Source organism: Corylus avellana, chromosome 1 (assembly GCF_965113065.1).
Source record: "Corylus avellana chromosome 1, dhCorAvel1.hap1.2, whole genome shotgun sequence".
Classification (NCBI taxonomy): Eukaryota; Viridiplantae; Streptophyta; class Magnoliopsida; order Fagales; family Betulaceae; genus Corylus; species Corylus avellana.
In genome coordinates this window covers 24,884,462-24,956,550 of record NC_142490.1, presented here as the reverse complement: position 1 = coordinate 24,956,550, position 72,089 = coordinate 24,884,462, and the positions used below count along the sequence as shown (strand labels likewise).

The 72,089-nt window shown below is 34.0% G+C and overlaps 4 protein-coding genes across 6 annotated transcripts; 1 reads left to right on the top strand and 3 right to left on the bottom strand.

Annotated features, from left to right (window-relative positions):
- Positions 1–12,019: 12,019 nt before the first annotated feature.
- Positions 12,020–14,930, bottom strand: LOC132171604 (Ribosomal protein L7Ae/L30e/S12e/Gadd45 family protein). The gene is made up of 4 exons (XM_059582971.2): positions 14,712–14,930; positions 14,336–14,405; positions 13,374–13,479; positions 12,020–12,429 (listed from the first exon to the last, which is right to left on the bottom strand). Exons 1-4 carry the CDS (start codon positions 14,845–14,847, stop codon positions 12,268–12,270), a joined length of 474 nt encoding a protein of 157 aa, XP_059438954.1. The 5' UTR covers positions 14,848–14,930; the 3' UTR covers positions 12,020–12,267.
- Positions 14,931–23,773: 8,843 nt separating this feature from the next.
- On the top strand, positions 23,774–24,654 carry LOC132172237 (uncharacterized). Its single transcript, XM_059583702.2, has one exon. It carries the CDS (start codon positions 23,990–23,992, stop codon positions 24,515–24,517), a length of 528 nt encoding a protein of 175 aa, XP_059439685.1. The 5' UTR covers positions 23,774–23,989; the 3' UTR covers positions 24,518–24,654.
- A 1,937-nt stretch (positions 24,655–26,591) lies between these two features.
- Positions 26,592–36,557, bottom strand: LOC132170990 (putative ADP-ribosylation factor GTPase-activating protein AGD13). 3 transcript variants are annotated; one of them, XM_059582173.2, is made up of 10 exons: positions 36,448–36,557; positions 35,470–35,576; positions 34,363–34,444; positions 33,981–34,056; positions 32,306–32,469; positions 31,811–31,946; positions 31,419–31,535; positions 30,883–30,978; positions 28,135–28,416; positions 26,592–26,847 (listed from the first exon to the last, which is right to left on the bottom strand). In XM_059582173.2, exons 2-9 carry the CDS (start codon positions 35,507–35,509, stop codon positions 28,135–28,137), a joined length of 993 nt encoding a protein of 330 aa, XP_059438156.1. In that variant the 5' UTR covers positions 35,510–35,576; positions 36,448–36,557; the 3' UTR covers positions 26,592–26,847. The 3 variants fall into 3 exon arrangements, with proteins under 3 accessions (XP_059438156.1, XP_059438157.1, XP_059438158.1); XM_059582174.2 differs by lacking the exon at positions 26,592–26,847 and adding an exon at positions 26,854–27,004; XM_059582175.2 differs by lacking the exon at positions 26,592–26,847 and adding an exon at positions 26,854–26,998.
- A 21,475-nt stretch (positions 36,558–58,032) lies between these two features.
- Positions 58,033–61,982, bottom strand: LOC132172124 (ferredoxin--NADP reductase, root isozyme, chloroplastic). The gene is made up of 5 exons (XM_059583575.2): positions 61,719–61,982; positions 61,419–61,475; positions 59,909–60,241; positions 59,345–59,564; positions 58,033–58,746 (listed from the first exon to the last, which is right to left on the bottom strand). The coding sequence occupies exons 1-5, from the start codon at positions 61,740–61,742 to the stop codon at positions 58,247–58,249; spliced, it is 1,134 nt and encodes a 377-aa protein (XP_059439558.1). The 5' UTR covers positions 61,743–61,982; the 3' UTR covers positions 58,033–58,246.
- Positions 61,983–72,089: the final 10,107 nt, after the last annotated feature.

Genomic DNA, 72,089 nt, shown 5'->3' with positions numbered 1-72,089 from the left:
AAGAAGGAAGGGGGAAAAAGAAGAAGGAAACGCACGTGATCTCGACGCGTTTTAGTAACCTGGCACATTACTAATCATGTGGCACATTACCAATTAGTAACATGCCACATGTGGCACATTACCAATTTTTATAGACATCAATTTTGAATTTTTACTAAAATATATATATATAGTTTTCTCTTTTTGGGCAAGGATTTTTTTAAAAGAAATTGGGTCGAAAAAACTTCTTCCAACTGGATATATAAAATTGTCATATACTTATAAGAAACATGCCCTCTTTTAATAGCACATGAGAATCACATTTTTTTTTTTTCAAATAAAATTTTCTCCATATATATATATATATATATATATATATATATATATGGCTCTTACAAACTAATTCGTTTTTTTAAAAAAAATATATATATACTTAAGATTAGGAAAACACCAGACTACTTCATATATATATATAGTCTAGAATATTATTACTAAAAATCACAATGTTATTTTTTAACAACATTGGGAGTAAGTCGATCGATCCCTAGCTAATTCATAATTGTTATATTAATTTGAATAGTTTAACTATCAATACAATATGATAAATATATCAACTGGTTTACCATTAATTAAAAAATTTATAATGCTAATCATCATTTCATCAGAGATATATATGATTCAAGCCACAGTGTTATGCATTGTATATATATATCTGATAGTCATTATATGAATCGGTATGATTTATAGGATTAAATCATATAAAACTAACAGATTTTTTATTAGATTATATATATGTACGTTTTTCCTTCGATAATGTTAAATATTGTTTTTTGTAAGGTCAAAATAATTAACAGTATGTCCAGTGTAACAATGTGTGATGAAATTTGCTATACCGGCCGCCATACTTATAATAGTCTTACGTTGTAGTATAGTAGTAATATATAAATTGGACAGATATGCGAAATGCTCATACAAGCTCAAGGAATTGATCTATGAGTTATGTACATACTTAATTACTTAATTATAACTTCTACCAAGACATTCAATGAGAAAGCGGAAGCCCTTTTCAAATTAAGAAGCTATTCACTAACAAATGGAAAGCTTTATATACTTCAGTAACATGAATAATTTATACGTAAGCAACAATTGGAAAATATTATTATGAAATATAACAAAATTATTATGAAAACTAATCATTTTAGTATATATTATGGAATTACTAATATATTATAGGAGAAAATGCAGTTTACCCCCCTGAAGTTTCAAGGGTTTTTCAATTTTAACTCCAAAGTTCAAAAATTGGCAATCTACCTCCCTGAAGTTTCAAAAATTGGCAATTTAAACCTTCCGTTACTAATTTTCGTTAAATTTGACAGAAATTTTTTTAAAAAAGCCTGAGGGTAATGATGTAATTTCATAGATTTCCATCTATTTAGATGGAAAAATTAAACGGAGGGTTTAAATTGCCAATTTTTGAAACTTCGAAGGGGGTAAATTGCCAATTTTTGAACTTTGAGGTTAAAATTGAAAAACTCCTGAAATTTCAGGGGGGTAAACTGTATTTTCCCCTATATTATAAATAGTATTAATGGAATTACTATGAAAATAAGGACAAACAATTAGTAACATGTCAGTTTAACACGTTACCAATTCGTAACGTGTTAAATTTGACACGTTACCAATTCGTAACGTGTTAAATTTGACACGTTATCAATTCGTAACGTGTCAAACTGACACATTACAAATTGGTAACGTGCCTAACTGGCACGTTACAAATTGGTAACGTGCCTAACTGGCACGTTACAAATTGGTAACGTGCCTAACTGGCACGTTACAAATTGGTAACGTGTCTAACTGACACGTTACCAAGTTCGTAACATGCCAGTTAGACACGTTACCAATTAGTAACGTGTCACACTGGCACGTTACCAAATTGGTAACATCGCAGTTTGACACGTTACCAATTGGTAATGTGTTACATTTAACACGTTACTAAAATATTTAGTAATGTGTCACAAATTGACATGTTACTAAATGGTAATGTGTCAAAAAGTAATGAACAGTGGACACATTACAAATTGGTAAATTTTTTGTAGTGCCTTTTGTCTTATGGTTTGAGAAAGTGTCCTAAAAATAAAGATAAGGGTAAGAAAGTTAAGGGTTAGAGACCAAGGAAAACTGGTCTGTTGAGATTTTATTTGCCCTAAAAAGGGACACGTGACAAAATGAAGGAGAGTGGCAGAAAACAAGGTGCCCCTTCACCATGCGCAGCATCCAAGCTTATGAGGAGGAGTCGTGAGGTTGTGTTTTTTCCCCTTATTTTCCAGCAATGAACACCAAAAGTTTGCTAATGTGCACAAGGTATTTGGTGCCAGTAATGTCAGCAAAATGTTACTGGTTCCTATTATTTCATACCATAAACTTTGTTTCAAGATGCCATATTAATATAATAATATAGTAAGCAACTTCACAAGAAATAAATTATTGTCTTTAGTTCCAGCTACGCCAAACAAAATTTTTTAGTTCCGCCCCTAACGATAAAGATATAAAAGATTATGTCATATGCTCAAATAATTTAATAAGTGAATAACAACTTATATTTATTATAAATTTTTTAATGTCAACATAAGTTATTGGGATTTAGGGTATAATCTCCAATAGGTTGAAGGCAATAGTGAGGTGGAACAATAAAGAAACACTCGGGTGAGAGGTATCCATGCATCGACGAGTGAGATCCACACACTAGTGCCTAGAGGCCTGACGGAAATGCGGAGGGGAGCGTCATGGAGCAGAGAGGCCAACAAATACAATGGAGAGGCACGTCTAAGGTCGGGGTTGATAGATATTGATAGATCGAGCCTTCAAAAAAGATATGCAATCCTCAAATTGATCTCTTTGGCGAATCTCCTAAAATTTAACCAAGCAAATTAATACTTCTCTAGTCAATCAGTGATATATTTTTGAGCAATTACTATCCTAAAGTCTAGTGCTATCTATATATTAAAATAAAAAATAAAAAAAATAAAGTCTAGTACAAAATATTTCCAAGGCAATATCAATGGTGATGTGACTAATATCCAATCTTCGAAGGACATGAAGAAAGTAGGTGTGACAACTCCCACCAATTTTCCAACCCCCACTAGTGACGACTTACACATGGGTGTTATGATGGCCGACGTTGACACGATTCATGAATTCGAAATAATCACATCCTAAAAATTTTTTTAAAAATTTGTGATTTAAAAATGTGAGTTTTAAAACCTTAACCAAGTATTTGATAAAATCGCGATTTGATCTTTAAAATCAAAATTTAACTTTTAAAATTTTGCATTTTCACAAAAACACTTCCTTATCTGCGATTTGAAAACGCAAAAAATTTATATTTTTAAATCGCAATTTTTTAAAAATGCAATCTTAAACAATCAATTTTTTATAATTTGATTTAAAATCACATTTTTTATTTATGAAATCGCAATGCCAAACCCACCCTCAGCAAATTTTTTCAATTGAAAAATCACTTCTTCTTTTTTTTACTATTTAAACCATCTCATTTTTCAAAGTACCTATATTTCAGTCTCTCACTATTTTATTTATTGAACTATAAAATCATCCCAACCAGCAATGTGATAAACACAAAGTTAGTGCAGAATGACAATATTGATCCAGACTTAACAATTGTCAAACAACCTAAAGATGAGCAGCTTATGTTATCCACAAACACTTTGAAAAAATATAACAAACTCTAATAACATCTAGAATGGAGATTGAATAAATGTATGCCAATAGAGAGATGTTGTAGAGGTGTTGTAGAGAGAGATACAAAAACCTATTGAAGAGTTTTCCCGAGCCCACAGATCCCCCCTACGACCCATCCGCAAGCCGCCGACAAATTGGCTCGCAAGCGGTTCGCCATCGCCAATGAAGGCTCTCGAATTGCTCCTCGACCAGGCAGAGATCGCCACCCCCGGGCCATCCACCGGTCTAGAGATCGCCACATAGAACGCATGGAAGCTCTCTTCCACTAAATCCTTCACTATTTTTTCTTGATGTAGGACGAAATAAAGGGTTTACTTTTTGATGATTTATTTATATTTTCGGATTATTTGATTGATATCTTAATTTAAATAAGTCACGAAAGCATCCAAAATATGGTTTATAAAAATAGTAATACGATAGTTTTTCATTGAATTTCTACAAAACTCTATCATATAGATCATCTAGAGTTACTCAACCAATCAATTATTTTTCAAATTAAATGATTATGATTTTGTCGTCTTAATATTTAGTACCTGTCATATGGGATAAGTTAAAAATAAAAATAAAAATATTTTACAATCTTAATTCTAGTATACACATATAATAGATGTTCAAGTGATCACAAAATCTGAATTATTTAATTTGAAAATAATGAATTATTTAGAGGATTCTTTAATTGACAATGTGCTTTGTGCGTGCATGAAATACATGATTAACCGTCATTGCTGGGCCAACGCATAAATTGCAGACCTTGTTGACTACAAATGAGATATAGTGAGAGACAAGTATTGAAAGGCTCCAACTACACTAAATAAGGGATCATCAGTTGGGTCACCTGAGAAAAGAGATAAGGAATGGGGTGAAGATATGGGGGAATTGACAGGCTTGGCCTCTAGCATTTTTTTGTTTTTTGTTTTTTGTTTTTTTTTTATTTTTCCATTGAAGCAAATAAATATATATCTCTGCTTGAAAGGATAAGCCCATTATCAACCTGGAGGGCCTCTGTACCAAGAAAACAATTAAGGGGGCCTAAATTTTTGATAGCAAAGTCGACCCAAAGCATGTCAAGAAGATCATTAATAGTAGTTGAAAACTCGGTTACGGTTAGCGGTTATTACCTAAAACCGCTAACCGCAATCGGAGTAGCCGGTTGGCCAAAATATATTGATAAGCGCCGAATGTTGCACATTCAAGCCCCTTAATTTGCATATGTTAATTCCTTAGCATTGTTATTTGTTTGATTTTTGTTTTGTTTTTGTGTTTTCAGGTTATAAATAAAGATGCAATTAATTCCATTGATTTTGGGCTTAAAAGCACACGTTGAGATGATTAAGCGTAGCCAATCATAACAGAGGACTTATATGTTGTGGTTAAGTTTAATCAAATAAAGGAAGGGATTAATTCGAAATTTCTCAAATTGGAGTCAAAATCGGATTGGATTCAATTTTGGATTCTGCATACGTCTCGGTATTTTGGCCATAACTTTCAGCTCAAATATCCGATTGAGGTGATTCAAGCGGCACTGGAAAGCTAACTCAAATTTCTACAAATCATTGTGAAATACCATTTTCCTAATTCGGAGCACCGCATTGCCAAAATCGCCCCGCAAGATAAGAACGCAATTCTGGGCGAATCCTATTCCGATTTGGACTTAGGTTTTCTTTATCCTAATTGGACTTGGACTTAAATCTCCGAAATTTATAGGATTACTAGGGCTTCTAGGACTCTCCTAAGCCCTATAAATAGGCCTCTAAGCATTGAGAAAAGACACACCGCTTCTAGAGCAAAAATTCAGTAAAATAGTCTGTGGAGCTTAGGAGATCATGAGCAGCTAAACCCAATTGTGGGGTATTGATGTAGCCCTTTCCAAGCACAATGGTTTGATTGTATTTAATTTCTAGTATTTCAATTTATGCATGTTGATTGTATAACCCTGAGGATTGCTACAGTTGATTTCTGTTCTTCATATTAAATGCAGTTGTTCTTTAAATTCCAAATCAATATTAGTAGAATTCTTATCTTGTCTTAGAAATTATTTTACTATTATTGAACTCAAATCATTCTTATTTTCTGTGATCATAAGAATGATGGTTATACAATGGTATTTAATTGGCATGCAATCAATAGGGTTAGATAGACCATACCTAGGGAAGACGGATCGTACTACATCTTAGTTTAGTCTAATTTAGGTAGACGGTCCGTGCCAACCGAAGATGGGTTATGCTATTCCATTGATTGTATGAGATTATTTTCTTGTTAAAATTATAACATGCATAGAATGAATTACTAGAGTTAATTATGGTTAACCATTGATGTGCGGATCGTGGTGAAGTCAATACCCTACTCTCTCTTTCATAAATTTACTCCCTTTTATTTCCGTTTATTTTATGCACTTTAAATTCTCACAACCAATTCACTCTCTTTTAATTAAGTTAATTTTGATCTTTTAATTTTGATAATTAAACCCCTGCAGTCCTTGAGGTTCGACACCCTCTCTATAGCCGTATCCTACAAAGATTCGTTCTATTGCGAGTGGTTATTTTTATAATTGATATTTTTGGTCACAAAAATACCACATCATATATACCGGTTGGTAGTCGGTTATCCTCATTGCTAATTGAGTCATTGAAAAATTAGGAATTTGGCTTACTTTTTGAGCTTAATTTAAACGTATTTTTGCCTTTCTTTTTTTTCAAAAAAAAAAAAAAATAGGGCTTTTTTAGCCCAATAAGCTAGCTTTGTTGTGATTCACTAAAAGTGTAAAGTGTAACTCAAACCCTAGAGTAAAATGACGTCATTTTATTGTTATATATATATATATATATATTTAGCGGTTTTGAGTTATCAATTAGCAGTCGGTTATAACCGACCAGCTTTACACTCCTAATTAATAGCTTTAGTAGTTGTGTGATCAAAATGTTATCGGCGTAGATGATAAGGTTTTTGTCTCGAAATATAAATAATGAAGAATCAAAATGTATAATGTAAAGCATAAAACCCAAGCTCCATCAACACGAGGTGCTTGCTCGAGACTTGAAGAGCTTTGCACAATTTACATAAATGGTGAGGATATTTGGGATGAACGATGCCAAGAGGCTGAAACATGTAAACATCATTCGAGAGAAAACCATGAGGATATTTGGCGTTTTGCATGTCAATTTGGCGATAGACCAACCAAAGGAAATGGCAAGTGCAAGAACAAACAATCCTTTGTAACTCTCTCTCTCTGTTTCTCACATGTTGCAGAGCAGCTGGGTTTGGATGGTTCATATATGTTCCTCGAACTTACATAGAACAAATTCAACTGGAGAAGCTTGTAAATGAAAGGGACAATATCCTATCAAACCTCACAAAGCTTGCTGTTAACAATCGAAGGATTGATGGGAGAACCCCAGAACCACCTGCAGCACTTCCAAACCAAATTGGTTTTTGTTTCTTTCCTAGTTATGTTCTTTTTACCACCGCCATGGCATTTAGGGGTAGGCAGATTAACCATTTACCGCCTACCGACTGTGACCAAATCGACATTAACCACCTACCACCAAAAGTCGGTCGGTAATCAGTTAGAAATTTTTATACCGACGTCAGTTCGGTTCGATTAATCGGTATAAATATTTATTTTGTCGGTTAACCGAATTAACCGACAATAAATATTATAGGACCAATTTATTAATAGAAGTGTAAAACATATATATGGTGGACTCTTACTGTGTTAATTAATTAGCTCATTTAACACTTGTTTGGTTAAATAAGCTATTTTAGCCCAAAAACAATTTGGGCCCCCAAAATAATCAATTTTTTGCCCAATTAAAAAAACTCTACGGTTAACCGATTAACTGAACCGATTTTTACCGAAATATATGTTTAACCAAAATTTTTGAAATAAATCTTTATCAAAATGTAATTGGTGAATTAATTGATTTAACCGATAATTTCAATTAACCAACTGAAAATGATTTTATCGAACCAAACCAAACTGAACCGATACCAACCCCTACTGACATCTATTTATAATTTCATTTCTCTTTTTGCTACTGGCTTGGGGAATGGTTCATTGACTACTGGGCCATTACTTCCCCATTCTTCATCTTCTTCCCAATTGGCTAGGGAGTTGCCAAAAGATGGAAGGGGTATATGACTCTAGAGTTACGTACTATATATGAAGTTTCTTTTTTAAGTTTTTTAGCTGCCTAGTACTAAAATGCATTAGCTAAGTTGCAAACAAACCTTTCAAAAAATAAGGGGAAAATTCACTTTATCCCCCCTGAAGTTTCAGGGGTTTTCCAATTTGAACCCTAAAATTTAAAAATTGGCAATGTACCCCCTAATATTTCAAAAAATTTTAATTTAAACCTTCCGTTATTAATTTCCGTTAAATTAGACGGAAATTAAAAAAAAAAAAAAAAAAGGCCTGAGGGTAATTACGTAATTTCGTAGATTTCTGTCCAGTAATCACCGGATGATGAACAACTTGCTTTCATTGCCAAAATGTTTTACAAACATAAACATAGAATTGTTAGAAAATTTGGAAAAGGGAATGTTCATGAAAGAAAAGAAAAAGACTCTTGTGGTCTTCAATGTTTTTAGTGTTCCAGCTACGGTCATTTGCGCAAGGATTGTGCTAATCTTAAAGTTTGTAGACCAAAAGCTCACTTTGCTACTTTAAGTGACTTCGATGGAGATGAAGTTGATGGTAACAATCCAAAAGCCATCAATGCTACTTTGAATGACTCTGATGGGTATGATGTTGATGGCAATGGTAATTTTTTGGCCTTTGTTGCTTCTTATGATTCTAATGCTTCTAAATTTTCTGATGTTGATTCTAATGATGGTTCTGATGTTCAATTCCCTTCTGACAATGAATCTCAAAAAGAAAGGAATCGTCAATCTTCATACAACAATTTGTGTGAAAATTTTACTACTTTGAGAAAAGAGAATGTGAAAAATTTGAAAGTGATTGAGGAACTTAAGCTTGAGAGGGATAACTTGCTTCAATCTTTGAATGATTCACGTAATGCTTGTCATTCCTTAAAATCTGAAAACCATGTCTTGAATGCTAAAGTTGATTCCCTGCAACATGAGTTGAATGATTCTAGAAATCACTTGAAAAAGTTTTCTAGTGAAAAGCTTGATAAAATGTTGCATGTTCAGAAAATTTCTGGTGATAAATCTAGGTTAGGATTTGATAAAAATGCTTCCAACATTGCTTCTACTTCCAAGACTGTTTTTGTTAAACCAGGGTTTGTAGAAGATTCTTCTCTTGAAGTAAATCATGCAGCTGCTCCTACTCCCCAAAGGATGCAAGGTAAGAAAAATTTTGTTAAGTCTCATGCACCTCATCCTATGCCAAGGGCTATGCATCATCCTAGACATGTACCCTCTCAAAGGTTTGTGCCCACATGTCATCATTGTAGTAAGGTTGGTCATATTCGACCCAAGTTTTTTCAACTAAAACCCCATGTTCATAAAAATGAGAATTCCTACTCTAGGGAAGATCATAATGGGTTGTTTTCAATGATGGAGAAAGTTCTCTCTAGGTTAGATGAGATTGAAAAGAAGCAAATTTCAGGACCTAGGATCACCCAAGCATGGTTAGGAAGGATGATACTACTCACCCTTTGAGGGGGAGTGGTCATGATCTCACCATTGGTCAGGTGAGTGTTTCATATGCCTAGGATTGATGGTTTTGAATATTTCTTGCTTATCCTAGTGCATGTTGTTTTGCTTTGTTGTTGTTGCTGTTGTTGTTGTTTTTGTGTGTGTGTGTGTGTGCGCACGCTTTTGTTGCTTGATAAATTCAAAAATACAAAAATATTTTGTTTTGGGTGCATCCTTCTCTTATTGTCCTATGCACCTTGATAGTCCATTATTTGTTCATGTTACATTCTTGATTCATTATGTCTTAGAGTATTCTTAATATGCATAAGATAAAGATTTGTTCTTTGGACTAGTTTTGTGGTTACCTACAAGCCTAAGCTTATGTGATACATTTTACTTATGCTTGATTTTGCACACTTTTAAGCCTAAATTGAGTTTATTCTTAACTTTGAATGTGAGTGTTGCTAGGTAACTATTTGATGAGGTTTGACTAGTGGTATCTATCGAATTGACCATTTGCTAGTTGAATCTAGAACTTAAAAATTTCAGCATTCCTTCAATTGTGGTAAGCACCAAAAATTGTTTCAAATGACACTTTCTCAAAGAGAAGTTTTTGTGAACCAAAAGATCAAAATATCATATTCTAAAAGAATGTTCACTTGTGTCAAAAGTTTGTGTTATGTTTTAAACAAGGAATGTATTGGATGAAAGTGGCTAGGCCCTAGTATGATAAGGTTTGACTTTTGATGTGATCTTCTTGTTCGAACCTCTTCTTTGACGAAGCTTACTCCTCATTTTTGCAAGTTGTTAATTGCTCAATGAATGGCTTTCACACACACACTCAAGCATTGGTAGAATGGAACTCTTTTCGTACTTGTGTTAAACAAAATGATGTTCTTGTCTTTTCAAGTCTCATGTATATTTTGAATATTTTGAGATATTTTGAGATTTTCATTGCTTACAAACATGAGTCTTTGATGTGAGTATCTTGTGTGTATTCTTGACTTCTTGAGGGGGAGAAACCTTGTTCTTGTTTCTTGTTGTTTTTGGATCATGCTTTAAGGGGGAGTTTTTGCTCTTGTTTTGTTAGCCTTTCACTGGTATCCTTGTTTTGGGGGGGAGTTTTGTTCTTCTTACATTTTGTTATGCATTGTCCTTTTGGTATCTTTATGCGTTGCATGCTCTTGCAATTTTTTGTTGATAAATCTTTATTGTTTGTAGCTCTCCTTTTCTCCATATGTTTGATGTGTTTTGTGAGTATGTTTCAGGTAGAGGATTTAGGTATTTCTTTTGTCAATTTGTGACAAAAATGGGGACAGAAGTGGATATGGCTAAGGGGGAGAAATTTCGATTTCTAGGGAGATTTTGGTTATCTTTTGTTTTGATGGGTTTTGTCACTGAATTGCCAAAGGGGGAATTTGTTAGTTTTTTTGTTGGCTTAATTCAGTTCCAAAACACAGAGGTTATTGTCCACGAGCTAAAACACTGATGTAGAATGCTTAGAATACTATCTCCACCGATCATATTGAAGTTTCATGTGTTTTGAAGGTCCCTGCAAAGTTTCAGCTCAATTGGACCACAAATGCCAATCCATCGAAGCTGTTGATGAAGGACCGACGGATTTTCCAGATTCGGTTTGGAAGTGTTACTGTTCACTCAGAAGGTTCCGTTCAACTCCCGGTCGACCGCTGCTTATTTACACTGAAGTTATGTTCACTCAGTGTGTTGTGTGCACCCAGCGTTCGCCCCCCGGTCGACCGGTCACTGTTCATGGTACTGTTCACCACTGAAACTATACATGGCTACTGTTCATTGTTACTGCTCATGGCACTGTAGTGGTCGACCGCCCATTTCTTCCGATTAACCGGTGGTTCGTCAAAACTCACTTTTGGCACTCCCGACACCCCGAAAACATTCCGGAAAACACGGGGAACATGTCTCCTTAAAGTATGGGTCGGCGGTCGACCGGTGGGGCAAACGGTGGCAGACAGGTCCTTATATTCTTGCAGGAATTCCGGAAAAGTTGTCCTCTATCGCCCACTACAGCACGTGGTGCATGACCGGTCGACTGGCTGTTGAACGGTGGGCGAACGATCAGTTAGAAAAGTGACCTAACTCATTTGAAAAGCTTTCCTACTTGTGCCTATAAATAGAGGACTCATGCCATTCATTGTTCATCAAGGAAAACAGAGAGAAACCAGCTCAAAGAGAGTGAAAACATTCTAAGTGCTTAGAGTGTTTATTTCCTTGTATGTGCTAAGAGAGATTTGATGTTTATGTGCTTTGAAGCCATACTCTCTTAAGAGTATTTGTATGTTTGTTTAAGAGCTATTATCTTGTAATCTACTTTGCAGAAGAAGAAGCCTACCGAAAGGAGAATATTGACTAATCTTTTTTTCATAATTGGGGCCTTAAACGGTTTTTTTTTTTTTTTTTTAATGAAAGGGACCTTAATTATAATGCTACTATTTGAGGGCCTAGGCTACTGCCTAATTCCCGTAAAAAAATGATAAAAATCATTATTTCTCCAATCTTTCACCCATTTCTATACGCGGCTGATCGCTGTAAGCATACACTACTGCAAGTGTTGAAAACATGGCTGAATTATGTTCCATTGAAATTATTTTATTCCATGAATGAATAAACCATAATTGGCAAACCAGAAAAAGTAAAAGCAGAAGAGGTCTGATAAAATGAACTAAAGTTTCTAGTGTCATTTAAAAAGGTACGATTTGCTACATCCAATGTACTTGCTAATCTTACTCAATGTTTTCCAAAGTCGAATCTAAGCCCTGTGAAATGTATGAGGCTTGCTCTCACATAAATGAACCCAAAATGCTCAGATATATAAAGAAAACACTCTACTTCAACATAACTGAAACAGCCTGATATTATACCGGCTTAAATAAAGTACAAATAATTTCACTCTGTTCTTCAGAAAAGAGATGATGCAAGTTCAGAAACATCCGCTGCAACTTGCTTATAATCTGCCTTTAGTTTTTCCTCTTCCTCTGGACCTAATTCTCCCTTGGTAGGCTTGGTTAGCACCAAAACACAGCATGTTGGCCTCTTAGTGGCCCCTGCATTTGCAAGGTCCTGCAAAGCATGATATTATATTAACATGAGAAAATCACAACAGCAAATCATTGTTATCTCATATCACAGATTGATCAGTGCGTATGTGAGCTTGACAGCAAACATTAGAAACGCCAATTAAAAGAAAACTACAAAAAGGAAGTGTAACCAAGGATTATTGGTGTCACCCAGATTTCTCTTCTTTGTCAAATTGCACATGTCTCGAAAGGTTAGACCTTTCAAAAAATCCACTTAATGGCATTCTTCCCAATTCCATTGGAAATCTCTCCATTTCTCTTCAACAATTTTACATAAATGATGGCAACATCAAGGGTGGCATTCCTAGAGATATTGGCAATTTAAGTAGCTCGACAATTTTGAACCTAGAGAATAATGAACTGGCTGGACCTATTCCAACTATAGTGGGAAGCTTGCACATGCTCCAAGTTTTGAGCCTTTGGGGTAATAAATTACAAGGTCCCATCCCATCTGGTCTTTGTCATTTGAAGGGCTTGTTTGAATTATATTTAGGTGCTAATAAGCTTTTTGGAGACATTCCTACATGCATGAATAAGCTTTCTATGAGATTGAATTACTAACATATATTTTAAAAAAAATCACAAGGATCTTATATCATTTCTAGGCCTACTTTATTAGTTAAAATAAAGAAGCCTGTAAGTTTCGACCAAAATAAAAAGTGTCACCACCATAAACAGAAGAGGACCAGCCAGTCACAACGCATTCAGTTAAAGTTTGAATTTTAATGATATGGTTTAAGGAACATATAAATAAAGAAAAAGAAATGATAATCCCACTGTAAACAAAAGAAAACCTCCCCAAAAGCCAAAGGAGAACAAATAAGTAGAACACAGATATACAGATAAATTTGTCTTCCTCTATATAGGATGCAATGCTATGGAAAAAAATATATAAAATAGGAGAATTAAGGACAAGTGCAAACTTACTTCTTTTGAGGGAACATATACATAGGGAATCTCAGCTTCTTCACATAGGATTGGAACATGAGTGATCACATCAATAGGAGATATGTTCCCGGCTATAACACATACTCTGCACTCAACAGAGGGAGGGAAATAATTATTTACAACTTCCCAATCACAAAAATCAATTCTTGGCTATACTTTTCAAAATAAAGCTACTTTTCACTAAGAAAATCAAACACTCTACATCTCAGTGTTTGGGCAGGATTTGAATAGTAAAGAACTACTTCCACCCCCACCCCCACCCCCTGTTCATCCCACCCGCCCCAACACAGAGTCACAGCTACCTCTCGTACCCATTTTTATTTAATTTGCCCAATACGTCTTTTTTCAGCATAAATTCCAAAACTAGTGCTCTACTCAAACTGTAATTTTCACCAGTTACTTTCAGTTTATGTATTCATCTCTGATAAAACATGAGATCTCATTAAGCTTCCAGTTTCAGTTGTGTTAATAGGGGAATATAAAAAATAAAATAAAAAAGTAAATAAAGTTCAGTTTCATGCTATATAAAAGACTCAGGGTTCTCACAAATCCATTGTCAGCATAACCATATAGGATAATGCTTATCAACAAAATGCACTGCCAATAAAGCATATGCATGATGCTAAACAAGTAGAACAAAGGAAAGATAAAAATAAAAATAAAAAATAAAATAAAATAAGATAAAAGAGGAGAGGTTCTCAACTCTTTTATGACAGCACAAACTGATCGTTTTGCCACATCATTTATATAATTCATATCTCCAAAAGAATTCAATGTCTTAGGTAAAAGATCTTCAGCTATGTTTAAAGTATTACTATTACCATAGAAGAATGAGAGAAAATAAAATGAAAAAATGCAAGCAATTTCTGTACTTTCCACTTTCTATTTAAGAAAAACCTGCAGCCTTCATTGAAAGAAGGGGAATATCACAGAAAACTTACCCTTTATGACCACGCCTTATACTTTTAACCACCTCCTTTACTCCTCTCTTCAAGCATTTGTGTTCAGCAGCTGGAATAAAAAATATAAACATAATTATTTTAAACAACATAGTACACAAAAAATTACCAAAGCATAAGTTGAATTCTTTTTTTTTTTTTTTTAGTAAGATTCCTAACTTTCATCAAACAAAATTCTACAACATCTATCATGTGGCTAGAACACAATATTAGTAGCTAGTTCTAGGCCAAACCCAAAGGAACAAGCATAAAACGAAAACCACCCATGTCTTTAAACCGTAAACCAAGTGCATATAAAACACAAATAACATACCGAAACGAATATTTTTAGATCAATACTATACATATGAAAATTTACCTCTGCGGACGAGCTTGAGGGTGCGCTTGCAGAGCTTCTTTCCGGCGAGGGGTTTAGCAATGGGGGCAATGGCGAGCAGCTTCTTGATCTCCTTCTCCTTCTGCTGCGCCTTCTCTGCTTCGCTATCGCTTCCCATCTCGTTTGCTTTCTTTCTTCTGATGCGGAGGCGACTAGGGTTCTTTCAGCAATGGGGGGAGAAGAAGATGCTATTTGTACCTACAGCGGTAACGGGTTGTGCTTTTAAAATTCAGACAGGGGCGGATCGGATTTTATAAATCGCGGGTTCCGACCCGCCCCGAAAATAAACAAATCATATAAAAAGAAGAAAAAAGCATAAATATTAGTAAGGATGCGGAGCTAAACAAATGGACCATTCATTTTTCTACATGAAAATTACATACAATAACTCCTTTTTTTTCATAATTTAATTTATAAAATTGGATAAGGAAAAAAGGGATAAGCCAAAAATATATATAAATCTAATGGTTGGTTTTTTAAAAATAAAAAATAAAAAATTATGAAAAATAATGGGGGAAGGATGAGGATAAATGCTCCAGCATTACTAGTAATTTTTTCAATAATTCAGATTTAATTTCACTCTCTTTCTTTCTTATAAAAAATATACAATTATTTTTAGAGAATAGAAAAAACAAAAAACAAAAAACAAAAAAAGAATATATATCAAGTTAAAGTGGGAATGCAAGCCAAATAGTGTTTTTTCTGTTGCACTTGAAAGTTACTATTTTATCCTTACTCTTTGTTCATCATGATTTAGTCAAATAAGGCTATTTTTGTCTTTTGGCATTTCTTTAGATTGTGAAACTACTAATTTGCCCTTCCTGAATCTAATGAATTAAAAAAATTGTTGGATATTTTTGTCTTTTATTTAAATTTACTATTTTATCTTTGAGGTTTGATACAGACACAACACAAACCTAACTTATGGCCAACTTCTCTCCTACGTGTCATTTAAAAAAAAAAAAAAAATTGATAGAGAGGATTTTGGGATTCTAAAAATTTAGGAAAAAGGACAATTTATTTGATTTAAAATTCAAATTTTTTTACACGTAGGAGAGAAGTTGGTCATGAGTTGGGTTTGTGTTGTGTCTGTATCAAACCTCCTATCTTTACTCTTTGTTCATCATGATTTAGTTAGGGAAAATGTTAAGGTCACAACATAAATCCAACTTATGCCCAACTTCTCTCCTACATGTCATTTAAATAAAAAAAAACTGATAGAGAGGATTTTGAGATTCTGAAAAGAGGTTTGATACGAACACAACACAAACCCAACTCATGGCCAACTTCTCTCCTACGTGTAAAAAAAATTGAATTTTAAACCAAATAAATTGTTTTTTTTTTTCCCAAATTTTCAGAATCTCAAAATCCTCTCTATCAATTTTTTTTATTTAAATGACACGTAGGAGAGAAGTTGGCCATAAGTTGGATTTATGTTGTGACCTTAACATTTTCCTTCTGAAAATTTGAGAAAAAAAACAACTTGTTTGGTTTAAAATTCAAATTTTTTTTACACGTAGGAGAGAAGTTGGTCATGAGTTGGGTTTGTGTTGTATCCGTATCAAACTTCTTTAGTTAGATAAGGTTATTTTTGTGTTTTGATATTTTTTTAGATTGCGAAACTACTAATTTGCCCTTCATGAATCTAATGAATTTAAAAAGTTGTCCTGATATTTTTGTATTTTATGTTTAAATTACCATTTTGCCCTCTGAGTAGGTAAAGAGCCAAACTTTTTTAGAGAGATTTTTTGGTCTTTTATGAAGAGAGCTTCAAGAATGGGAGAGATTCAGATTCAGAAGGAATTAATGGCGATTCAGAAGGAATGGGCAAGAAAGAACAGTGATTTTTATTTTTTTTTTTATTTTTTTTTTTTTACAGTTGCAGAAGTGTGCAGAAGTCAAAAACAAACCTTCCTAAACCGATTTTGTATTCAAAGAAGGAATGGAGGAGAAAGGAGTTAAAAAAAAAAATCCACCTAGAACGATTTGGATTCAGAGAAGAAATTGAGGAGAAAAGGCGGAGCAATTTTTTTTTATTTCTTGTCAACCTCTTTGTTGCTACAGAGAAAGAGTACAAGACTAGAAAAAAAAAAATCTGCCCAGAAATCCATCAATTTACTCCCACTTCCCCTCCTATTTCTTTTTTAATTTCTTCCTCTCTTTGTCCAGACCATAGAGAAACATCAAGAGAGATGAGCGAAGAGTGAGATGTTGAGATAGAGGGAGAAGCTGAGAAACAAATTAAAGATAGCTATTTGCGAATATTGCTTCCTCATGTTAGTGATTGGGTATTGCTATTGCTCGTTTTTTTTTTTTTTTTTTTTTTTGTGTGTGTGTGTTGGGGGGGAGGAAGAAGTTGATTTAGTGGTAAAGTATTGACCTTTGGATGATCGGTTTCTTTCTATGATTTTTAACAAGTTTGGGTATGATTTTTCTTGGGTGAAATTTGATGGTTTTCTTTAATTGTTTCTTCCTCTCTTTGTCCAGCATACGTTAGTGATTGGGTATTGCTGAGTTTTTTTTGTGGGAAATTGATAGGATCCTTTCTATGACTTTTATAGATAAATTTTCAATTTTTTCTGGGTGAAATTTGATGGTTGTGTTTGGTTGGAAATGTTCTTGGTTAAATCTCAACCTTTGTTTGTTTTCTATTTAATCCCAACCGTTGGGAGATTTAACAACACACAGCACAAAATAGTTTTAGATTCCAAAAATATGATTGGATTTGTTGGGAAAGTTCAACTATATGTACCACATGACTCAATTACTTAAATTTACAAATATATCATGTTAATTGGTAGTATTTTGCTTAGGTGATTTTTGGGTTGAGTTTTGTGGGTGTTCCATGTGTGTGTGTGGGTCAACGATGAGTATTGTCTTTTTTTTTTTCTTTTTTTTTTTTAATTTTTTTAATTTTTATGGAGTATGTGTGATATGAATCAGAAGTGAATTTGGTAAGTGCTAATTTTCAGTGACTTCGTTAGGTTTGATATTGTGGGAACAAACATATTGTTGCTAATGAGTTAATAACAAATGGGGTATTGAACAAACATATTCAATACCCAATTAATAGAGAAAATGCTGATGATGCATTCTATGAGTTTCAGAACCCCAAGGGGAAGATCCAGGCTTATGTGTTTGATGGCAAGTTCTTAGCTTCGGCTCTTTTTTGGAATAAATTGGGAATCCATGGAAATAAATCTTGAAGCATCTTATTCATCCAAGGATGCAGTTCTTGACAACGAGAGTTCTGATTCAATCTCGTCAATGGGTAGAAATCATGAAAGAATGAAGATGAAGAAGCCCACGCTTTTGCTTCCTAAACCAGTGACATTGTTTTCTCCAAAGCCAGTTAGTGACCTCGATGTTGCTGCAACTAAGCTTCTGAAAGTCTATTAAGAGTTGTCGGACTAGATGGAACCTTGCAAATTATGCAGTTGTGTTGAGGAGGAACTCTGGATTGTTTCTATATTATCTCAATTTCTTTCATTTTTAGGTGTTTTCAACCTTTGTTTCTAAAATCGATTCAAATTGTCCCAGGTGGAAGGTCTTAGACTTTGCTGCTCTTAGACGGAGCCCTGTATCTTTCTTCAACATTGAGAAACCAAAAACTGTTGTGTCACAGTAGGCACGTGCTGGGACAAGACTTGCCAGGGTAATTAGTTACTACCTTACAAATTTAGGGAAAAAAAAAAAAAAAAAGTCATGTTAGAAGCATTATGCTAACAGCATGAACTCTCATGTATTTGTAAGTTGGAAAAGGTTTATCTAAGGATGAGACAGCTCAGAAATTTGCCCTACAACACTGGCTTGAAGCTGTAAGTCCATAGGCTTTTGGCATACATTCTTCTTACTTGGTCTGATCATTTCATCTTCCTGATATAGTTCAGGCCAAAAAATTGAAATGACAAAAACCTTTCTAATGCAGTTTCAAAGTAGAGTCCTTTCCTCAAAGTCTAATTTTAGACCTATGAAATGCACACAATTTACTAAATTGATGGGAGTTATTTGGTTGTTTTGCATGAATTTCAAAGATATGTTTGTAGATACAGCCTTCTTAATTCATCTTAACTATTGGATGAACTGTTCTTTGATATTCTTTCGGTTGAATCATAGAGAGTTGATCGAGTGATGTTTTCAAAAATTGCCCTTGTACTAGATGTTAGGAAACATATTTTCCAAGTCACTTCTCATCAGACTTAAAACTGGGTCAAACTTGGTCAGTATTTACTTTCTTATAAAGAATTAGTGAATTTCTTTATTTTACATATAGATGCTATATCAGTGTATCTTTTCATACAATATTTCTTCATCTTCTTCATATACCTTGGTTCATGTCTCTCTTTCTCTCTCCATCCTGAAATTTTAGCTATAGGCGATTGTTCTTGCCTTTGTTACAATATTCCCTAATTGTCTCTCATGGATTCTATTTGATTTTGTTAATTGGTGTAGTGCCATGTTCACTTATTGGTTTCGGCAATTTGCTCTCTTTTGTTTCAGTTTAATGATTATTTCTATTTGCATCATTGGTGAGAAAAAAAAAAAAAAAAAGTTGCATGTTTACAACCTTTCCGAATCAAGTTTGCAATGTAGAATGTTATTTTATCAATCTTGACTCATTCAATCTCTCACATAGAATACACGAGGTAGTGCTTCAATGTGTTTCTATGTGTGTTTTGTAATAAAAAAAATGGAGAATGAGATTCACACCAAGTACCAAAAATAATTTCAGGTGTGCATACTTGTACACCTTTCTTTGGGTTTTTGTGCGATAAGAAAATATTTAGAGGGTGGGATTCTCCTCAACTATAAAATATAGTTTGAAGTAGTAACTAGATGATCTCCATGGAGGTAGCATCCGTCTTGTTGGAATTTTGAGTTGGTTAATCTATGTTTAGTATGAAGAGGTCTTAATTTGTGTGCAGTGATGTTGATATCTACATAGCCAAACCTTCTTCTAGCCCACTTTGAGGACATTAATTTTTTTTTTCTTTAGATATCAATCATTTCCTCTTCTTAACAATAGAGTATACATGATACTTAGCTTTGAAAAAATATGAATGCACTCCAATAGAAAAGAAAAGCAAAAGAAAAAGAAGAAGTTGATTGTTATATCTAGTTAATTGTAGCTTGTTCCTTTTGGACTCTGCTAGCCCACTTGAGGACATTAGAATTAGGCATATGTGATTGAGATGATGATCTTTTAGCTGTCATTTCCTAGCTTTTCGCTGAGGATAAGGATTCATTGATGAAAGTCTTATTTGAGTGATTTCATGAGCGGTGGATCCAAGTTTATCAAAGGCCTTTAAAGAGTGAGAGCTTGACATTGTTAGTCGATTGAGTTCTTTGGATTGTTGTATGAGGTTGGGTTAATGGAGGGAGAAGACATGTAGAGCTTGAACTTATCTATGCGTCTCCAATTTGAGGTTAAATGTTGTCGTATATTCTTAAGGGCTCTTTGACTTTAACATAGATTTTCAATGTGTCATGTACAAGTAACATTTTCTTCATTATTTGGAATTTTATGTCGATTGAGTTGTTTCGAGTATATTTGGTTATCTGTGATCAACACTACTTCTCTCGCTTCTTTTTCTCTTCTTTTCTACATTTTTTCCCCTTTTCACTTGATTGGACCCATTAATGTATCCAAAATGCTGACAATCATGTCTCTATGTTATTGTGTCAGAAGAAAAAGACATTTAGTGGAAGATTGCCATTCGTGACAATCTATGTCTCTATGTTATTGTGGCAGAAGAAAAGAAAGTTAGTGGAAGATTACCATTCATGAGCATCTGACTATTTGGCAAGTATTAGTTACATGAGATCTTAAATAAACACATTTTTAATTGTAAATTGTGTATGTTTATTTATCTTATAGAGCTTTTTTTTTTTTTTTTTTTTTTTTGACAGGATGACTTATTTATAAAAATATCTAGAGAGGAATTGAGGAACCAATGACTTTGTAACAATTTTGAGTTTTATTTTAGATTTTTATTTTTCACTCACCAATTCGACCTTATAATATTTTCATTACCAAAATATTTGTATAGTGAAACTTGCAGCATCGAACATTGCATTACAAATTATATCATCATTCCATACCGTGAATCACTCACATGGTTGGAGTTGCTATCTTTCTTTGTTGTCATTCTTGAGTGTTTCATTTTAGCTTAGTAAATACTATGTCATTATAGAATGCTTGTGCTAATTGTAGTTTCTAATAGTTTGGTTGTATCGAGTTAGCTGCATGTTTTGATGGTGCATATATAATCTTGGTAGTATTTATGGACAAGTTATTGGGACTGTTGAAAAGAAACTATAGAAAAATAAATGTGTTATTTTGGTGATAATTCATACATGCATGCTTTTAAAATTTTGCTATTCATGGCAACATGGTTTACTCTAAACTTAATACATTTTCAAGGTCCATCATGTATTATAACGAAGAAACATTTGATGGAATTACTATTTTATGTACCTATAGGTTGGTTGAGATAAACACCATGAACATGAATGTGCTATATATTTTTCAATACCCTTTGATTTGAAGTAACAACTTATGTGTGATATCTAAATTAAACCTCTTTCGTTTTCTTTAGGTACATCATATTTACTCAATTTTATAGTCTTACTTTTCAGAAAATTTTATGTATACTTGTTCAATAATCTAGACACTAAATCTATTTTATAGGATAATATATGTATATTATTAAAAGTATAATGGTAACAATTATAGTGATACATAATATGGGGGGCGAAGCACGTGCATTGCACATGCCATCCCAACTAGTATATATATATATATATATATATATATGTGTGTGTGTGTGTGTATTTTATAATAATTTTGAGAAGTAATTTTTTATTTCGATTTAAATATTATTTTGATGTGATGTAAAGATAAAGAATAATTTGAATAATTTTAATGTTGTGGAGTCCACATATGAAAATGTTGTAATTTTAATTAATTTTTTATAATTTGAGTAATGTTATATATCACAATTTATACCATGAAATATCACACAAGGTAGACGTACAGTTTCAACTAAAGAATCAACATTTTAAGTCAATCTTTTGTTATATATATATATATTACAAAATCAATATGGTTAGGGCTAAGGAGCCAAACAAATGAACCCAGAAAATTTATCAAACTGATGTGGCAAGATATTTTATATTTAAAAAAAAAAATGCAATTTTTTCTCTCTTATCTAGCACTCATAATCTGCCACATCAGTTTAGAAAATTTTCTTAGTTTATTTGTTTGGCTCCTTAACATTCCTCGATCAATATTCTTATACAAAAGGACAATGCTATATATTCTTAATGGATGCCACATCTACACCTTATTCACCGTCACCAATTGATCAGTCCAAAATAGTGATCGATCAGTGTCAGACTTGCATGCAAAAGTAATTTTACAATTTACAATTTCTTTAAAATTCTAAGAAATCATCGTTCCACCTCCCATGTTTGACCCAAATGTGCCAAGGCCCATGTTCTCGGGTTAACTTAGCATTGTGTTAGGCCTTGGTCTGGTTTACATTTTTTAGCCTACCTTTGAAATTCTAGGCCTGCTATTGGTGGAAGGCTTTTGACTCCTTTATGACGTCTCGCACCCAACAGGACGACAAAGAAAGATATGCTTAATCATGAAGCTGTACTGTCTAGAATCTACTTCAGTCAAAAAAGAAAAAAGAAAAAAGAAAAATAAATAAATAAAAAGGAAAAAAGAGGAAAAAGGATAAACCAAAAATAAATAAATTATAATCCAATCTAGCAATAAATATTTGTGATGTCACTCCAATTGTTTAAATAAGGAAATATTTGAACAACCACAAAGCCAATGATTGTTCAAAAAAGGAGTCATCATGCCTCTTGATAAGATTTGGTTTTTAAGTTATTTTTTTTCAATGATTTAAACTTAATTTTACTTTTTTTTCTTTTCTTTCTTTCTCATTTTAAATATAAAATTATATCTAGACATTTGATTGAGTAATGCTAAGCATTTTAAATTTTAATTCTAAAAATTAGTTTCCAAATGATGTATTATGAGTTGATAACATATTATTTGGGAACTAACTTTTCAGAATAAAATTTGAGATGTATAACACTTCTCTTTTTGATAAACACACGTGCTATAGTTCTTGATGAACCCCACTACATTTCTCAATATTCTAATACATCTATCCATGTGTATATTTGATAATAGAAAAGTCCACATTCCTCACTCAAATTACTATCAAATTGATAGTATCTTCTCAAACTTTTAATTGGGACAATGTTTTCTTTTCAAACTACCAAAAAATTGTCAATATCCCTAGTCAATAAAAAGACAAAAATGACTATAAATTTTAGTCAATTTGACAAAAATACTCCTATAAGTTCTAAAATAAAAATTAAAAGAAAAAAAAAAACGAATTTGTTTTAAATTTCCACTCTTTTTTTTTCTTTTTCTTGAATTTTTAAGTTTAAATTTTATTAAGAGTATTTTTATCATTAAAGTAGATATTGACAATTTTTTGTAGTTTGAGGAGGATACTATCGCAACTGAAAATATTGTCAATTGAGTAATAAATATTTTGAAGAGAGTATGAGGACTTTCTCGTTGATAAAAATAATTTTGAAAAGTAATTTTTTTTTTATTCTTTTTTTTTTTTGATGTGATATAAAGGTAAGCATTAATCTTTGGTGGAGTCCGCATCTAAATAATGCTGTACTTTTAAAAAAATTTAAAAATTAATCAAAACTATCACATCAACGTGGAATAAAAATGCAGTATATGTTAAGAGATCAGAGATCAGTTTGCTTATTCAAATAAAAAATAAAAAGGACAGTGCTAGATAGTCCTTTTGACAATTATATTATGTTTGACACGTGACACCTAATCCAGATAATTACATAAATGGTCATGTGAACCACCGTTAAAGGGCAAAAATATCCTCCCCAACAACCACATCCACAAGGCCTATATTGCTAAAATTGTGAATTAATTAATTAATTAAGCTTTTTGTGAGTTTTATAATTTTAGCGGTAAAGACAAAGAACAAAACGGTGAGGATTAGAGCTTTTTCTACGCCTAGTCTCCGACAGCAGGTCATGCTGCTCCCGTGCTCCGACAAAAACCTCTTTAATTTGGTCCAGCACACTTAACAGTTAACAATACTAGAACGACATCGTTTTGTTCTTCGCTTTTATATAAGGCAACGCTTAGTCAAGAGAGGCACAGAGAAACAGAGTGGGAGAGGGAGGGAGTGAAAATGACGTCTCTGAGTCTCAGAGCAATGGCTACGGTGATCTTGATCTCGATCGCCATGAACGGAAAATCGGAGTCCCACGAACTCCGGCCGTCGGATCACGGTCTGGGGTACCAGAATTCGTCGCCGGCGGGAGAGAAGTCGTCGTCGTCGTCGTCGTCGCCGCCGGAGATGAAGTCGTTTTTCGGGGGATCGTCGTCGCCCACGTCGACCTCTTCCAACGTGGCAATGCCGAAGGCCATGGATTCCAATTCCACCGACGACCCAGACGACACGTCGTGGTGGTCCACCGTCGGCCGGCATGACAACGGGCACAAAGATCGCGTGCGGGCCGTGCTGCTGGTGGCCAGCGTGGCGTGCGGCGTGACAGGTGTCGCTTTGTTAGTGGCCTCCGCTTTGATTTACATCTTCAAGTTCCGACGACAAAGATCACCCACCACCACCACCACCCCACCAGCACTGCCGCTGCCGCCGCCGCCGCCACCATACCATGACAACGACAACAAGTTACAGATAGTGGTTCGTGAATAATTCTTGCTTTTTCTTCTTACGTTTTTTATACGTCTTTCTTCCACTTTATGCAAAGTGAAAGACGTATAACGCAGAAAAAAACTTGCCCACCTTTTTAATTTATATATTTATAAGATGAGTGGACTTTTTTTTTTTTTTTTTTTTGGTAATAATTTGTTGGATTAGTGGAGAGATAGAGATTTAATAGTAACATGCAAGATCGAGAAAAGGTTATTAATGGAGGTCTCCATTGATGTAAACTTGAGCTTAATTCTGTCTGTCTTGTGTACTTCTTGCTACTTCTTATAATTACCAATCATTTCTTCATATGGAAGAGTATTATATATCATACTCTAATGTAGAAAATACTGTTAAAATAGTATAATTAATTAATTTTTTTTATTAGTTTAGGCTTTTAAAATATAAGCAAATGCCTTAAATTTGGAAATGGACCAGAGAGAAGCCGATGCTTCTTATTATAATTTATAAGGATAAAAGTGTAATTTTACTTCCTTTTTAAAAAAAAAAAATTTTTAACACTTTTTTCCTTATAATTTCAAGCCCTGGCTCCTCTCCTGTCCATTTATTGAAGTTTGCTTATGGGAGAAGAATTGTGGTGAGATGTTAATTGAATAATTAAATATAATATAATATTATATTCATATATGAGTGGTCGTTATTTAGGATTAAAGTAGTATATTATTGATTGGAAAGAGAGAATATAATCTTAGGGGACACGTGGAGTTTGAAAATGGTGGTTATAGTAATAGTAGGACTGTAGGGGGTTGAGAATCTTTCGGCAAATAGTGAAAAAGTAAAAAAGTAAAAATAATAAGAATATGCTTTTTGTAAATAATAAGCGGAAATGATGACCGACCTTGACTTTTCGTGAGTTTGGTGAGACCCTTAACTACCGCCTACAATAGTAGACCTTGTCGGTTGCTATGGTTTGGTCCAGCTCAACCGCTTCATTTGGATACTGCGTTTCACATCACTTTAAAGATTTGTTTCCAATAATTGGCTAATGGTTGTTTCTTTTTCTTAATTTTTTTATTTTTTATTTTTAAAAAATTATTTTTTTAATTTCATGAGAAAGCTTTAAGTGTGGATTAATGATAATAAAAGAATCTTTCCTAATGTGTTATGATTTTTAAAATAATCTTTGAATTTGAGAAGATCATTATTGAGTTTCAATCTATTAGTGATTTTAAAAATCACATCATATTTTAGAGAACTTAAGTCTTACTTCTACCATTACTCTGAAGTGTACTTTAAGTAAGTTTTGTACAAATTTCTATAGATTATTATGAGAAATTGGGTTTGCAGCAAAGCAAATAGACAGGTTTGGGCAAATAAAGACAAAAGTTTGCATTGTCTTTATCATCCTCAATGGAGTTTTTGAAACAAACGAGTGCAATGGTGGGGTTGTAGGTAGGGTGTCAATTCCTGTTTACGTGCCGAATTTGAGTCGTATTCAAACATGAATATAAGACTATATAAAACAATCATAACTTACCTCATTTAATTAAACATAACATGCATGTTGTGTTTGTATTACGTTAGAAGGTTGTGTCAAAAACTATTATCCCTTATGTCACTTGTCGGGTTTATTTAATTAAACTATATATGTCAACTGACCAATTTAACTATGGGTTTTGCACATTTTTATTTTTTCTTACCTGAGGTTTAAATTCTATTATAAATGGTACCTGACTTACAAGAAAATATCAACTTAGTTAGATTTAGTCACACGTGTCATCACATAGAAATGCCACATGTCCTAAAAATTAAAAATAATTAATAATTAAAAAACTAAAACCTAATAAATAAATAAAAATTTATGGGGTGGCCGGCCAAAAAGGAGACCCCATAATTTTTATTTTTATTTTTTTTAAGGTTTTTAGTTTTTTAATTAATTATTTTTTTTATTTTTTAATATGTATTAGGATACGTGGCATTTTTATGTGACAACACATGGCATTCTGTTAGTTTAGGCTAACGGAGGTATTAAGTTTGTCTTTTCCCGTAAGTCACGTACCATTTATAATAAGATTTGAACCACATGTAAGAAAAAATAAAAATATGCAAACCCAAGTACCAACAAAGTATTTAACCCTTTAATTAAACAGATCACACCCTTCACACTAACTCGCTAATTTCACGTCGAATTAATATCGGGTATGCGACGCGAACCTCATTGTATGTCAAATAAAAGCTAATGGCATTTAATTTTTGTACCTGTATTTCACTATGCAAATCTGAGTTCCCCCAACTGCTCTTTTGTTGATATCCTCTGAAGAACTAAATACTCATCTTTGGCTTCGTACTTATCCAAAAATGTTGTGTCACATCTGATAACAACACAAGTTATGGTATATTTGTATTCACTCGAAGGTCATTCTCACAATCCAGAAAGCAAATTGTAGGAGCCAAAACAGCTGGCAACTATGCATGCTGGAGCATTTATAGCATAAACAGAAAACACATGGTTTATGGATGTAGCTGTACCTATCATTAAGATATTATTGTGATTTTAGATAATGCTCTAAATGAGGCAATATAACCAATCAATCAATTAAAACAACTAAGTTCACAAATGCACTGCTTCATTTTAGGGCAGATAAATGGTATTTGGTAGAGTGATATACGATTATGATGAAGTGACAGTAAAAAGATTCTCAGTCATATAACAGTCTACTAAATAGCATTTATTTATCAAAAACTATGCTACTTTGTGAATATATCAACTGCTTTTTGAACTTAATGTTCATTCAACAAGTTAAAAAAAAAAATGTTCATTCAACAAACAAAGTAATGTTGGTTAGTAGAATGTTAAACAACTGCCATACGGCTGGAATGACGTGACAGTGAAATCACTGTCACATCATCCCAGTCATATGATATTCTACTAAATAACATTACTCTATTTGTTGAATGAACATTAAGTTCAAAAGTTAGTTGATATATATTCACAATTTTTTCGTGTCACCACCACAGGTTACAAGTTGGAATAAACCAATATACAAAGTTGCATAGTTTTTGGCAAAGAAATGCTATTTAGGAGACTGTCATGACGTGACAGTGCAGTCGTATAACATTCTATTGTTGAATGAACTTTTTTTTTTTTTTGTAACTTGTTGAATGAACATTAAGTTCAAAAAGCAGTTAATATATTCATAATTTTTTCGTGTCACCAGTCACCACCACACCAGATGTTTACAAGTTGGAATAAACCAATATACAAAGTTGCATATTTTTTGGCAGAGAAGTGCTATTTGGTAAACTGCCATACGACAGTGATGACGTAACGGTGAGTATAACATTCTACTAAACAACATTACTCTTTTTGTTGAATGAACATTAAGTTTAAAAAGCAGTTGATATAGCACAATTTTTTTGTGTCACCAGTCACCACCACACCAAAGTACAAGTTGGATAAACCAATATACAAAGTTGCTTGTATTGATCTTTGTCACTCCCACTAAATTTTGATAGTGACAGGCAAAAAAGAATTAAATTTAAATCAACAAATAGAAGTGAAAGAAGACAAGTGCACTCAATCATTCCATAGGAGTAACTCGATCAATACTACAGCATTTTTATTAGAAGCAAAGGCAAGAAAAAAAAAATATATGTACCTATTGGTCAAGAGGCATCCATTCTAGTTCTAGATATAGTTCCCCAGATTCCACATTCTGGAGCTTGAGGGCCACCTCCTGTTTCACCTTGCCATCAACAATGTTAACAGTGCTGTCATCTATCAGGGCATTGTCATGCGATTTCAGCCATTTTCCAATCTGCATGTCCCCAAACATCCCTGCATCTCCAAATGCCATTGCTGATGTTATTAAGGGCTGGAGATCGACCTCTGCTTCTCCCATAATATCATCGGATGAAAACGTGTCGTGATCAAACACGCGCTGCAACATGCCAAAATATGAGAAGTCAGATATGTTCCCATTATTAAATTATTTGCTTGTATCCTCAACAAGGTGCTAGTGTGCATGGTAGATGGCTTTTCCTTTCTAACTTCCATTTATAAATAAGATGGGCAGAAAAATGGAGAGAAAAAAGAGCAGAGAAAAGTTAGAAGAGAGAGAAGAAAGAGACCAACTGTTTAGGTGAGAAGCCAATTGTTTGAGACAAACAGATAGTATAGATAACAAAGCTAGCCCTCATACTTCTAAAGAAACCCCAAATTAAATGCCATATTATCTGCACCAACATAAAATTTGATGCACCACTGCTTCTATTTTTACATATAAATAATTTTATGCATAAAAGATGGCATATAATATTACATATACAAACTACAACAAAATATAATTACACCATGTTAGGACATTCAGTAGCATTGCAAGCAAAACATGTGTGAGCTTTTGTCTCTTAACTAGACAAGAGAGGAAAAGTTTTCCCACCATATCCTTGTAACCACAGCATCCAGAACTCTGAAAAGGAACTAGGGTTGGCACATGACTACAGGGATTAAGTGGTAAATTGATTGGTTTCATATTGACTGCAGACAACATGTTTGCAATTGGAATACATCCAAGTGAAACAACTAATGCCAAAACATCATACATACATACAAACGCTAAAGAAACATTATTCAATGTACTCCTAAGAGTATCTCCAACAGCATTAGGTATTTTACCCAATGAAAAAGCACTACTCTCTATTTTACCTACTCATTTTTCTATACAAACTCCAACAGTTTCTTTATTCCATTCTTTACTTTTCTTTAAATATTATTATTTAATCTTTTTTATTTATTTATTTTTTTTCACTTTTCTCTCTCTCTCTCTCTCTCCCTCTGACTCAACCCAAACCCCCCACCATAGCCAACCTCTGCAATTATCTCTACCCTCTCCTCTCTCTCCCTCCACACCACCACAACACAAGAAGACTTTAAATTTTGGAGCTTAAACAACGCTACCACAGAAGAAGGATTTGATACTAGAAGAAAAAATGATTTGATACGGTCGGCCTATGGTGAATCTAAACCCCATCTGCGACGACGGTGGGTTCTAGTGCTCATGTTGGGAAATTTTTTGTTTGGATTTCGGATGATTTTAGGTGTGGTTAATTTGAAGCTAGGAGCTGGAATTTAGATCTTTTGTTTGTTTTGGTGCTCATGCTAGGCATGGCTTGGGTGCTTTCTCTGCAATGGACAACTCTCTTACTCGCAAACCATATGGAATCCAAAGCTAATGCAACAAACATGAGAAAATCAAAAGCTTGGTCTTGAGGAATTGGGTCAGTCTCATGGGGTGTAGGTGAGGAAGAATGATTTGATACTAGAAGGAAATATGAGAGGAGGAGTTATTGGGTGGATTTGTCCAGAAAACCAAGAATGCCTTGGTGAGGAAGAGGGAGAGAGAAGAGAGAGAGAAGAGAGAGAGAAAAACAGTGAATAGCAAGATATTGCCATTACCGTAACAAAAATGTTAGTTTAGCTCTTTTGGAGCTAATCTGTTGGAGCTGAAAAGAGAACAATAATAGCTAAATGTAGCTAATATTGCTCTTTTACGTAATTTGCTGGAGTTGCTCTAAGTATTGGCAAAAGGGAAAGAAATTTGTATTCGTAATTATTAGTATCATTATTGGCTATAGTATGAGAAAGAAAAACACCTTTTTTTTTTTTTGATAAATAGTATGAGAAAGAAAAACACTTCTAGAGGAAAATTGAAGTTTTCATATGTAAAAACACCTAATTTAGAAAGTTGTACAGGGATCAATGACTTAATTTTTACGCTGAGTTATAATTTAGTTGGACAAACTAAAAGATTATGCTTTTTTATAGTTTAACACAAAGAACAGAAGTTATTGCAATAGAAAATCAATATGCCAAACTTACTATAGTTTCAAATACCCCAAACTTGAATAACAATTATGTGACGCACCATGAATAGACCATTGCCTGAATTCTTTCCCTTCTCAGCCTATTATAAACTTGACAAAATTATGTTCAAACCCAATTTGTGACAGTAACAATGTCATATGAGAGAGACAATTGGTCCCCTGCGCCTAGCTCAGGTAGTCAAGGGATGGGTGGGGTTCTGATAGATTGCAGAATCTAAAAAGGGGAAAAAAAAAAAAAAAAGTAGAGAGTGGAGGGGGGGGAGGCATGGAGAATTTGGAGAGCGAATGGGCTCACTTTGGGGCTGGAAACCCACTGCAAGCAGTGGCAACTGCTCCACATGTGTACTTAGCGATATAGAACAATTCCAGGTTTACAAGTACAAAAAGGGCAGCATCCAGCATGCCAATTGCAATCATCAATAAAGTATGGGAAGAGCTCACTTATTATGGAAACTAAATCTGTAATACAATATTAAGAAAAGTTACTTGACGTCATCAAGAAGAAAGAACAATAGGCAGCTTACCAACTTCAAGGGTCCAAAACGCTGAGGAACAGACAGCATGAGGTCCTGATTCCAGACCGGGTTCAAGTTGCTCCTTACAACAGTCGTCTGAACAGTCTAATAGCATCAAGACCAATCATTATCATCAGAAAAGAATACGATCCTATGAACTGTATAAAATTTCCTTAAGTTATTTAATGATAATGGGTACATCAAAATGAAGATATGTATTTGGCCATTCTAGCAGGAATCTGACCCGCCATCCACCCAATTGAATGACTTTCAATATTAGAAAAATAGTTCACAATGACAACAAATACAACTTAACTCAACTCAACTCAGTTCAGTTAAGCATTAATCCCAACTAAATGGGATTGACTACATGTCCCCAATTACCTCTCTAGCAATCATGAACATATATACATATACCCATTGTTACGTACGTATATATTTTTCCACACACACATATATAGTATATGTGCTCAAAAACAAAAAGCAAAACCAAAGTAGAATATACAGTATCCCCAAAGATAAAAGTGAAAGAAACAGTGACTAACCTGCTGCCCAAGAGTTATGATAACATAAGGATCACTTGACATCATATCTCGGATGGCTAAATTTGTGCCTTTTATCACTTTGACCTTCAATAATCCAATAAATTCTACCATGCCTTCCTGTCATAACTTTTAGCATCAGATAAATTGCAGTTACCTGGTAACATAATGTAAAATTTATCATATCAAATATATGCCCGGGAGAAATTTTTTATCTGTGAAAAACAACAATGTATCTATCAAAGAAGTCTAATCTATATACCAAGTGTGCATGGTATTATGCTCACTGAACAAGTTTATCTGATTATATCCCTCTCTTCCTAATGCTATGAACTATTACTTTTATCATTGAAGCAAAGAATCTGCAGGAAGGAGAAAAGGTAAACAAAATTTACCGAATTTTGAGAAGAATTTGATCCAAAACCCCCCAGAATCTTTCTGGAAACAGTTGACTGGAGAGAACTTTTTCCTGTAGGAAGTGACACAATCCGCAGGCTGGGCTTCAAAAATTCTTGAAGCTCATACTTAGCCCTACAAGAAAGGGTAGCAAGTAAGTAACACCTTAAGAGCATGAGATATACCCAACAATTGAATCTACCCTTAGTACCACTCTCCAGCCTGCCATGGTGGTCAGTCAACTGTCAAATGAGCATAAAAGTTTTACAGTAAAAGAGCACAAGTACAAATAGGGCAAAGTAGTTCAATCGTAGGTTGGACAGCAAGTAGGATGCTTATGGTAGTTGGAGCACTTTCATATCAAAATCAATTACGTGGTCCACCCAGAAAGTACATACATAGTCTGAATCAAGTACAGGGTGACCAAACATATACAGATGTCAGAAAAGAGTCACACAGATGAATGGATTAAAGAATTATAAGTTATGTCTAACCGAATAAATTTCGCACGCTGGTCATGAGAGGCATCTGGTCCAGGCTTTGCATATCCTTCTGGGATGAAAGCCTCATAAATTGAATTAGCAGAAGTATTTCCTCCAACTTCAACCATTGCATCAATTTCATCATCAGACCACTCATCCAGCGTCACAGACAAAACCTAAAAAAACTAGATTAATATTGTTCAGAGAAATATATAAAGTTAGTGTGTGAATGTGTATGTGTTGGGAGAGAATATGAAAAAGCTCAAGCACCTAAATAAATCATGACATTTATCGTTGAACAAAAGACTAAACTTGGCAATGAGAATTGACAAGGTGCATAGATATAGGATCAAATGAAGATTAAGCAATTAGAAGCAAGCAGATTCCACCATGTAGGAGGCATTTCCCAAAACAATTCAGGGAGTAAACCTGGGCTGGAAAGAGGACTGGTAGACAGCCCAAGCAGTCCAAATGCCCAATACAGTCCAGTTTTTAAATATGAGAGTAAGACTTGTAAGAAATGCAAGCAAACACAGACAAAAAGCTACTCTGGGCAACTCAATGATCTTTTAGGCTGCAGCAAAGAAGGTGAGTTTGTTTATTCAATAAGCTATATTTTCCATTTTCACAAATGGAACAAATTCAGCATGTCAATCAGAAAGTAGTCAAATCAACTCAAGCCTTATTATAGATATGGTACATTATGACTAAATTGACATCAGAAAGATTTAGAAAATCTATCTACATATGCATTTGTGGTGGTTTATAATACTAAGGGTTGTGATTTTAGGGTTTTTTATGGCGAGAGAAAGGCTTGAGAGTTTCTACAATAAGTGTTTAGAAATATAGGAAATAAAGGTAAGAGGGAACTTCTTAAAAGAAATAGGTTGCAGGAAAATTTAAAGCAGCTGCGTTTGAGACTTTAAGGCTGGTTTGATATGCTATATGGTGGCTAAAGACTTTGGAGGGTGTTCAGAGCTGAATAAATAGTAACATGAACCAAAAGACTCAAATTAGGGCAAGCATGGATTTTAATAAACCAAAGTCTCCTTATTAAATCTGAAATTGTCTCAGTACAATAGTAAACATATATATAGACTCTCGACTCTTGACATTTCTTAGTAGGGCTAGGACTGAAAAACCAACTTGTAATTTTATGAGTAAAATAATCCAAGGGAAACACCAAAAGAAAAAAAACCAATAAATGATGGACTTAATTTTATTTTTTTAAAAGAAAGACCCACAGTCCGTACTACGGCCCATGCCTAACAATAACAGAAATTACTAAAATACCGTTAACTCACAAATTTAAATAAAAGCTGAATTTCTACAATTACAATACTAACACCTTACAATCTACCACGAAAATGTCTTTTCAAACCAAAAGGCCTTCTTAGATGTCATGGAACCTAAAGCTTCTCTCTATCCAGGAAATGGCTGCGACATCAAGAATTCTTTAGGCTCCAATTAGTTCCTATTGTCTTAATGCAACAAAAACAAGTACATTGACTAGAAAAAATACATACTAAAAAAAGCGAGAAATCAATTTCCGTCCTTGTCCAATGCGCAACGAATTCATATGTCCAGAATATATCATTGCGCATGTGGCCATCAACAGCTAGTTGCCATTTACGTTTTATAATTTTTGTACAACAATATAGGTAAAAGGTAATCTGGGAGCAGTTACCTTAGATATATGGGTACCGAGGCTCCTATGTACACCACAACATTTCAAGCATATAAAAACTCCAATATTTGCAGACCTGAAATGCATTTATCAACAAAAATTAGTACTTATCAAAAAGAAATTATCAACAAATTCCTCGACATTGTAAAGGAACAAGGTGATGCAAATAACATGATTTTAATTTGTTCTTTGACATGAAGCCATTTCCCCAACTCCATCCACAGGATGTCAATTAACAACTCACACAGAAATTCTTCACCTTCTGATTCTAATTCTCCAAATATCAATTGTCACAATACACACACACACTCAACGTCACAACACACACACACTCAACATAACATAATTAACAAACTAAAGGTGTCCAGGTGGTGAAACTTACGCCCATTTAGGATCTGGGGCACCACAATCAGCACAAACACGATTGTCACTTTGAAGCAATAGCTCTTTTAGTCTTCTTTTACCTGTACAAAAAGTGCACATCATTCAATAACAAGGTTAACAAAAAGATATCATTTCCACATCATACCAAAAATATAAAAACGAGGCACAGTCTTGTACAAAGCCTTGAAAGAACAAATTGCAAAATATCTTTCATCAAACCAACCATAACTGTCAATATCTAAGCTTCACGAGCAACAAAATGGAGCATCTAGCCTTCATACTTACTCCACACAGTTAATTAGCTACAATTAAACACAAGAATAGACTAATAAAATAAAAAATCTTACAATTTTTCAGATTTTTAAGTTTCAACATAAGAACAGGAGATAAACTATAAGTTGCTTTGTAACAAATCAGAATTTCCACCAAAACAGTGGACTAGAGGTGGAGAAAAGGACAAAACTGAAAATATCATTCACTCCTAGTCTCCTTCCTGCACAAGACTACAAAGCACACATTTCTCCTTTCACCTTCATACCAGATGCTACAACACTATAAGCATAATTCAACAGCATGCAAGAATTCTCAACTACACTCATAAAAACCCACCCTATGCATACAATAGTTCTCTAATCGGCCAAGGACGAAGAGGCACTGTACTCTAAACTCTTTCTCAGGTGCTCCTCACTCTTGCACCTTTTCTTTTCTTTTCTTTTCTTGTTATGGGTTGGTAACTAAAACTTGGTTCCTCAGGAGCTTCTTCAATTCATATCAGACTGCAATTGTGTGAGCTTCCACTCTGTAATTGTATGACGGACACAAATATACAGAAGAAAAAAAAAATGCAATTTACACATCCCAACACCTTAGTAAGGGAATATGAAAGTGCCCCTACTCCAGCATATCTATATTCAACAAGTCAAAATAAATAATAATTTAAACTCCATTGAGTGGCACAAAGAAAAAGAAAACCGACATGCACTCGATTACAAAATAGATGTTATGTTCGAGGATGCACTCGATTACGAAATAGATGTTATAAGACTATCCAATTACTTAGAGCCCACTGATCATAATAACACACTTGAAAGTATTACAAGAATACCTGAAGCAGTCCCCCCAAGTTCCAGTGGATGGTTACTCATTGCTGTGCTTATAACCCACAATGATCCAACAAAACCTAGCTCTTCCAAATTGTCTAGACAAAATGACCTGAAAAAGGAGAAGGGGGGGGGGGGGGGGGAAGAAAATCCATCTCAGCAAACGTTATGCTAAAAACCAACAGCTCACACGCCCGGATAAATTCTCAAAATTAAAACTTTTTCAACATTCAACCAACAAATTACACTAGACAAAACAGGGATTACCAGGTTAGGATTAACAAACTGACAAATAAACTTACTTTCTAGATCATAGATATGGAATTGAAACATGAGAACAAAAATTCAGAACATGGTCAGAACAGTAGCAAAAAAAGGGACCCAAACTAAGCACTTTTATAACGAGTGATAATCTCAAAAACAAAAACAAAAAAAGTAGCAGGGTATTTGAGATCATTTGTAGGCATTCCAACCAATTATTGAAACGTGCACATATTCATCTTACTGAAACAATCATTCAATAAATTATTTATATGCTTCTTTTTTCTTGCTGCTGAGAAAACAAACCAAAAAAAACTGGGTCAAAGACTTAAAGGTCCCAAATGATGGGAAATCTAGAAAGACTCCATATTCAAATATAATTCCCAATCCTACATTTTCTCAGCAGCAAAAGGCAACAAAAAGAACAAATCATATTAACTACATTAACAACATATTAAACCCAAATCAATATTGGAAAAATAATCATACAATGATGAATGATGGTGGGTTCATTCATTAACGGTCAAAAAGTTGGAAATTTTGGATTTGGATTGAGACCGTTTGGATAGCGTCATAAAAAATGAAAAAACATTCACATCAGAGGTTTCAAAACCGTCAAATGGTTGTAACCATTAACAACCACCCAAAAAAAAACAGAAAGAGATGATGAGATTCATTGCAGCCAAATTGGAAGATCTAAAGAGAGAGAAATAAAGATTCACCAGCAAATTTCAGATAACAAAATGCCGAACTCCAAACCCAAAGAGCTCCTTCGAGAGACAGAGAGAGGGAGAAAGATGCTGAGGCGCTATTCTTGTTATTGTGTTTTGTTTCACACCCTTTTGATTCGGGTGATGAAAACTTTGTGTTTTTATTGTTTTATAATCATTTTATTTAATTATTTTACGCCTTTCTTTTTTACTGTTTTCAAAAGGGTCAGACCAGAAATGGGAATCACTTTATTAGAAGAAATAAATCATAACATAAATGCCACTCGTCTTCTTTGATTTAAAAGTCAAATAGTTGATGGGAGTTTGAAAGTTATCCAACCCAGTGATCTTTCTTCGCTCGCATGGCCTTGTAAAGAGATAACAACAACCTTAAAATGCACTTTTATGTACTTTGTTATTCGAGCCAGCTTTGGTCGCCTAGGTTGCCGTTGTTGGGGCAAGGCTTAGGTGCGGTAGTGCAAAACTACCGCACCAAGCAGTAGTCCAAAACTGCACCGTTTGGTGCAGTTTTGAGAAGGAAAAATTCAAAACTGAACCAAACGGTGCAGTTTTGGGCCGGGAAAAAATAGGTTTTTTTAAAAATATAACAAACAATTATTTAAGAATTAAAAAATATAAAAAACTAATAATTAAAAATATATTTCATTTTGGCCAAGGGGTGGCTCCACCCCTTTCATTTTTTATTTTTTTTTTCTCTTCTATTTTTTTAATACTTTTAGTTTTTAAATATTTTTCTTTTTCTTTTTCTTTTTCTTTAAAAGAACTATTTGTTTATTGCCCAAAACTGCACCAAACCTTGGACACCAGCATGGTGCGGTAGTTTTGAACTACCGCACCTAAGCCTTGCCCTTTGGAAAACTGCACCGTTTGGTGCAGTTTTGAGAAGGAAAAATTCAAAACTGAACCAAACGGTGCAGTTTTGGGCTGGGAAAAAATAGGTTTTTTTTAAAAATATAACAAACAATTATTTAAGAATTAAAAAATATAAAAAACTAATAATTAAAAATATTTTTCATTTTGGCCAAGGGGTGGCTCCACCCCTTTCATTTTTTATTTTTTTTTTCTCTTCTATTTTTTTAATACTTTTAGTTTTTAAATATTTTTCTTTTTCTTTTTCTTTTTCTTTAAAAGAACTATTTGTTTATTGCCCAAAACTGCACCAAACCTTGGACTACAGCGTGGTGCGGTAGTTTTGAACTACCGCACCTAAGCCTTGCCCCCGTTGTTGTTCTGTATCCTAGCTATTATTATTATTATATATCTTCTAAAAAAGGTATTGAAAAATGTTTCTTTTTATATTTTTTGGTCGTGTTAATTTCTAATTATTTTAAAATTTAAGTTTATAAAAACTAATGAATTTAAGGGCCGAATTAAATTTCGGACTATAGATCATTCATCTCAAATCCTAAAAGAATGGAAAAATAAACAAGGGATGAGCTTAAAGACTTAGCAAGTTATATTTCCGACCGATCTTAAATCGGTTCATTTGAAAAAAAGTTTAAGGTAAACTTTCTTATTAACTTAAAACATATTATTTGTAACTTCTATAATATGTCATTGCGTACAAGTATGTCCTATATGTGCGGGATTGTGTGATTTAACCTTCAAGGATGGGCCGGATGGCAACACCTTTGGCGACCAATACTCTGGTCAACCGATTAACTACTGGGTTGTTGACGTGGATGACTTTCACCCATCGTTAAGTATGTGGACCCTACAAGAAATTTGTCTCCTATTTGATTTGGTATTCCTTCTCGAATTAGGAGAGGAATTACTACTTGGCACAACTTGAATTCCTTTTATAAAAGGACATGTTTTCTCGTCTCGAAAATATATAGCAACGTTAATTAGTAAGAGAGGCTCCCATTCTTCTTTTTGGTTTTGATATTCAAAACAAGAGAAAGAAAACGTGTGATATTCAATGTGAATTAATAAGTACCTCACATTGAAGGAACCACTAAAATCTTAGTGTTATTGTGTATTTTTTTAATCATGTAATACATTTGCATATGTAGAGGTACCATTCCTTTGAGTAAAAGTTCATTGATTTAAAATGAAAACTTTCTCAATTTAGAAAATTTATTTAATATTTGAGCATTTGTAACCATATAGAGTGACAATATGATTGCAAAATATTTTGATATTTTGAGCATTTTAAACATATGAAAACATTTTAAGTATGGACCATTTAACATGTATAACATTGGAACATTTTAAAGACAGAATATATAAATCCGACTCAAGCCATTTTTCTCTAACAAAATTTAAATAGCCAATTTTATAATGTCAATTCCTTACGAGTCAAACTATTTTTAAAATAATAATTATTAAATTTTTATTTATTAATAATTTTAAAAGTCACATTACATTTAAAATAACTATTAAAAAAAAAAACATTAATCTTTCTTATAGCAATACTTGCTAAATTCCAATTTCACCAACCGTTGGAAGGGGGCTGTGGCGGTTTAACAAAACGCGCCACTTTCAACATTCTTTGGTGACAGTTGGTAGTTGAAAAAGCATATTACTTTTGTTCAAACTGACTCTTCCCCCCGTCAAAATGTAACGGTATGACCCATTTATATTATTATATTATATTTTTTTTGACACTTGCAAGTAAAAAATATATTTCTTCAGGTAAAAGTTGTCTCTTTTGTTTTTTTTTTTTTTTTTGTTCTTTTTTAATTTACTTTCTTGTTGATAATTTAAGGCATCAATATTCAATACTAAGCAGGAATTAACGTCATGATATGATAGCACATACATGATATGATATGATATGATAGCACATACATGCATGATACAACCCAATCATCATACCACTAAGGAATGTTTTGTGCCAATCTTTACCGATCACTACTTTCTGTCCAACAATAAGAGTTTATTTGGGATTGCAATTTTAATAAATACGATTTTAAAAATTGCGTTTTTAAAATTATAAAAACCTTTAGTAAAACATGTTAAAAAATATTTTTTTATCAAATATTTATTCGCAAAATTGTGATTTTGGTTTAAATTTGCACATTTTCAAATAAGCACTCTCTAGCCTGCTTGTAGAATTTGCATAATTTTTTCTTATTTTATATTAAGGGTGCGTTTGATATTGCAATTTCACAAGAATAATATGCATTTTTAAAAGATATCGCAAAACTTAAGGTGTTTGGTATTGTGATTTAAAAGAGAAATGCTACAAGTCTTCCTATAGTCTTCCAAGAGTCATCCAAAATGTGATGTGACTTTTAAAATCATCAATATATCAAAAGTCAATAAATCACATCTCAAATTCAATGGTGATTTTAAAAGTCACATCACATTTTAGATGACTTAGCATTACTCGATTTAAAAAGCACTTAATCTAAAATAGGAAAAAAAAAATCTACAATTTCTATAAGGGTCCGTTTGGGAGTGCGTTTTTAAATAAATAATCTATTTTTTTAAACCAAATCGCAATTTTAGAATGTTTGGGATTGTGATTTTCAAAACGTAAATTTTAAAATCGTGGAAAAATCCGCGATTTTTATAAGCTAACTAAGGGGTGATTTTTTGAAAAAGTGCGAATTTAAACCAAAATCACAATTTCACTTAAAATAATATTTGGCGCAATATTTACCTATTTGGCCATGAAACCGCAATTATATGCTAATGTTATCCAAACACTTAATTGATAAAATAACAATAATAATAATAAAAATTAAAAAAAAAAATTAAAAAAAAAAAAAAATTCTTAACATGTTTTTTCCAAACCCCTATACGATTTTAAAAAGTAGAGATGTTTAATAAAAAAGTTATTTTTTAACATGTTTTACCAAACGCCTTTGTGATTTTAACGTTTTTTAACATAATTTTAAAAAATGCCGTTTTTAAAATTGCACTTATTAAAACCGCAATCCCAAACAGACTCTAACTACTTTAAATGGCAATGCCAAACGCCTAGAGTTGCATACCATTAAGTAATTAGGCAAAAGTTTGATGGAAGAACATATTTGAAATAAGAAAATAAACATGTATACTTAATTCTTAAAACTATAGCCTAATCCAAATTAATAATTATGAACCAATTCATAGACGGTGAAAGTGTATAAATATTAATTAAATTAAAAGGAAACAGATGGGCTGTCGTTGTATGCACATGCCCACCCACGAAAAGCTGGAAAGGTGCTTCGGTTATTCGGTAGAGAAAGAAGCTTGAGAAAATACAAGGCATATAAGCTCTTTCTAGATAATTGAGCATTTTTTATGAGAGTTTTAAAATACATTTTTTTTTTCAAAATTATTAATAAATAATTCATAATGCAAGACTCCTTTTAAAATATTTTTGAAAAAACTTTAGTATTCATAATTTCAAACTTTTAATTTTTGTAATTACGATATCCTAAGATTTAACTCTTTTTAATTTCACTCTTACCTTTAAGATTAAATTAAATGTAAAACAGGTGAAATGTATGTTAAACCCCTATAAAACTTATAAAAATAAAAATTTACCATAATTAAACAATTAAAAATTAGATAAAAATAATAAAAAAAAACTTAGAACCCATAGCTTGGTCATGGGTCGGTAACCGTTAGGATTTAACAAAAAATCTTAACAGAGTTATGAAATTAAAAAGGGCTAAATTAGAAAATAGTGACACTGCAAAAATTAAGTTCAAAATTATGATTACAAAACTGCTAATACTTCGAAACTAAATAACGTTTTCCAAACAATTTTAAATGTAGATTACACCAAAAATATTTTTCACGTTTATATTACATCAAAATCAAAAGACACTTTTTAGAACACTTGTTTCTCAATTTTTTTATTTGTGGGTAAAAATGCAGTTATAGTTAGTAGTTATTGGCTAAAGCCGCTAACCATAAAATCCACTAACCACGTACCTATGCTAACCGCTTAGGCGATTAACTAAAGGTTAGTAGAGTTACTAACCGCTAATCGCTTTTTAAAAGAAAAAATTTAAAATAAAAAACCAAAACAATGTCGTTTTTATGGTAATATCATACTATATACGACATCATTTCTAGATTTTTATACATTTTTATATATATTTAAAATTTTAAACAAAAAAAGGGCATAAATTTAAAATTATTAATTGTAACCACCTAGGCGGTTAGTAATTTTTTTTAACTGCTTTTAAAAAGAGTTAACGATTAATGTAATTAGCGGTTAACGTTTAACAGTGTTACCAACTAACATACGGTTAATAATTGTCGACCTTTTCACTTAAGGCGCGTTATGGACCATTCAAAGTGGTGTAACTTGAGGGATGATCGCAACTCCATTATGGCTTGAGAGAAGTTCACTGCTACTACTGGATGATTACATGGATCCCATCAGCCTTGACATGACATGATGCATTGCCTGGATGTCATGTCTATACAAGTGTGAAGCAATTAGCCGGGCAACAGGCGGACCTACATAGAGATTTTTGGTTATTACGAGAAATTGATATTTTGAATTAAAAATATTAAGTTTATAAACAAATTTTATATAAAAAAAATTTATAATATAATGTGACACAATATAATTGGGTTTATCAAAAGTTGAATTTATTTCATTTTCAATCATGTTGTGTCACATCATATTACAAAAGTTTATTTGTAAAATCTTATTTGTAAGTATAGCATTCCTCATTTTGAATTGTTAAAAAATAAAATCAATCAATAACATACATCAAGATTTAAAACATTCTGGTTAAAAGCTTACATACGTAGTAGAAGATGTTCATGAAAATATTTTACCAAAAATAAAAAATAAAAGGAATATAAAATAGAAAAAAAAATCAACCTAAATCTGAAAACCCTGACATGGTCATTTTTATATATTGGGTCGATTTTTTTTTTTTTTTTTTTTTTTAATTTAATTTAAAAGAAAACTATGTCCGACCGTTCCCAAAACTCACTAAAGAACTTTTGTTACTCTTTGTCTCTCCCATTAAGTTGCTTTCTTTTGATGTTGTTTGGCTAGAGCTTTTTCTAGTCATTTTCGACTCTTAGGAGGCCTTAGAATATTCACATTGGCCTCAACAATTAGTTTTTTGGGCTATTTTAACTAGCAATGTAATAAAACATCCAACTCAATAAAATGACTAAGGATTTGTTGAGCATCAAAATTTGATGAGTAATGTAGCTCAGCAAATCCTTATTTGTATTAGTAATAAAAGTAATTTTGCTCTCTCTTCTTTGAGATTAGGAAAAGTAGAAAATTAAAAATATTTTAAATAAAAAAGTGAAGGTGAATAACTAACATGTTGAGTCGGATGTAAGTGATCTGTGATTTGAAAAAGTTGATAGCTAAAATAAGAAAAATGTATTTTTTAACTAAATTTTAGCTAAATATTTGTTAAGTTGGATGTGAGTGCTTGATCCTCCCAAGATTGCAACCCCAACTCCTGTGCTGCAACCTTGCAACTTTCTCTAACTTACTTTGTTGCCTCCACCTTCTAGATATTCCCTGGTTTTCAGATTTAATTTTTCAAAGCTAGATCTATTTCCCTCGCTCCCCGTTGCTGTCCTCTCATGCCTTCGTCAGGCACACCTTCGCGTTTCCACCATCTCCGTCATTGGTGTTGCTGATTTTTAGGTTTGATGATTTTTTTTTCATTATTTTCTTTGTGTTTTTGTTGGATGTTGTTGTGTTCTTTGTATTGTTGTTTTCAACTTAACCCAAACCAGTTAGGCTTCAGACACATTGTTTGTGAATGAGATCACGTTTATGTTGTTCTTTCTCTTCTTAATCCTTTCGGTTTTCTTGAAAGGTGGACTAAATCTAAATATTTAAGAGTTTTTTTATTTCCAATAATTTTATCCATCATAATAGGTCGCGTCTTCTATTAGCTGCATTTCCAATCGACTTTCACCTTTTTGGCTTTTCTTCCGTGCAAAAAGATGCTAATTGTATATCTTGGTTGGTTTGTCTCCGTTTCTTGTCGTGGTCGTTGTCCTTTGTAATTTGATTATGATGTATTAAAATAAATAAATTAAAACAAAAAAAGCACTCACTAAAGATACTATTTTGTTTTCTGTACTAAAAAGAATATTCTTTTCTTCTTTTCCTCAATTCTCTGGCTACGGCTACTAGTATACTGAAAAGGTTTATCTGTTTATATATATATATATATATATATATATATATATATATTATTTAAATGACCGAAATAAACATTTATATAGTCTTAAATTGGCTAGGTCATCAAGGTTTTCTAGTAAAAATAAATAAATAAACCCAGACGGCTAGGACCGCTGCCAAAAATTCGGTTTGGGAAAAGGTCACAAGTCAGAATTCTTAAGACAACTTTGAAACGAAATAATAATAATAATAATAATAATTTTTTTTTTTTAAAAAAAAAAAAATAGTGTAGTGGTAAGGGATTTACTTCCATATAAATGTAAAACAGGTGAAATGTATGTTAAACCCCTATAAAACTTATAAAAATACAAATTTACTATAATTAAACAATTAAAAATTAGATAAAAAAAATAATAAAAAAACTTAGAACCCATAGCTTGGTCATGGGTCGGCAACCGTTAGGATTTAACAAAAAATCTTAACAGAATTATGAAATTAAAAAGGGCTAAATTAGAAAAAAACTGACATTGCAAAAATTAAATGTTCGAAATTATGATTACAAATCTGCTAATACTTTGAAACTAAATAAAGTTTTCCAAGCAATTTTAAATGTAGATCACACCAAAAATATTTTTCACGTTTAGATTACATCAAAATCAAAAGACACTTTTTAGATGCTTGTTTCTCAATCTTTTTTAATGGTGGGTGAAAATGGTTATTGGCTAAAGCCGTTAACAGTAAAATGTACTAACCACCTATGCTAACCGCCTAGGCGATTAACCAAAGGTTAGTAGAGTTACTAACTCCTAACTATTTTTTGAAAGAAAAAAATTTAAAATAAAGAATCAAAACAATGTCGCTTCTATGGTAATATCATTCTATATATGATATCATTTCTAAATTTTTATACATTTTTATATATATTTAAAATTTTAAACAAAAAAAGGGCATTGTTTCATATATATATATATATATAGTTAGCAGTTAACAGTTAGAGATTTTGAAAAAATTTAAAATTGCTAACTGTAATCACTTAAGCGGTTAGCAATTTTTTTTAACTGCTTTTAAAAAAAGTTAACAATTAATGCAATTAACCGTGACCGATTAACAGTGTTAACAACTAACAGACCGTTAATAATTGTTGGCCTTTTCACTTAAGGCGCTATATGCACCATTCAAAGTGGTGTAACTTGAGGGATGTTCACAACTCCATTATGGCTTGAGAGAAGTTCATTGCTAGTACTGGATGATTACATGGATCCCATCAGCCTTGACATGGCATGATGCATTGTGTAAAGTCAAAGAATTTGAATATTTTCCACCTTGCTATAATCTAGCATAGGCTGATGATATATATAATATGAACAGTTACAATTCAAATTCTTTTGAGATAATGTAATCTATACAATTTCAAATATGTAATTATCCTAATCTAAAGTGTTTCAATTGCAGCTTGTTATCTTGAGTCTGTTGAAATAAGACTGGAGATTATCTTGTGAGAGTCTTTATCTTTTACACTCCCCCTCAAGCTCAGTGGGGGTATAACAACTCTGAGCTTGTCACGTAGATTTGAAAACCGGATTGAGGATAAAGGCTTGGTGAAGATACCTGCAATTTGATCTTTGGATGAGATAAACCGAACGTCTAGAGATTTTGAAGCTACCATATCCCTAACAAAATGAAAGTCAATTTCCACGTGTTTGGTTCGAGCATGAAAGACCGGATTGGATGAGAGATACTTGGCGCCTATGTTGTCACACCACAAGACTGGAGGATGTGGGACAGTGATCCCCAGTTCGCATAAAAGGGATTGTAGCCACGATAACTCTGCTGCTGTGTTTGCTAGTGCCTTGTATTCAGCTTCCGTACTTGACCGAGCCATTGTTGCTTGATTTTTACAACTCCATGAAATTAGATTCTTCCCAAGAAAGACACAGTATCGTCCTGTAGACCGACGATCGTCTTGACACCCAGCCCAGCCGGCATCAGTGAATGCTTGCAATCTATTGGAAGTGGATTGTTGGATTTTTAAACCAAGATGAATAGTTTCTTTTAAATATCTCAATAGCCTTTTGGTAGCTTGCCAGTGAGGCAGTAAGGGTTTGTGCATGAATTGTGACAATCTGTTCACTGTAAAGGCTATGTCGGGTCGGGTAATAGACAGATATTGTAGAGCACCGATTGTACTTCGGTACAATGTGGGATCCGAAAATACCTCACCATCAAAGGCAGATAAAATAACTGAAGTAGACATTGGAGTGCAAACAGGTTTTGCATCAGCCATTTTTGTTCTCCGTAAAATGTCTAGCATATAACGATGCTGAGAAAGATGAATACCATCATGTAGCCTTGCCACTTCTATGCCTAGAAAAAAATTTAACTCACCCAAATCTTTGACTGCAAACTCAGATGCCATACTATGAAGTAAATTATCAATTTCTGAAGTAACTGAGCTAGTAATAATTATGTCGTCAACATATATAAGAACATATATAGTACAAGCAGCAGATTTATATATGAACAAGGAGGTGTCTAATTTTGAAGCTCTAAATCCAAACTCTAGTAATTTATTGCTCAGTCTAGAGAACCAGGCCCTTGGTGCCTATTTGAGACCATAGAGGGCTTTCTTAAGACGACAAACATGGTTGGGAAACTGAGGGTGAGCATAACCAGGGGGTTGTGACATGTAAACTTCCTTAGATAAATTACCATGTAGAAAGGCATTTTGAATATTAATTTGCCTAAGTGACCAACCAGATGAAATTGCAATAGACAATACCAAACGTACCGTTGTTGGTTTAATTACCGGGCTGTAGGTTTCTGAGTAGTCGATTCCAGCTTGTTGGTGGAATCCCTTCGCCACTAATCGGGCCTTGTAGCGATCAACTGAACCATCTGCCTTCCTTTTTATGCGAAATACCCATTTGCATCCAACTAAATTCTTGGCTGTGGAAACAGGAACTAAACACCAAGTATTATTTTGTAAGAGTGCATCAAACTCAAAATTCATAGCTGTTCTCCAATGAGGGTCCATAGATGCCTGAGTGTAGCATGTGGGTTCTGTAATATTGAGAGCACTGTCAGCCATGAGAGCATGTGGAGAGGAGTATTTTGTGGATCCATCAGGAAAAAGCTTTGGTTCGGTGATATTATTTTTTGCTCGTGTGAGCATGGGGTGAGTATTGATGGGTATGGGTGATTCAGATGAAGGAGAAGAAATCTGGAAATTTTCAGATTGAGATTGTGGGTGAGCTTCGGCTATTGGAGAAGACAATGGGGATGTGTGTATAGGGGGCACGGGTACTTGGGGCGTGGGATTTCTGACGGGTTGGACAATATGACTAGAGGAGGCTTGATTGTTAGCTTGTGTAGGTGGCAGCATGTGAGAGTGTGGCGTGAGAGATGAGGATTGATGGGTAGGAGATAAAGTAATGGGTGACATGGGTGTGTTTGAGTATAAGGGTACAGCTTGTGTTTCACTTAATGGTGAGTTTTGGATTCTAGCTAAGGGTGCATTGTCAAGTGAATTTTGGATTCTAGTTGGAGAGATGTGTGCATGAGAGAGTGTGTCATGCGTAGGAAATGGGGAAAAGGTTTGTGGGATAATAGGATGAGGTGTTGGGTAGGTATGGGTATTATCCGGAGGATTTTGTATTTCATTGGGTAAAGGAGTTTGTAGGGGAAATATGGTTTCTTCGAAAACAACATCTCTTGAGATGTAAGACGACCATTTTTGAGATTGAGACATTGATAACCCTTATGACGTATACTATAACCCAAAAAAATACACTGCACAGATCGAGGTTGCAGTTTGTGAGAATTATATGGACGAAGATTTGGCCAACAAGCACACCCAAAAATACGTAAAAGTGTGTAATCCGGAGAATCTTTGAATAAAATTTCATAAGGTGATGAATTTTTCAAAAGAGGTGTGGGCATGCGATTTATGAGATAACATGCAGTTTGAAAAGCTTGTTCCCAATATTCAAATGGAACATGAGCATGAGAGAGTAGCACTAATCCAGTTTCGACTATGTGACGGTGTTTGCGCTCCACAGCACCATTTTGTTGGTGTGTGTGTGGACAAGAGAGACGATGAGAAATACCCAAATTTGTGAGAATTTTGTTGAGGGAGCGATATTCGCTTCCCCAATCAGATTGAATGGTTTTTATTTTTGAGTTAAAATACCGTTCAACATATTTTTGGAATTGTAGAAAAATAGAGCAAACATCACTTTTGTGAGATATTGGAAATAACCACGTATAACGACTATAGGCATCTAAAAATGAAACATAAAATTTATTGCCATTTGTGGAAAACATAGGAGCTGGTCCCCAAACATCAGTGTATATCAATTCAAGAGGATGATTAACACGTGTTGAGGACAAAGAAAAAGGAAGTTGTTTGCTTTTTGACATGTGACAAGCAGAGCATGTCAAAGGCTGATTATTTGAAGAAACTGGTAAATTAAATCTAGACAAAACATTTAAACAAATGCGAAAAGCTGGATGCCCAAGCCGTGCGTGCCAATTTTGAGGAGACGTGCGTTCCCCAACATGAGCAGATGCAGTTTTGGGCGACACAGAGGATAAATGAGACTGGATTACGGACGGAGAGACAGATGGAGGTGGACGACTAGGAGAGACCTTGACTGGGAGCTTATATAGCCCACGATCATTTAGGCCTTGAAGAAGAATTTTCCCGGACCCTTGTTCCCTTACAAAAAAAATGCCAAGGATGAAACTCAATGAAAGTATTGGTTTCAAGAGTGAATTTATGGACAGATAGTAAATTTTTTGTGATGGATGGAATGTGTAAAACATTTTGCAACAAAAAGGATGCATTAGGAGAGGATAGAAGGGTGTCACCCGTGTTTTGAATGGTTAAACCTGTACCATTACCCATATGGACTAGGTCAGATCCGATGTAGTTGATGGATCGGTGGTTGAGATTATTGAAATCGGATGTGAGGTGATGGGTGGCGCCGGAATCGGGGTACCAATTTTGTTCTAGGCCGCCTGATGGAGCGGAGAAGTTGGCTTGCATGATGGGATGAGGCTCTCGGGTGGTGATATGCTCTTCATAGCATTGGTAGCAATCAATTGCAACATGACCCAGACGATTACAAATTTGGCAAAGAGGACATGTGGATGAGGAGCCACGATTGTAGGAGCCACGACCATTTGGAAAGGAGCCACGGTAGCATCCACGGTGGAGGGAGGAGCCACGGCCGAAGTTGTTGAAGTAGCCTCCACGGTTGCCACGACCACCACGGTGAGGTGGGTTTCGGGAGGCAAAATGCACGGTTGCCATTGATGAAGGGCAGTAGGTATTGATGTGAGGGGAAAAAAAAAAATCGTAGGATAAAAAATTGCGAAAGGAAAGAAAAATTGACGTTAGTTTTTTTGTAGCTCTGATACCATGTAAAGTCAGAGAATTTGAATATTTTCCACCTTGCTATAATCTAGCATAGGCTGATGATATATATAATATGAACAGTTACAATTCAAATTCTTTTGAGATAATGTAATTTATCTATACAATTTCAAATGTGTAATTATCCTACTCTAAAGTGTTTCAATTGCAGCTTGTTATCTTGAGTCTGTTGAGATAAGATTGGAGATTATCTTGTGAGAGTCTTTATCTTTTACACATTGCCTGGATGTCATGTCAAAGGCATAACTATACAAGTGTATAGCAATTAGCCGGGCAACAGGCGGACCTGCATAGAGATTTTTGGTTATCACGAGAAATTGTTATTTTGAATGAAAAATATTAGGTTTATAAATAAATTTTATATAAAAAAAATATTTACAACATAATGTGACACAATATAATTGAATTTCTTAAAAGTTAAATTTATTTCATTTCTAATCATGTTATGTCACATCATGTTGTAAAAGTTTATTTGTAAGCCTAGCATTCCTCATTTTGAATTGTTAAAAAATAAAATTAATCAATAACATACATTAAGATTTAAAAGATTCAGCTTAAAAGCTCACATAGATAGGTGAAGACGTTCATGAAAATATTTTACCAAAAAAAAAAAGGAACATAAAATAGAAAAAAAAAAAATGAACCTAAATTTGAAAACCCTGACACATGTCATTTTTATATATTAGGTTGAAAAAATTTCTTTAATTTAATTTAAAAGAAAACTACGTCGGACCATCCCCAAAACTCACTAAAGAACTTCTGTTACTCTTTGTCTCTCCCATTAAGTTGCTTTCTTTTTGATGTTGCTTGGCTAGAGTTTTTTCGAGTCATTTTCGTCTCTTATGGGGCCTTAGAATATTCACATTGGCCTCAACAATTAGTTTTTTGGGCTATTTTAACTAGCAATGTAACAAAAAATGCTCCAGATCCGACTTAATAAAATGACTAAGGATTTGTTGAGCATCAAAATTTGATGAGCACTGTAGCTCAGCAAATCCTTATTTGTATTAGTAATAAAAGTAATTTTGCTCTCTCTTCTTTGAGATTAAGAAAAATAGAGAAATAAATAATATTTTAAATAAAAAAGTGAAGGTGAATAACTAACTTGTTGAGCCGTATGTAAATGATTTGTGATTTGAAAAAGTTGATAGCTAAAATTAAAAAAAAAAAAAAATGTATTTTTTAGCAAAATATTTGTTAAGCCGAATGTGAATGCTTGATCCTCCCAGGATTGCAACCCCAACTCCATTGCTGCAACCTTGCAGCTTTCTCTAACTTACTTTGTTGCCTCCGCCTTCTAGATATTCCTTGGCTTGCAGATTTAATTTTTCAAAGCTAGATCTATTTCCCTCGCTCTCTGTTGCTGTCCTCTCGCGCCTTCGTCAGGCACACCTTCGCGTTTCCGCCATCTTCATCACTGGTGCTACTGATTTTTAGGTTTGATGATTTTTTTTCATTATTTTCTTTGTGTTTTTGTTGGATGTTGTTGTGTTCTTTGTATGGTTGTTTTCAACTTAACCCAAATTAGTTAGGCTTCAGACTCATTGTTTGCGAAGGAGATCACGTTTCTGTTGTTCTTTCTCTTCTTCATCCTTTTGGTTTTCTTGAAAGGTGGACTAAATCTAAATATTTAAGAGTTTTCTTATGTCCAATAATTTTATCCATCATAATAGGTCACGTCTTCTATTAGCTGCATTCCCAATCGACTTTATAAGATGCTAATTGCATATCTTGGTTGGTTTGTCTCCGTTTCTGGTCGTGGTCGTTGTCCTTTGTAATTTGATTATGATGTATTAAAATAAATAAATAAAAACAAAAAAAGCACTCACTGAAGATACTATTTTGTTTTCTCGTACTAAAAAGAATATTCTTTTCCTCTTTCCTCAATTCTCTGGCTACGGCTACTAGTATACTGAAAAGGTTTATCTGTTTTTTTTTTTTTTTTTTAAATGACCGAAATAAACATTTATATAGTCTTAAATTGGCTAGGTCATCAAGGTTTTCTAATAAAAATAAATAAATAAACCCAGACGGCTAGGACGGCTGCCAAAAATTCGGTTTGGGAAAAGGTCACAAGTCAGAATTCTTAAGACAACTTTGAAACGAAATAATAATAATAATAATAATAATAATTCCTTTTTTTTTTAAAAAAAAAAAAAAAAATAGTGTAGTGGTAAGGGATTTACTTCCATATAGTTTCATGTCTCCAAGAGAATGATGTTAATAAGGGGGACCAAACTTATGCATCTTACTTAATCTTTGTTGGTAAGGTTGAGGTTAGGCTATAGCTTGATTCATATTGAAGGAGCCAAGCGCGTATGGATATCTTGCATTAGGGGCTCGTTTAGGCCCCTCATGATTGATATCTCAACAAATAAGATATCGTTATGATTATGCTAAGATAGAATCTTCCAACCTTTGGTTACTTACGCCCAAGGGTTGAAGGGGGCACATATCCCCCCTCAACTCTTAATAGTGTGGGGGAATGAACTTACGTAAGCACATAAATATATATCAACTCTTTATCTGTGTGTTTGTAATTATAAATAATAAATTCATTTAACTTGCGATGTCAAAACAAATATTATGAATCCAAATGACCATAAAATAACCAAAGTTGTCCCCAAAGCTAAAGGTAAATGTTAAATTCAAGTTTATGAACCCAAGGTTGTCCCCCAGGATTTGCATGAAGTAACTTATTAAATTTGTAGAATAGGCTTGCAAGTTTACTAGTTACGTAGGCTTGCAAGGCTGCAAGTGCCCACATAGAGAGAGAGGATGAGAGAACAAATTAACATACCAAAAGAGGAGCAAACATTTCAGGAAAACGGATACTTAAATCTTGGGAGACTTTTGTCATTGAAATCCCCTGATAGCAAGGGCTTAAAAAACTTTTGGGGGGACATAAGGTTGGATGTAGGTTCGCCTCTGGCCATGATTATGCATTTATGCCCCCACTCAACAACTTGAGAGGGCAAATGTATTTAGGAATACTTGTACTTTGAGTCCTAAAATTTGAGTGATTGAGCTGACTCCATTTTTTTTTTTTTTTTTTGGTATTTGTTACTGTAACTTTCAGGAAAGTTTTAGAAGAAGTCGAAGAACGTAAGGTTGAAGATGAATAAACTGCACCTCAATATTTTTCTTGAAGCTTCTCACTTCATTGCGCAGATAATGAAAAAAAAAAAAAAAACAATTTTTTATTTGAAATAATATAATTAACAAGACAAAGGTATTGGTGCAAAAAAAAAAAATAAAAAAAAAAAAGAGGGACAGGCGTGCAAAGCAAAAAATAAGACCAAAAAAGATCGACATTTGTTTCTAGAGCTATACAAGTATACAACACAGCCTACACGTGTCAAATCTTTAGGAGATTATCTCCTTACATCTTACAAAAATTTATGGACTTGGCGTTTTTTCTTTGAGGTATGTAATTAAATTTTTATATTTAGATTTAAATTGTTCTTTTAAATTAATTATTTTAATATTTATATTGTTATTCTTGATAATTACTTTTATATTTAATTTATTTATGAATTTATATAGTTTTTTTTTTTTTTCATATTTTAATTGTATAAATATATAATTGTAGTTATTGAAATTATGGAGAAAAACAGCGATTCTATTGAACTCCATTTAAATTCTAAACAAGCTCATGTTGAAGTAGATTTAGAAAATTTGCCCGGAGATCCTTGCTTAAGAAAAAAAATTTACGATTATCATTCTAATGATAGAGATCAAATCCGAAGAGCATATTGACAAATAGGAACTTGTCAACCCTTTGACCATGATTTTCCAATTTTTTTTTTTTTTTTTTGCCCCTGGATTAATATCTTGGCTCCGCCATTTTTTCAAAGACTTAGATATCGTAAAAAAGAATTAGAGTTATGTGCTGTATATTTTTTCAACTGTCTAAATTTAATTTTACTAACACTGCATAAGGTCAACAAACTTTATATTTGCGTAGAGAGAGGGAGAGAGAAAAAAAAAAAAAAACTTATATTTGATCTTTCTTTGCTCGAGCAACTAAAAAATGACTAGTGCTAGAGAGCCAAACAAATGAACTCAGAAAATTTTCCAAACTGATGTGGTAAGAGTTTTTAAATTAAAAAATGTAATTTTCTATCTCTTGTCTGCCATTCACGGTCTGCCACATCAGTTTGAAAAATTTTCTGGGTTCATTTGTTTGACTCCCTAGCAGTCCTCCTAAAAAATATAAAGAAAATGAATAGGTGAGTGAAATCTTGCATGCAATTTCCGGACTCAATTGAGTATTAAGCAAGGCCCACATATATGTTCTAATGACAGCCCAAAATGAATAGTCGGCCTAAAACCTTGTCCCAACCCAGTCAGCCCACAATAACCATATAACATGCTTGAGTTTTGAGTTTTTTTTTTTTTTTTTTTTTTTTTTTTTTTTTTTTTTTTAAGCAAATAAGGAAAGAGTACATGGAATCAAAAAATGGAAAAAGGTTTGGGCTCCCCAACAACAAACACAAAACAACAATACAATGCAGAAAATACAAACAAATATAAAATGGGCCAAAAAATGGCCCGGTCCTTCGGATCTTGGTCAAAAGACCAAGAAATTGCACCAAAAAAATGGTGTTTGAAGCAAGCCAAAGAGCTGACCAGCTTTAAAACAACACCACCCACCAAAAGGAGGCCTTTGAATGAGAGGCATTGAATTCCCATCTTCTGCCTGAGATTAGATGCAAAACATTTACAACTTCCCTAAAGTTGGCCTCTTGTTCAAAGGAAAAATGCTGCATATTACACATCATCATTTTATTGAACTGATATGACATTGTCTACTTTTTTTGTATTTCTTTTTTCTTTGTTTTTAATAAGAGTTGATTCAAGAATTAATTACCATTGTCACCTAGGGAAAAAAACCAGAATTTTTTGTGTGAAGAGTTTGAATTTACGTAAATAAATAAATATATAGATACATATAATATGTCTATGTGTGTGCACGGCACGCGCGAGTTTATAAAATAAAATCAGGCAAGTCTTTAATCTTAATTGCATATTGAGTCATAAGGCATATAGAAAAGTTATGGCTACAAATTTTTTTTTTTTTTTTTTTTTTAAAAAAAACTACATTTTCGAATACAAAATTTTTCTAATTTGCTATTAAAAAAAAAAATAACTTTACATCTCTTTTGAATTATGCTCGATGACCGTCTTTTATAAAATAAAATTTATTCATTATCGTCTCTGCAGTAAAATATTTAACTATTTTGTTTCTTAATATAACCTACTAATTAGTTAGGTCTAACCTTATCCTCAATACTATTCGAGAAAGCTCTTCTCTTTTCATAATGGTTGCCCACGGTCACTATCCATAACTTTAACCCTAAAGATAATTATTATAAAATTAATTGCAGAATATTTTAATGTCAACCTAACAGCCGTCCATTTGCTGCAGAAAGGTAGATAAAAATGTCCATTGCAAACATGAGTTATAGAAGTCACTGCACCTTGTACCTAAAATGGGCACGTGACAAACAAAAATAAGAAAAAAAGAAAAAATAGTTGTGATTGATATGATTTACATAGATACAATGTAAATTTGGATGTATATCGACATGACATGACATCCACCAGATTTTTAGCAGTTGATGCATAAAATCAACTGGTGATCACTTACGATTAGTCTTCGATTCGACATTCTTACAAGACAATCAAAATTGAAGTGGCGCTCCGCAAAACGGGAGCGGGGAGCGGCAGCGCTACCTCCGATGCCTAAATCAATAAAGTATAAAGGTGAAAATGAATGAAATAGATGGAGATTGGAACCTGAGAGTATACTCGAGTTTAGCATCCTACTAACCTTATATAGACTAAATATCGTTTATGTCATGTGCTTTTATAAGGCATTTGTCATGAATTCTGCCACCATTTAATGAGTTGACTTTCTCTAATTTCTGTTATATGTTGCTTTTCATTTAGGATTCTTATGAATGTGTGCTTCAAGTAAGTTGTGTTTGGGTCAGCTGTCTGTTGTGCAGGTGTGAGCATGAGGATATAAAAATACTAAAATATGAAAGATAAAAGAAAAGAGAGCACGGAAGCGGAGAGAGACGTATGAGCTACATCTTATGTCTTCAATATATCAAACAATATTACATAACTTTCTATTTATAGAGAGACAATAAATAGTGAACAAGAAACCTTAAAATAGACCTAAACTAATTAAGGAAGAAAATAAAACTTACAAGGAAATATAATAACGGAGAATAAAAATATTCTATCATAAAGAGAAATAACATATTAAGGAAAATATCAATAAACCTAATTTATAAAATATTCCAACATTCTCCCTCAAATACAAAGCGTAAGCTTGAGTTTGGAAAAGAAGAGAAATTAAAGACATCCGAAGTTGATAGTTGGATCAAGGCAATGCTAGCGAGAAAGGCTGAAAGTGACGGCTAGATAAATTCCGGAGAATGGAGACAAGTCGCTAAAAGAATCCGGTTAAAGGCCAAGCCGCAACTGAGAATGATGGTTGGAGCACGAAAACTAGCCATTAAATCCTGTGAAGGGCCAAACCACATTGTGCCAAGGTTCGCCAACAAGAAAGACAAGAAAAGCTGAAAGTGACGACCGGCGAAATATCGGAGAACGAAGACAAACTGTTAAAAGAATCCAGTGAATGGTCAAACCGCAACTGACATTGAGGCCGGAAAATGGAAACTAGCCATTAAAAATCCTGTGAATCGCTAATCCGCATTGTGCCAAGATTCGCCAATGAATAAAACTGTGGATCACAACAAAATTGGGAGATCATCATAAGAGAATGGTATAAGCTCTGATACCATGTTAAATTACCAGTTATCTCAAAAGTTTAAGCTGATAGGAAGAGGTAAATTTAATCACTTAATCATTAGTTTAATACTCCCTCTTACGTGTGGGCTCAAACTCCATTTTAATAGCTGAGGCCCAACATGTAGAATATTTAATTTAAATGGGGGCTGAATTGATGGAGTCAAGATTTAATCGCAGGACCTTTGTCTCTAATACCATGTTGAAATATATATGAAATATAAAAATATAAAAATATGAAAGATAAAGAAAAGAGAACGCGGAAGCGGAGAGAGACGTATGAGCTATATCTTGTATCTTCAATATATCAAACAATATTATATAACTTTCTATTTATATAGAGACAATGCGTAGTGAACAAGAAACCCTAAAATAAACCTAAACTAATTAAGGAAGAGTATAAATCTTACATGGAAATATAATAACGGAGAATAAAAATATTCTATCATAAAGAGAAATAACATATTAAGGAAAATATCAATAAACCTAATTTATAAAATATTCCAATAGTTAGTTTCTGGATGTCAAAAGTAATTGAGGAAATTAAAGAACTCACAACGCTAATTTAGGTATAAAAAGCTGTGTCTTTATATGGAGTGCAAAAGTTTTTTTTTTTTGGGGGGTTTTCAATGACCTCCAACCTATCATGTAGGTTCATTGTTGACTATTACATCGGTTTAGAAATGAAAGTATAGAATGTAACATTATGATGTTCAGAAATACAATTAGAGCTTTTTTTTTTTCTAAGCAAATGAGGAATGGGTACAAGAATTAAAACACTGGAAAAGGGGTGGACTCTTAACAATAAACCCAAAAGAAAAATTATAGTGCAAGATATACACAGAAATAGTAGGCAATTGGTGTAAGGAGAATAAGAAGTATTTTAAATACATAAAAAGTTGTGCCGAACAAAAATGAATATATTTGATTTTTATGTTTTTGCTTAAAAAAGCTTAAAATTGCATTTTGGGAGAAACTTGAAAATGAAGCTTTTTTTTTTTTTAATTAAAAAAAAAGTTCTTTCAAGCTTTTTATTTGTTATTTTTTTTATTTTGTAGATAAAAGCTCTATTTCCTAATGTAATCTTAGATAAGCTTTACACAGATTATACCTAATACTTGACACCCGAAGTAATCCTAGCCCCCAATGAACATATCATTTCAAATTTACAGCATAACTCACTAAGGTAAAATTCTGATGTCCATGTTTTGCAACTTCTTAATGTAGTAAGAATAACTTAAACAACAACGCCCTTTCTAAAACAATTGGGCTCAGAGGATCGGGGGCTTTCAAGTTTCAAGCTTATATGCAAACAAATTGGTAACTTCGTTGGTTATTTGGCAGTGACCACACGGTAACCTTCAAAATCCTGCATTGCAGACAGCATTTTCATTTCCACATTGTTGTAAAGGTGGCAGTTCGTGTTGGCATGTCGAAGTCGGATTGTATTGAAGTATGAGTATAAAATTATATGAGTTATTCAAACTCGACTCAGTTAATTAAACGGGTCAAACCACTTAACCTTAATATAACTCAGTTAAATACGCCGGTGACCCACCCTGCCTCCATAACTAATGTAATAAACATGTCGTATTGGGTTAACCTGACCCACATAGCCAATTTAATTAACAAATTCTCAATTATTGAGTATAAAAATGCTATTTATACCCAATATATATATACTGGCACAATAATTTTCAATAATTGAACATAAAAATGAATTATTGATTAATCATGTCTAATCAGGTCAATTCGATTTGACTTGAGTTATATTTTACTAAACCATAACCGTTATGGTTAATTTCATATTATGTTCATATTAGATTCATAGGTCGTGTCAAAAATTATTGGCCCTACTTATGTGCTCTATTTTCAACTTAAAAGTACTTAATAAGTTAGGAGTATGGGAGATAGCCTTTTGGATATCTGCCATCCTTCATCTTGGCCTTTCAATCTCAAACACAGAATATACTTTAAACTATTTATGCTCGACCCAATATCAAAAGAACACAAAAAGGAATAACAAAAGCAAATTCCTGAAAACAAAGTTAAAAATAAAATGATAGTGTTAAAGACTTTCCACAAACCTACATTTGAATGGGCATGTGTTGGATTTGGCTGCCTGGGAAGGTTTAGTAGGGGCTTTCTCAACCATTATTCTTTCTAAAAAGTAAAAACCATCATGCATAGCTGACAAAATACAGCATCTTTTGGCACTTGCCAAAACTTCAAAATGACTCAGGCGACAAGAATCTTAAAGATCACCAATCAAAAGGGGTTCTTAATTTGTATTAACCAAGAAAACCTAACTTGTCTTATTTGGTTTTTAATGATAGATTAATGATAACTGCTACTCAAAGCTCTTACCTAAAAAGCTGAACAATTTGAAAAAGGCCAATCACCTAACAGCAAGTGGGTGATGCAATTTTCATCAAACAGGTATCAACAGCATCAATCAGTTATCAGTAGACTTCAACATGCCATTGTTTGTTCTTTTTGAGTTGTGAGAGCTTCTCTTCCCAACTCTCCCCTCTTTGTTCTGCAACCCTCTTAAGCGTTTCTTGGATCCCAGGCATCATTCCCTTCAGACCACAGAAATAAATGTGGGCACCACCATCCAAAAGTTGGAAGATTTCATCACTGTATTCCTCAATCTTATCCTGAACGTACATCTTGCCTCCATTTTTACTCTTTTGCTCTCTACTAAGGGCCCGGTCGTAGCGGAAGTTCTCCGGGTAGTCCTTAAGATACTTTGTAAATTCATCGTCATAGAGGAGACTGTCAGTATTGGCCACACCAAGGAACAGCCATGCAAGACCATTGAACTTGAACGTGGGGACAGACTCCATGAACATACGACGAAGATAGCCTCTGAATGGAGCAACACCAGTTCCAGTGGCAATCATTATGTGGGTGGCATTTGGGTTGTCTTCAGGCAAAAGCATTATCTTGCCAGAGGGACCTTCCATATAATTCAAAAAAAGAGCAGATAAGAAACAAGTCTAGACCAAAATAAGAGTGAAAATCCATGATAAAGCAACACCAAAGAATCATTAATCACATAAGAAAAAAATTATCTATCCTCTAAAAAGAATTATGTTGATCATATAGAAAACCAATTTAGCCACACTTTCCGATCTCTTCAAATTGTACTCGCTTAGTGCCAGAATTGGGTGGGAACAACAGGTAATCAATAATAAGAACCCCAACCCATAGAACCCATATAAAAATATTAAACTGCCTTATTTTTAGTTTATTGCACATAGACAAAATAACCCAATTGACAATTTAAAGTAGCGGCCACAATCAGTACTATTCACATTCTAAACAACCAACACTATTCCTTTACAATGTTCGACTAGAAACTTGCAATCTAGTTTCTTACTTGATGTCAATAGGGTAGTTACATTTATAAGCTAGATCCAACCAACAAATCAGTAGAGACGAAAAAGTTAAATTATAAAAGAAACTGCAAGCAAGTGATGTGATCCTTGACAATGTGTGTGGGAAAGGTTCAAAAACATCAAATTTATTCATCTTTTATGTAAAGTAAGCCTTACCTGTGATCTTAATTTTATCTCCAGGCTTTGAGTTGCATAAAAAATTGCTGCATACACCATTCTTGGACGGATCCTCCTTTCCGGTATCAGGGTCATAATAAACAGCACGACGGACGCATAAGCTGGCTGTCTTTCCATCGAAATAGTCTCCATACCTAGTCGAGGCAATTGAATATAGACGAACATTGTTGGGATTCCCTGGTTTCTTTGGGTTTTCACCCTGCAACACATGGAAATGATTATTTAAGTATTACAATGGTATATTTTTTGTTCAGATATACAACTATTAGCATGGCATGAACATATTTCATAAATATCTGGATAAAGATATGAGTGGAGAAGCTCCATCAAATGGAACTGAACATCAAAACTAGATCATCATTAGTTTGATTTCCTTAATCCGAGCCAGTAGCATCAGAGATTCATAGGCAAGGACAGAAACGAGGGAACGTCACAACAGCATTTACAATATAATGTCTTAATCATAATAAGCTTCCAAAGAGAACCGGAAACTCTAGAGAAGCACAATAGAAGAGGGTAACGACAACATAACTAGTCACTTACAGGAGGAATTACACCATAACTCTGTCCTTCCCAGTACGGAACATTGCCACCATGATCAATCACAAGATGGCAAGTCTCTCCAGGAGCTTTTGGGCCCACAAGCCTCTCAACAGAAACAATGGTTGCTGTATAAGGTTCCTTAGGCTTGTATGTATTTAGTGGGGGCTCTTCAGCATCTTCAAGGTTTAAAGGGGAAACAGCAACTTTAGGTACGCTAGCTTGTTGCACTGATTGGCATATTATCTGTCGATTTCTGAACCATGCATTCTTTGTTTTTAAGTCCAAGGACAAGAAAGCTGCCTGTGGTTTGTCATGAAAAGCTATGCTATGTGTCTGCAAAAAAAATGAAGAGCTGTTGGATTGATAAATCATCAACCATACACAATGCAGAGAAGGTCAACTTGTATATAATGATAAAGTAAACCTGAACAGTACTAATTATATCATATTTCTTTGTCCCAAAGAATCATGTAAATGACTAAACAAAACTATATATACATACATACTGAGGTATTGATGACAACACGCAGAATGAGAAGTCAAATCACAGAATGCAACCTCAAATCCATAAGCTTCTTTCACGTGGGTATACTAAAACCTATAATGGTGACTTCTATTCTCTCTCTCTCTCTCTCTCTCTCTCTTTTGAGGTGGTGGGGTGAATTCTTAGCAGGAGTCATAGGTAAAGATACCAACAAAAATATGAAAACCACATTTAGATTGTGATGTGAGACTTCTGTAAAACCACACTAGAAGAAAACGGCACATTGTCAATCGCTTTGATCAAAGCTTGTTGCAGGGATCATTATCGCCAAGGAAAAGTAACTGGTTTTTGCTTTTTTACACTATTCCTCAAAGCTAAAGGAAAAGACACAATCGGTTTTTATAACTCATCAAGATTATTTCAGTTTCTAAAGAACTGGAAAAAAGCTACCGAGTCATTGAATTACCATTCATTAGAATAATCTGATCCTACCGCAATAAAGCAAACCAAAACTAGTGCTCCTAAAATTGAGATAAAAATCTGGGAAGTGATAGAAAGCCATCACAAAGTTAGGTATCAGAACTCAACCTCCACTCTACAAACTCTGAAAAGTAAAAAAAGCTAACAACAAAATTACATTTACACGAACTTCCACAATTTCTTTATTGGTTCATTGGAAGGAAGTACTTGAAGAGAAGGATTTGGATTTCAATCTTTTAGCTTAAATGGCTTGAAATGTATGATAAGTACAAATTTTTCTGTTCATGAACTTTAAAGATTGTTAAGCCCAACTGGCAACTAATATCTGAATCTGAAATGAGAACTGTAAGATATTATTTCAAAATTTTCCAAGACTATGAAAACCACATTTTGTAGAAAAGTAACCAAACAAACCCTTAAATTTTACGATCCATAAGATAACCAACCACAGAACGAAGAAAAATACTTGACCACTTAATTTAAGTATTTAGAACTGTAAACATTTTAAGCACAAAATCAATCAAACAATTAAATAAATTAGAAAACCTTAAATACAGATCTCCTGGTGGACAACTCGCTTCCAACAGGAACACTCACTGCAACCTGAAAGCAAACCCATATACCCAAAACATCAGTAAAGAAATAAAATTCAAAAGCAAAGCAAACATCCTCTTTTTGGCAGCCGAGACAATTTTGAATCTCATATTCCTCATGACACAGTCCCCACTTAGACCATGAACAGACATGAAGTACAAGAGTCAAACTTTCTTTTATTTTCCTGCGGCTTCTCGGCAGCTAAACAGAGGGTGAGGATCAAGATACGCAAAATGAGAGAAATGGGTCAACCTGAGATGCGGCCAATTGAGCCATGAAGACGAGATCAAGAAAGATTTGGAGAGTTGGGGTTTGGATGAAACCTGAGGGATTAGAAGTATTTAGTATAAATAGTGAAATTTATAAGGTGGGCTTGTTCACGATCATGCAGAGGAGGAGGAAGAGTAGCTGGGGCGGCTATGGACGGACCCTTCGAGAGTGGCAAAGGACAGCTTTCTCTTTGCCTCCTCGGACTGTTATTGGCTTATTTTGCGCTATTCTCTGCTATTTGGTCATTGTTAATTAGCTATACTATATTTTTTTGGGGTATATATATATATATATATATAGCTTAATCATTTTCATTTTCCCAGATTTTTTATTTTTTTAATTTTTTTTTTATGAATATTTGTCAGACATACCATTGTCTTACAGAATCTTAATGGACAAGTTAAAAATAGTTATTATTGAGTTCATAAAAAGAAAAAAAAAATCATTGAGAATTTAAGTAGTTGGAATGGAATGACCATTCATATTATTTAGTTTGATGATAAGTTGATAACACATTGTTCTCAACTCAGGAAAAAAAAAAAAAACCATTGTTCTCTTGTTAATATTGAATCAAAAATCTTTAAATACTTAAGATTTATAAAATAATAATAATAACAACAATAATAATAATAATAATATTTTTTAAAAACATTGTGAGGTATTATTTGGTGGCCACCTTAGGCCTAACAGAACATTAGGGGTGATGCGACCCCTCTCGGTGACAAGACCACCAAGGATGACCCTTGGGATGACCGTGGCCACCTTGAGGGGCTTCAAAGGTGATGCCATCACCCTGATGTTGTTTTTTTTTTTTGGAAAGATCCCTGGTGTTGAGCTAGGATGACCTACTTAACATGATTTTTTTTTTTTTTTTTTTTCAAAATGTTTGTGTAAAAAAAAAAGAAAAAAATGTGTTTTTTGAGAACCCACTCTTCCCCACTCTCTCTATTTTTGATGAATAGTTATTCTCCTAAATAAATATTAAAAATGATTATTCACACGCATAATATGCAATCAAACAAATGAATGCTTATGTCATAAGAATAGTCATTTTATTTTAAGAGTATTCCGCATACCAAGCTGATAGTTTGAAATATCTGGATGGTTGAAAATATATGTTATCTAACCAATGTCAAAATATCATATTCAGATATTCTTAATACTTGTGTTTTGAGCTTGAGATTAAATAATAAGTGACATTTAGTGAGTTGAAATCTAACATGTACGACCATATCTGATCCAATAGTGAGTTTAATAAAATATTAACTCAATAAAAAGTTAATAAGTTGTGCAAGATTACAAAAAGGGATACCTAAGGTAGCTTTAATCCTACCCATATTTCTTTGTTTTTAGTTTTTAATCATTATTTATTTATTGTTTACTAAGGAATGTGATTTTTATAGATGGGCTAAGAAAAACAAATTTCTATTTTTTTTTATATATATATTTTTGTAATTTTATTGTATCTCTTAAATATTCATATAATTGATTTAAGAGTGAGGTATTTAATAATATAATGATAATATAGTAATGTGGACTACTTGGAAATTCATTGGATATTACTACTCAAGCATTTTATTTTATTAAGCTTGTATTATATAAGTAATTTGACTGAAGTAAGCATGATAGTGAAACGGGAGGAAAATAAAAGTGGCAGCATTTGGGAAATAGTAACTCTAAACTCTATCCTTTAATTTCCATTTCATCTTTCACGAGCTTATGTGGCGTGATTTCTCCAACCAACAAACTATTTTGATGTACCAAATACAATAGTCCCCCATGCCATACTAGTTTTAGCAAAATAAAAGGGGATAAAAGGATGGAGTATAAAATCAATCTTTTGGAAAATGATAATAATAAACCATAAGGTCCTACATTTTTTGAGTTAGAAGATTAAACGACAATACTTAATATTATTTTTGTCTCGTATCAAGCCAATTTATGAGATTTGTTACTATACAACCTTGCCCTCTCTTGCTATTCATTTGGTCTCTGTGATTGGCTCCAAAAAGGCACCCTATCTAGCTTTTTTTTTTAAAATTTTTTTTTAATTTTTAATTTTTTATTATTAAAAAAAAAAATTAGATGAGGTAGAACAGGCACATCCAAACAACACAGTTATAAAAATAAAAAATTACATTATTTAAAGGATTAATAATTTTTTTGGTACCTCGGTTTACACTTTTTTATTTTTCCCCTCTATGTTTTAAAACGTGACAAATCTAGTACCTTACATATGAGAAAAGACGAAATAACTACCTCCGTTAGTTTCCTTCAATCCCAACTAACGGAAGTTCACGTTATCGCCAATTATATCGCGACACGCGTCCATCATTAATTTTTTTTTAAATGGTGCAGGTAATTACGTGTAAATCCATGTTGTTAGAAGAGATTAAACAAAAAGTTGAAAAATTTGACATTTTCCCCCTTTCTCCCAATTTTCCCGTTTGTCATCGGCCTAGGGTTTAGAAGAAACGTATTTTCCCCAAATTGTTGTTCAGCGATTGCGATTTAGGGTTGGATTCTCGATTGCGATTGCGATTTTGCTTTCGATTGGAAGTATTATCATTTTGAGTTTGAGTTTGGGTGTGGACTAGTAGTATCGGCTTTGTCTGTCTAAGTTTGGGTTGGAGTTTGTGGAGTATCGTGGGTGGAGTGGGTCGATTTCGGGCAGGAAATTGACCTTGCGGCATGGTTGGACCTGATTTGAGCACGTTGGCGAAGACCTTGTACAGGGGAGGAGTAAAATGAGACCACCTCGAAGAAATCGGAGAGGTCAAGATATGTACTTTTGCAAAAATGTTAGAGAATAAAATAGGGGATACTTTTACTTTGTTGAACTAAATCCACGACCAGTGGGGTGTTTTTTAAAACTATTTAGCATATGGGTTTGAAACGTTGCAATCACTTTTATGGCTGTCTATTTTTTTAGTTGTCCCTTAGTGTAGTACTTTTTGTCTGTTTCAAAGTCAAGTATAAAGTTCTCACCTTTTTTCATATTGGAAACTTTAATATATGGTTGTTGTGTTGGTTGTCAATGGGCTATTGTTTGAATTTGTTTGCTTTTGAAGACTTCTTTATTGTTAATGTGGGTGGGGGCCAATGTGCATGATAGATGGAGTTGGTACATAGGTCTGTATGTGTCTCACATGTCCATTATTTTGTTGATATAGGATCACCACTTACAAAATCCATTGATCTCGTTATTCACCGTCATAGTTCATTTTGTAGACCACGTATGAAGTATGTAGGGGGGAAGTCACGACTTTTCCTGATTTAGATATCTCTGTGTTAGGTTACTCAGATATTACAAACTTAGTGGAAGTGTACCTTGGTTATCAGTATGGGAAGGTGCCTACTCTCTATTACAAGGTTGATGATAATGAAGAAATTCATGGACATACAAAGAGAAATCATGTCCAAGAGATGTTTAGGGTGTTTGAGTATAAGGCCAAAAACTTTCATGTGTTTGTAGATCATGGACATGCAAAACTTGGTGAAAAAGGAGATGGATATTTTAAAGAAAAAACAGATGGAGTTGTAGAAGAAGATGAAGTTCTAGTTGGTGAGCATAGTTGGACCATTGTTGAAGTTCCATATGGTTATACAAGAACAAGAGATGGAGAAGAAGGTGAAAAAGATGGAGTTGGAGAAGTTGAAGAAAAAAAAGATTGAATTGTAGAAGAAGATGGAGTTCGAGTTGACGAACATAATTGGGCTATTGTTGAAGCTCCAGATGGTTGGATAAATAGTTATGGAGAAGGGGGACATGGAGATGGGTTTGTGGATCATGAGGGTGATTATGGATATAAAGAGGTGCTTATGAAAGAGAAAAAAAGAAAATGTTGAGCAAACTGTCAAAGAGATATAAAAACAAAATAAGCAGCAAAAGAAGGTTGAGCAAACTGCCAAGGAGAAGAGAAAGGGGAAGATGCAGTCCACAGCCAGGCAGCCTCCATGTTATGGAGATGAAGAAGATGAACCTGATGAAGTAGAGGTTCCACCTCTTCCATTAACTGATTTTGAAGATACTGATGGATGGGAGGATGACATTTATGTCAATCCCAAAAATGAAGAAGTTCTACGGGTGGCTAGGGAGGCTGCATTGAAGTGGTTCAAGCCATGGGGTGTATCATCATCAGCTAATAAGGAGGTTAACACTGGAAAGGGTAAATTCAAACAGCCGAATGAAGAGGGTGTGAAAAGTCCTGAAATTAGGGATGATGCGACCCCTCTGTGTGGACGCCTACTTTATGAAAGGTCAGCATGGTGGAAAACTACATGTTGCCATTGCACAGGATGGGAATGATGACATCTTCCCAATAGCATATGCTATATGCAAGACTGAAAGTAGAGGCACATGGACATGGTTTTTAAATACTTTGTTGGAGGATATTGGGAATCCAAGGGAGCACTCATGGTCATTTATGTCCGACAGACAAAAGGTAACAACCTAACATCCTAATTGAATGAATATTTAATTAAATTTTGTTAATAACATGTGTTAATTAAATTGTGATCTTCTTACATAGGACTGATGTAAGCCATAGAGTATCTGATGCCTGATGTGGAGCACAGGTTATGTGTTAGTCATTTGTATGCAAACTTCAAGAACAAGGGTTACAATGGCAAGGCATACAAGGATGCATTGTGGAGTGCAGCTCGAGCAGCAAATAAAAATCAATTCAAGTACTACATGTCTGTGATAAAAGGAATGGATACTGCAGCCCATGATTATATCGAGAAGGTGAACCCAAAGATGTGGTCAAGGCATGCTTTCAGGGAGTACAGTTGCAGTGACATACTTCTGAATAATACAACTGGAACTTTCAATGCATGGGTATTTGAAGCTAGAGATCAGCCAATTCTTACTGGCATGGAGATGATAAGGTGGCAACTGATGAATCGAATTAGTCAAAAAAGAAATGATGCAGCAACGTCAACCAATATTATTTGCCCTAAGATTGTGAAAAAGTTAGATAGGAACAAGTAAAGGCTAGGAATTACATCTCTCATTGGAGTAATGACTTGACATTTGAGATTGACCACAATCATGAAGCTAGAAGGGTTGTAAATCTGAAATCAAGAACTTGTGGATGTGGTAGGTGGCAGAAGAATGGGATTCCATGCCCTCATGCTTGCTGTGCAAATTACAAAAATAGGAAAACTCTAGAGAAGTATGTAAGTGAGTGGTACTTAATGGATACATATAAAAAGTCATATGCATATAGCATTGAGCCGATGCCGAGCCCTAAAGATTGGGCTATTGACAATGATGAGGAACCCACACTGCCACATTTACCCAAAAAACAACGAGGTAGGCCAAAGAAGGTAAGAAGAAGAGGAGCTGATGAAAACGAGCCTGATGAAAGTGTTAAGGTGAGTCAAAAGGGGTATGATGTACGATGTAGAAACTGTAATCAGCTGGGCCACAACCTTAGGAGTTGCACACAACCACAGATTCCAAATAGGAAGATATGGCCAAAGAAGGTTAAGAAGCCACAACCGAACACTGACACTGAGGTGAGTATCTATATAATATTCTAGGGTAGTTTGACATTTGATATTTTTAATGTTTTCCATATTAATGTTTTTTTATTATATGGTGTGACAAGGAGGTACCTCACAGACAATGCATTCTACTAACATACTCCAACTAGCTGCCATCTCAAGTGGACAAAGTAGGAGTTCCATCAAGATGGAAAGTAGAAGGTCGGCTAGGCTACAATCAATGGTGAGTTCCTCGATTTTGTTTGTTTTGTAGTAGATTGGACGGCCATATAGGCTAATTTGTGTGCATAGTGTTAATTGTATTGCCGATGTTGATGCAGGCTAGGCCATCACAGCTAGTGGGGCAACACCAACCTCATCCACAACCAACACAAGTCAGAGCAACACAATAGGGATTTTATGAATATGACATAAAGATGTAATTTTTTGAGCACAAATATGCCCCCTTACGGTTTTTTGTGACAATGTGGGTTAATGGAAGTTTGTGGCATATTTGTTTTGTTGGAATTTATGGCATATTTGGATGTTTTAGTTGTAATGTACATGATATGATCCATATTGTGAAAGTACTTGTTTAGTTGGAATGTTCATGATATGGTCCAGATTGGGTTAATGGACCAATGGAGGGACTTGTTTAGTTGGAATTTATGGCATATTTGGATGTTTTTTCTTTCTTGTTTTTTGTTGTTGTTTGTATTGGATGGAGTACATGTTTTTTTTTTTTTGTGGAAATGGGGGCCAATATGCATTGTTTGAGTACGGTCCAAATTAGACCAATATGCATGTACATGCAAATGGTCCAAATTGATCATATTTGGAATGTACATGATATGGTCAAATTATGGTCAATATTTGGAATGTCCATAATTTGGCCAAATTATGTAAGTTGTACAACATTAACAAAACATTTAGTTAATTAGTGCAATAACGCACAAGTCTATAACTAATCACTTGCATAAATACAACATTACAAAACACTCATTTACTTAGTGCAATAATGTCAATAAATACTATTATCAACCATGACAACAATAAACCAAACATGATAAATTTTTCTCTTGCCCTATAGATATCCTTATCCTTTTCTAAGTAGGTAAGTATTTTCAATTGTCTATCATCCTCCTTCTCTAGCTTATTTACCCTTGCAATGTAGCCATCACGTTTAGTTTGAAGGTCATCACATTCAGTCTCAAGGTCTTTCACCATTGCCAAATATTTACAATTTTCATTCTCCAGTTCTTTCACCTTATCCAACAGCGCAGAAATAACTTTCATACCCCTTTCACAAATTGTTTTGTCCATCCATTTGAAAAATTGGCATGCTACTTTTCTCTACATATACATAAAATATCAATCAAACCATTACACTCACTTTATGTTATTAACACTTCAATTTTGAAAAATATCAATTTTGATGTAAAACATGTATAGATTTGTGGTGCAATGAAACTACTCACGTTAGAATCATAGGTAGCACAACCCTAAAATCTTCTTCTAGGGTTTTCTGGAGTCTATGATGTCTTCAAAGGTGCAGGTAACGAGAAATAACAAACTCAGGACATCTGAGTACAGTCCATCGAAGAAGACCCAGATGCAGATGATGACTTCATTTGCTCCTAAGGAAAATAGTGTGAACCCTAGCTTAATTTGGGTATAATATTCACCAAAAAAATCAAAGCTGAAATTTGGGTACAGTATTCACCGAAAAAACCAAAGCTCAAATTTGGTTGAGTTTGAGCAGAAACCTTATCCAAGCCGAGAAAAGATTCATTTCCTTTGGATTCCCGAACTCGACCTGATGACATTTTCTTCTCCGCGCGTTCCAGTACGAGTTCTCAAGGTCAACGGATGGAAAGCAGTTCGATATCCCTTACGCGTGCATCTGCAAACCAGATTGAAGCTCGATTTGGAGACAATCGATTTAAGCTCGATTCTAAAGTTCAGGTCATTTGGGGATAACTGGGTGTGAAGAAGAAGATGGAAGGTAATGGAAGGAAAGGGAGCTCGACATTCCCGTACCTATGCGTGAGTCTGATTTAAGCTCAATTCGAGTAGTAAGAGAACTGTGGAGCTCGTGGTCTAGCATTCATGCAATTTAGGGGTAAATGGAGAAGGAAGCTCGGGTTTGAAGAAGAAGGAGGAATCTGGTTAGATGATGTGGCCAGTTACATGTGCTAACGTGGAACCAGGGACAGATGCCGCCCTTACAGCATATTTATGTGGCGATGACATGGACTTTCGTTTGTTGGGACTCACGGAAACTAACGGAGGTAGTGATTCCGTCTTTTTCCATAAGTGAGGTACTAGATTTGTCACGTTTTAAAACATAGGGCGAAAATATAAAAAAGTGTAAGTCAAGGTATCAAAAGAGTTATTAACCCTAATTCAAAATAAAAAGATCAAAAGAAATTTCAATATAGACAGAGATCCAGCCACAACTCCATATGGGATCTTCGAAGGCCGAGAAAGAAATTGGGAATTCTCCTAGCAAAGTTGGTTATAGTGGCCCATGGTGGATGTTGTGGGAATTAACAAAGAAAATCCATTTTCACTTAGCTCCTGTGAGACTAAGAAGTAGTTATACACTACACCATCTAGGGCGGTGGGCTAGAGAAAAACCAAGATCTAATATTATTGGGGTTCAAATATGAATCTTTAATTTTTAGTTGACCAAAAGTGCTATACAAAAGAAACTTAGAGATGTTATGATGGAAGAGATCTTGTAATACTCCAAACTTTAATTATGATTAAGTACAGTTTGGTCGACTAATGGGAATGTTAAGGGGGTTCATTAAAGGGGAGAATCTTAACTTTTTCTCTCTTCTAACTGTTTGCAGTTTGGAGCCAAATGTTTGACTAAACCCTAGGCTAGAACATTCGATAGTACAACCAAACGTCCGATTGAGACCCTATACACAAGTGTTCGACATCGTACAGCTGAACGTTTGCTTGTAACCTTAGCTTTGAACGTTCGACATAGTACATCCAAACGTTTTCTTAAAACCCTAAGACCATTGGTTTGTTAGTAAACTGAATATTCGATAGAACACCCTGAACGTTCGGCAGCGGGCAGTATTATGAAAAAACACCTCATCATTATCTTTAACTTTTGGACACCTATAAATGCCCCTCATCTTCACCCCTCCACCTATTTCCTCCCATTCCAACCATTTTTCTTCTAGAGTGAGTGTGAGGGAGTGTCTTGGAGGATGAAAAGTCTTCTTTATCTTTTGTGCTTCAAATGAGATAACTTTTATAACCCAACTCGTTTAATTAGTTGCTGTTTAGTCTTTGATTTATTTATTTTTTCCTAGCATAGCTTGTAGGTTTGAGCTTCTAGTTGGTTTTGGGCTTTAATATGGGTTAGTAGATTGATGATGTTGGATGTGTCTTTTTTTGCATGAGTGCATTAATGATGTTTAGGACTTTGTTAGAGATCATGTAAAGATCTTAAGACATGCCTAGAGGAGTTTTTGCTAGTTTTTGGTTTGGAATTGGTTTCTGCTTAGCACCGAACGTTCAACCCTCTTTTGGATGAACGTTTGACCTCTTATGTCTGAATGTTTGGTGGTCAGATAGTAAGTCTATTATGAATATATTAGGATTTAGGGCTTGTTTTAGCTTGAGTTTACAACTAATGGTAGGCCTTTTCTCAAATTTCGAAGTTGTAGAGCGTCATAAGGATTTTGAGAATGAACCTTACAATTCAAGTGAGTAAAAATCATACAGATACTCGTTATTATTTATTGCCGCATAAGTATGATTATTTTATGTTTCAAACGTGCATGTTTACAAAATACAAATCACATGAAACCTATTTTAGATTACCTATGAACTATATTTTGTGAAAATTGATGATGGATTAATAAGATGATGAAATGGAAGATTTGTAAATGCATGCACGTAAAAAACAATAAAGAATGAATTGCATCATATGAGATGGTATTCTAGTACGTGCAGGATAACGGTCATGTGATTAGTATTATTATAAGGGTTAGCCTTATGGTCAAAAAGATTTATTTGTAATGTTTGGCTTTGGAATCAATGGTTGTTTTGTGACAGGCGAACCATGTATAGATGTGGTTAGGGTTACGGCTTTGCTAGTAGAAGAGTTACACTAATAATCAAAGGTGAGCATTGGAGTTCAAGGAAGTAGACCGTGTGTTTTTGAAGATATCTCTGATGAAAGGAGTGATGTAATTCAAGAAGAAGGGGTAGTTGAGTCCTCGGTTTGTTGGACATTTCAAGGTTACTTAGAGAGTGGAAAGGTTGGTATATCGAGTAGCCTTAACTTCGGATCTGGTAGGGATGCACGATGTTTTCCCAGTTTCAATGTTGAGGAAGTACATTCCTAATCCAGATCTAGTGATGGAGTATGAGCCAATGAAAATTCAAGAAGGATTGACGCACACTGAGTAGCTACGACGAATTACGGATTAAAATAAGCAAGTGTTGCCTACCAAGACAATTCCTATTGTCAAGGTATTATGGCGCAATCATGGAGTCAAGGAAGCGTCATGGGAAGTGGAGCGGGATATGCAGAATCACCATCCGCATTTTTTTGAGAATTGATTGTGTATGACCTATTGTTTTACTCTTTGGTTTATTTTCGTAGCATAGCTTGTAGGTTTGAGCTTCCAGTTGGTTTTTGGCTTTAATATTGCTTAATGATGGATTGGTAGATTGATGACGTTGGACGTGTCTTTTTTTACATGAGTGCATTAATGAGGTTTAGAACTCTGTTAGGGATCATGCTTTAGACCCTAAGACATGATTATAGGAGGTTTTGCTAGTTTTTGGTTCGGAATTGTTTTATACTCAACACCAAACATTCAGCCCTCC

Bases quoted from the DNA above. Each gene is read 5' to 3' on its own strand.
- LOC132171604 (XM_059582971.2), bottom strand. From the start codon at position 14,847: ATGGGAAGCGATAGCGAAGCAGAGAAGGCGCAGCAGAAGGAGAAGGAG. The intron at 13,480-14,335 runs GTAAGTTTTCTG...TGTTGAGTGCAG, and splicing joins ATAAGGCGTGGTCATAAAGG to AGTATGTGTTATAGCCGGGA. The intron at 12,430-13,373 runs GTAAGTTTGCAC...CATGCTTTGCAG, and splicing joins TATATGTTCCCTCAAAAGAA to GACCTTGCAAATGCAGGGGC.
- LOC132172237 (XM_059583702.2), top strand. From the start codon at position 23,990: ATGACGTCTCTGAGTCTCAGAGCAATGGCTACGGTGATCTTGATCTCG.
- LOC132170990 (XM_059582173.2), bottom strand. From the start codon at position 35,509: ATGAGTAACCATCCACTGGAACTTGGGGGGACTGCTTCAG. The intron at 34,445-35,469 runs GTATTCTTGTAA...CTTTTTGTACAG, and splicing joins ACTTGGGGGGACTGCTTCAG to GTAAAAGAAGACTAAAAGAG. The intron at 30,979-31,418 runs GTTAGTCACTGT...TGATGCTATTAG, and splicing joins TCATAACTCTTGGGCAGCAG to ACTGTTCAGACGACTGTTGT.
- LOC132172124 (XM_059583575.2), bottom strand. From the start codon at position 61,742: ATGGCTCAATTGGCCGCATCTCAG. The intron at 60,242-61,418 runs GTTTTCTAATTT...TTTTTTTTGCAG, and splicing joins CCAGGAGATCTGTATTTAAG to ACACATAGCATAGCTTTTCA. The intron at 58,747-59,344 runs GTAAGGCTTACT...ATTATATGGAAG, and splicing joins AGATAAAATTAAGATCACAG to GTCCCTCTGGCAAGATAATG.